Source organism: Natator depressus, chromosome 11, assembly GCF_965152275.1.
Source record: "Natator depressus isolate rNatDep1 chromosome 11, rNatDep2.hap1, whole genome shotgun sequence".
NCBI lineage: Eukaryota > Metazoa > Chordata > Testudines > Cheloniidae > Natator > Natator depressus.
In genome coordinates this window covers 80,980,464-81,049,544 of record NC_134244.1, presented here as the reverse complement: position 1 = coordinate 81,049,544, position 69,081 = coordinate 80,980,464, and the positions used below count along the sequence as shown (strand labels likewise).

The 69,081-nt window shown below is 51.9% G+C and overlaps 3 protein-coding genes, 2 long non-coding RNA genes and 1 pseudogene across 8 annotated transcripts; 2 read left to right on the top strand and 4 right to left on the bottom strand.

Moving 5' to 3' along the window:
- Positions 1-900: 900 nt before the first annotated feature.
- Positions 901-4,902, top strand: LOC141995670 (antigen-presenting glycoprotein CD1d2-like). The gene is made up of 6 exons (XM_074966932.1): positions 901-949; positions 1,427-1,705; positions 3,073-3,354; positions 3,692-3,988; positions 4,604-4,703; positions 4,784-4,902. The coding sequence occupies exons 1-6, from the start codon at positions 901-903 to the stop codon at positions 4,821-4,823; spliced, it is 1,047 nt and encodes a 348-aa protein (XP_074823033.1). The 3' UTR covers positions 4,824-4,902.
- A 13,538-nt stretch (positions 4,903-18,440) lies between these two features.
- Positions 18,441-22,761, bottom strand: LOC141995669 (antigen-presenting glycoprotein CD1d-like). Its single transcript, XM_074966930.1, has 5 exons — positions 22,713-22,761; positions 21,970-22,248; positions 20,284-20,565; positions 19,660-19,956; positions 18,441-18,499 (listed from the first exon to the last, which is right to left on the bottom strand). The coding sequence occupies exons 1-5, from the start codon at positions 22,759-22,761 to the stop codon at positions 18,441-18,443; spliced, it is 966 nt and encodes a 321-aa protein (XP_074823031.1).
- A 7,775-nt stretch (positions 22,762-30,536) lies between these two features.
- On the bottom strand, positions 30,537-30,712 carry LOC141996317 (U2 spliceosomal RNA; annotated as a pseudogene).
- A 6,112-nt stretch (positions 30,713-36,824) lies between these two features.
- Positions 36,825-41,993, bottom strand: LOC141995667 (uncharacterized). 2 transcript variants are annotated; one of them, XR_012641385.1, is made up of 3 exons: positions 41,558-41,993; positions 38,036-39,153; positions 36,825-37,447 (listed from the first exon to the last, which is right to left on the bottom strand). It is a non-coding gene; the product is annotated as an uncharacterized LOC141995667 (long non-coding RNA). The 2 variants fall into 2 exon arrangements; XR_012641386.1 differs by lacking the exon at positions 41,558-41,993 and adding an exon at positions 41,242-41,489.
- Positions 41,767-45,045, top strand: LOC141995668 (uncharacterized). Its single transcript, XR_012641387.1, has 3 exons — positions 41,767-41,948; positions 42,902-43,015; positions 44,492-45,045. It is a non-coding gene; the product is annotated as an uncharacterized LOC141995668 (long non-coding RNA).
- Positions 45,046-47,774: 2,729 nt separating this feature from the next.
- On the bottom strand, positions 47,775-67,952 carry LOC141996274 (mitotic-spindle organizing protein 2B-like). 3 transcript variants are annotated; one of them, XM_074968258.1, is made up of 4 exons: positions 67,635-67,952; positions 67,415-67,539; positions 64,700-64,888; positions 47,775-48,165 (listed from the first exon to the last, which is right to left on the bottom strand). In XM_074968258.1, the coding sequence occupies exons 1-4, from the start codon at positions 67,802-67,804 to the stop codon at positions 48,008-48,010; spliced, it is 642 nt and encodes a 213-aa protein (XP_074824359.1). In that variant the 5' UTR covers positions 67,805-67,952; the 3' UTR covers positions 47,775-48,007. The 3 variants fall into 3 exon arrangements, with proteins under 3 accessions (XP_074824359.1, XP_074824360.1, XP_074824361.1); XM_074968259.1 differs by having other exon boundaries at positions 64,751-64,888; positions 67,635-67,948; XM_074968260.1 differs by lacking the exon at positions 64,700-64,888 and having other exon boundaries at positions 67,635-67,923.
- Positions 67,953-69,081: the final 1,129 nt, after the last annotated feature.

The window sequence follows — 69,081 nt, the reverse complement described above, 5'->3', positions numbered from 1 at the left end:
GACCGCCCCTCGCTGCGCGTCCAGGGGGCCGGGCGGCTGCTCCCCCGTAGCTCCTGCTGTCTCGCAGCGCAGGGCCCAGCTGCCCCTGCTCCAGGGTGGGTACCGTGATGGCGCCTGGCTTCCTTCGGCAGGACGTGGGGGGTCTGTCTGTGGCTACGACTGCCCTGGCCTCCTTCCCGCCGTCACACAGTTTGGGGGGGGTCACCCTGTGGGACTGCGCCCCCTGCTGGGGGGCAGCAATTGTGTGCTCATTCTGCGCTGGCGGAAATAGGACTCTGTGGGCGACAGGCTCAACCCCCAGACCTGCCCTCACCCCATCAAAGGGGTTTAGAGATGAGCCTGGCTGCTGAGGATGAATATGGGGAGAGGGAGGGGTCGGCAGGTAGAGGGAGGGGCTATTGAGAGGGAGGGGCCACTGGGAGGGAGGGCAGATGGCGGGGGGCTCTGCCCTCCCTTCCACTCTGACTCTTCACCCTGATCTCCCCCATCACTTGGGGCAGCCAGGCCCAGCCCCACAGGGCAGGCCTGTCACTGCAGCATGAGTGGGGGCAGAGGGTGCAGCTGTGGGCGCTGCCCCTGGGCAGGGTGAGGAGCAGGACGCTGGCCACCAAGGCGAGCCCTGCATACCGGCCTAGTTTGCCTAGGCGTGGACCCGGCCCTAGTTCTGACCTTGCCGCCAGGGATCCCCCTCCTGAGCGGCCTCCGCTCCCTGACTCCCTCTGCCCTGATTGGCTTGGGGCTGGCAGCTGCGGGCACAGAGCAGAGCAGAGACACACAAAGAGAGAAGTTGGTGACGAGGCTTGTGGCCTGGGGAGGAGCCGACAGCCTGTGGGCGACCCTGGGCCCCTCGTCCCACTGCACTGACATCGGCCAGAGCACGGATCCCCTTCCCCTGCCAGGATGCTGCTCCCTCTGCTGCTCCTCCCCTGGGCATGGGGGGCCCTGGCCGGTAAGTGGGGACCCCCCTCCCTGCCCTTTTTGCTGCTGGGGGAGGTTGCACATGATATAATGCCAAGGCCAGGGTGGGGCAGCACCACATAAGAACGGCTGGACTGGATCAGACCAAAGGTCCATCTAGCCCAGTATCCTGTCTTCTGCCAGGGGCCTGGGCTAGGGGCCCCAGAGGGAATGAACAGACAGGAATCATGCAGTGATCCATTTCCTGTCGCCCATTCCCAGCTTCTGGCAAACAGGGGCTAGGGACACCATCCCTGCCCATCCTGGCTAATAGCTATTGATGGACCTGTCCTCCAGGAACTCATCCAGCACTAGTGACCCTTGCTGGGGTGCAAGAGGAGGAGGGAGGCAGGTTAGGGTTCAGCAGGAAAACCCTGGAGCTGGGGAGCATTAACGAGACTGAGATGCCTTAATCTCTCTCCTCACCCACTTTGTCCTCCACTTGTTTCCTCTCCCCTCCCTCCCTCAGCCTCCCCTCCTGTCTCCCCAGGGACTCTCACCCTCCGGCTGCTCAAAACCATCGTCTTCCACAATGCCAGTTCTAGCAACATGGAGGGGATGGCCCTGCTCGGAGACCTGGAGACCCACTCCATAGATTGCAGCACCTGCAGGATCCGCTTCCTGCAGCCCTGGGCCCACCAGGGCCTGACCCCGAGGCAGTGGCAGGACCTGGAGACAATGCTCTATCGCTACCTGTCCAACTTCATCCTTCTCATGAACAAAGTGGTTAAGGATGAAGGGGAGCACTGTGAGTATGGAGCGGTCCCCACAACCAGCAGGGAGCTGAGAACTGACACACTCACTGTAGTAACTGAGTGTGTCCTGACAGGGTGGATCAGGGGCAAGCCAGCCAGTTTCTGGCCCTTAGGCTGAATGGAGCCAGGGTGCCCTAGAAGGGAATAGCCCCATTTTCCATTCTCCACCCCGCTGAGCCAGTCCCCCAGCTCTGCGGCCAGATTGCAGCCTGTGCACCCTGGAGGGGAAAAGCCCCGTGTCCCGTCCCCTGACCCTGTTTTTCACTGCCATTTGCCCTACCAAAGGCCTTTGTTGAAGGAGCGGGAAGACTGCTCACGGTGCCACCTGTCCTGCCTGAATGTTGAAAAGAGATACTATCCAGCATGAAACACCCAACATAAGAATCAGCAGGAAATGCAGAGCTAAAATAATGCCTCCCCCACCCTCACAACCAGGGGACAGGAGAGAACCCAGCACAGCTCTTCTCAGCCCAGTGTCTGCGCTGGGTGTCTGGTGCTGGAGCACTAAAAGAAGGTCCTCGGGAGAGACTTTCTGTCAGGAATCCCTTAACCATCTTGCCCCCAAATTTGCACCACAAAGTCTCCCCTGGACCTTGCTGGGGCAGAGCTAGTTTCACGGCAATCGGCCTGGGCATGTGGTTTCACGACAGAGCGACAGCCGGCCCTGTGATCACAGCTCACAGCCGCAGGAACCTCTCGATGACGGGGCTCAGACAGATGCTCCTGGAGCTCAGAGCTTTCTGCCTCTCCGGCTGACGGAGTGTGAGACTCTCGGTGTGTCATGCCCTGAGGCTGCTGAGGAGACAATCGCTGGCAGAGGTGTGAACTGTCTGTGGGCACAGGTGCGTGTCACCGCCCGGCGTACACACCAGAGACAGAACCGAGGCCCAGGGACTTTTGTAACGCTGGGAAGCCAGACTTGTCCTTGCTACCGGTGCAGAGCTGAGCTCAGGGGAGCCCAGGGATGTAAGTTTATTGAAAAAAGGTAACATTTAAAAGGCAGGTGATTTGTGCAGGGGGTCTGTATCTCACAAATCCCATGACCAAGAGACCCCAAATTTGTACCACAAACTCTGCCTCAGGCCCCGATATAGTGCAGTGATTTTCAAGCCAATCTGACTATGTGTGTGGACCTCAGAGCACTTTGAAAACATCAATTTTAAACAGAAACCACAATGTGCCCTTAACTCCATCCAGGGCCGCCCCACAATCCCGCTGCCATCTTGTGGCCTAACACCCTAATTCCACCTGACATGTATTTATTTCCCCTGTCTCTCTATTTCTGCTCCCTCCCCCGCCCCGCTCTCCCTACTGACCTCCAGCTGGCCCACTCTTATTGCCCCTGCCCTTCTTGTTCCAGACCCCTTTGTTACCCAGTTCTCCCTTGGCTGCGAGCTCCACCTCAACGGCACCTCACGGCAATTCTATGACGCCGCGATGAACGGCGAGGATTTCATCAGCTTCAACGTGGACTTGGGCACCTGGGTCGCTCAGCGTGGGGATAAGTTGGCCCTCAGCATCCGGGACCTTCTTAACCAGGATAAGAGCAAGTCTGCCACGTCTCAGTTCCTCCTGAGAACAACGTGTGTCAGTAAACTCCAGAGCTTTGTCCAGTACGGGAAAGAGTCTCTGGCAAGACAAGGTGAGGCTGGAAACCACTCCCTGCTCACTGAGATGCAGCCACTTCTTGGGTGCGGTACGGGGGGCTTTTTAAACAGGGACCTCTTGTTTTGTGTAGAAGTGCAGCTATAGCTGGGGTGGAGCGCAGTTGCTATTTCATAGCCACACTGCACAGCACTTTAAGACAGGACGTGAAGGGGGATTCCGTCAGCAATGCTAACTGCAGAACTGGGGCCTGGCCAGGACAGCGGGGCCAACGCCGGACCCCGGGGGATGGAGCTGGGCTTGGCTAGTGAGTCCCTGAGGCTCAGACTGAATTGTCCCCTCTCCCCCGTCCCGTCTCTCTCCCCCTGTCTCAGAGCGGCCGGTCGCCGTGGTGTTTGCCCGAGCGCCTCCCCCAGCCGGGACCCCCGCGCCGTTACTGCTGGTTTGCCGGGTCACCGGTTTCTACCCCCGGCCCGTCCACGTGGCCTGGCTGCAGGACGGGGAGGAGGTGGGGCCGGGCTGGCGGCTGAGCTCCAGGGGGATCCTGCCCAACGCGGACCTCACCTACCAGCTGCGCAGCTCCCTGGCCGTGGGGCCAGGCGACGGGCACAGCTACGCCTGCCGGGTGGAGCACAGCAGCCTGGGGGGCCAGAGCCTGCTGATCCCCTGGGGTAGGTGCACGTCCCCGGGGGGTGGGGGGTGCAGTCATGGTCTCTGGGGGCTTTTGCTGCCCATCTCAAGCAGGGTGGGGTCCAGGCAGTGAGACTGGGGTGAAGGGAGGCAGAAGAGGTGTGTGGGGATGGATCGGGGGAGCAGGGTGGAGGAGCTGAGGGGAATGGGACAGGACTTGCACAGGAGGGGCAGGGTGGGGGCTGAGGGGAGAAGTAATGGGATGGGGTGGGGAGAGCTGTATGGAGTGTGGCAAAGGGGAGACAATGGGGCAGAGGTAGGGAGGGCTGGGGGGGTTGGGGAGAGAGGCAGGAGTCCAGAGGTGATCGGACAGAGGGGACTAGGACTGGCATGCGGGAAAGCTGAGGGGCTGGGAATGTGGGGGGAGCGGTGGGGGTGGGAATATGGGGGGCAATGAGGGAACAGGGTCAGCGTAGCGGTGTCTGAGGGCAGTGGGGGTGGGACAGTGAGGAAGGCAGAGAGAACAGGGCTGGGGTTGGGGGGCTGAAGGCAGTGGGTCAGGGTGGGGGGAGCAGGGGGGACTATGGCGGAAGCTGAGGGAACAGGGTCCATATTGCCGTGCCTGTTCCCAGCACATCACCCCCTGTGTGTTACAGGGCACAGCAGGCCCTGGGGCCCCGGCCTGGCCGTGGGCATCACGCTGGGGGCTCTGGCCGTAGCCGCCGTGGCCGTGGTGCTGTGGTGGAGAATACGCAGGTGAGTCCTCTCCCTCTCTGGGGTGGGGGTGGGGAGGCCGTTACGCCCCATAACCCATCCCCTCTGCTCTCTCCATCCAGGGGCCACCGGGACGTCAGACCAGGAGAACCCAGAGCCTGAGGGGGCGGCACCGGCTTAGACGTGGGGATCAGCCCCCCACTTGGGGCCATGGACCTTGGGGCTGAATCTGCCCCCAGCTCCACAGCAGAGGGCCCTGAGGCCCCGTCTGGATCGGGGCACTGGGAGATCGGGGCACTGGGTGGGGAGGTGGGATTCTTCTCCCTCTGGGACATTTGGGGCATGTTGGACATGTGAGGGTGTGGTGGGATCCAGGATCCACATGGAGCCAGCACTAGCCTGTGCCACTCAGTAAACCCTGCAGGGAGGCTCTGCCCAGCGGGCCCCTCGGGGGACTGCAGGAGCCAGGGCCTGGGGGCAGGGTGCAGACCCGGCTACAAACACAAAGGGAGAGGGGACAGGTGCGGGTCATGGGTGTCGATAAATCTCTGCATTAAGCATCTTCGCATAACTCTGAATGACTTTGTATTATGCCTCTTCATATAACCTTGTATTTGATATAGGAACTTTGTATCAAATCCTTGTATAGAAACTTTGTATTGAGCCTTGGTATAATGTTATAGCCCCTAAGGATAGTTAAGGTAGAAGAAAAATGTCTTTTCACTAGGAGTAGCATAAGATCTCCCCCCTTTTAATCAATTGCCCTGTTGAATGAATGAGGTGTGAATGAGTAAGGCGTGGAAGGCAAGCACCTCCAGACAGCTGCAACCTTTGGAGGGGGGATGGAAGCCAGACCCAAGAACAATAAAACTTGTCAAGTGGGCTCACTACAGAAGAGCAGACATAGTGACACCTTCTTTTGAAAACACCCTCTTCTTTGAAAATAAATGTGGCAGCATTAAGACCGCACCCAGAAGGAAGTGCCACGGGTGACCAATGGGCACAGACACAGATTTTGCATCTGGGGTAGATTTGCATGAGAGGGAAGCTGCTATAAATGTGAGGTGTCTTGCCGAGGACCCCAGGTCTCGTCTTGTGAACATTGGAGCATCAATCAGGATCGACAGAAGCTCGGCTCCACCCCCTCCCCCATCTAACTCACCTGGCCGCTGAAGTTAAGGGGAGCGACTAGGTGGTAACAGCAACAAGATGGGGTATGTGTGCGTGTGTGTGTGTGTGTGTGTGTGTGTGTGTGAGTCCATGAGTATAATATATATCATGTGCCTATGATACAGTGTTGATTGATACATGAATTACCAATAAATGTGGCACTTTGCCTTATCCCCCCTGAAAAGATCCTGTACAGAACTTTAAGTACAACACGGGAACCAGGAGGGTCCTGGCAGGGCATTCGGGCTGAGCTGGGATGGCCGGGAAGCAAGCGGATTGGCCCTGGGACATAGGCCCAGCTATCTGCAAGGAGCCCTGACGACACTATGGCCCGCAGGGCACCAGGCAGGCCGCTCCAACTCGCTGGCTGGGCTGAGAGGTCCTGGGTGCAGGACCCATCTCCAGAGCTGGGTATGGGGCACCATGGGCTCTCTGAGGATAGCTTCTGTCCTTTTCATAGAATCATAGACTATCAGGGTCGGAAGGGACCCCAGGCGGTGATCTAGTCCAACCCCCTGCTCAAAGCAGGACCAATCCCCAGTTTTTGCCCCAGATCCCTCATTGAACTGGGTTTAGCAGGCCAATGCTCAAACCACTGAGCTATCCCTCTCCCCCCCACCACCACCATTTTGTTCTGCATCTGTGCGAAACCGAGCACTAGGGGGTCCTGGGCACGACTGGGGTTCCTCGACCCTGTGGTAATCCAGCAGCATCAAGGGCCAGGTTCAGTATCTAGGGGTTTCCTTTCAACAATACAACATAGAACTGGCTCGAGCCCCCACCCAGTGACCTGGGACTAGGAATGCCTTTAACACACATGGGGACACTGGCACCGCAAAATGGTGTCCGGTCCCGGGACAGCTGGCAATCCTACCTGGGAGAATTACAGACCATCCCCCTGGGCGCCTGGAAGAGGCAATACTTCCCCTCTTGAGAAGCACAGAGTCTGAGTTTAGCAAAAAAAAACTTAATGGAAGGAGGAAAATAATGGGGCATTAATCTGGGGAAACAGCACAAACAGGGTTTATAAAAAACATAAACCATGAGCCAAAAACCCACCACCAAAGCAGTGTCCTTTTTCCCTCTGCACCCCACTCACTGTTGCTATCCTTGGACAGTGCAGACCCAGAGTTCAGAGGTGCATCTGCAGAGGTCACCTCCCATGCTGGGGTGGTAAGGAGGCAGTTTACTCGCTCTGCTGCTCAGGCCCTCACTTGCCACCCTTCTCTGTGGGGTTCTGCTTTGCCCCCCTCCCCCCAGCTAGGCCTCCCCACCAGCCACCCACTCACTCACCAACCACACCTCTCTACCAGCCACCTACCAATTCAGCTGTCAGTGATTACAGCGTTTAGGGGGGGAGCCTCACTGCTGGTGTACAGCAAACAATGGTAGATTAGGCAGCCTCTTGCATCAGAAACCATGTCCAAAAGCAGGCCTAATACTTAGGCCTAGGTAGCAGGGGCTGCAGCTTGTAACAAGACTCTCAGCTGAATATAAATTAGCTTTGTTATTACAGAAGTGAGAGCAGACTAGTCACAAGACAGCCAACACCACCTACCCACCTTTCCAACTGACCGCTCTTTGGAACCCATGTCCCCTACCTAGCGACTTCCATTGAGTTCGGGGTGAGTCGCTCAAGGAAAAAATGCCAAGTACAGTTCTGCTGTCCTTGATTCACACAACCAGGATAAAAACTCTTTATTACCCCTGCCCCAATAACAAAGAGACCGGTATCAGAGGGGTAGCCGTGTTAGTCTGTATCCGCAAACACGACGAGGAGTCCGGTAGCACCTTAAAGACTGGGGATCCCACATCAGCCAAAAGTGACCATTTAGGCCAGCAGTCCCATCACGCGGAGCACCATCTGAGAAGAACAGATGGGCCTGGCACCAGAGCTGATCCAGAGAACAGAAGGGTGTGCTGTCTGCCTGGTGCTAAGATACGGGATGTGGACCTGAGGCTGAAGAGGATCCTAACGGGAGCAGAAAAGAATCCACTGATCATCCCTCATGTGGGAACAAATGATACGGCTAGATTCTCCCTGGAACGTATCGAGGGAGACTATGCCAGGCTGGAGAAGACGCTTAAGGAAATCGAGGCTCAGGTGATCTGTAGTGGGATTCTGCCTGTTCCTAGAGAAGGGCATCAAAGGTGTGACAAGATTATGACTATCAACAGATGGCTCAGGCAGTGGTGCTAGAAGGAGGTCTTTGGGACGCTGGCCACTGGGAGGCATTCATGGACAGAGGACAGTTCTCTCGGGATGGACTTCATCTGAGTAGGGAAGGAAATAGACTTCTAGGATAGAGGCTGGCACAACTGATTAAGAGAGCTTTAAACTAGGAATCTGGGGGAGATGGTTGGTTGGGAGATGTCCAGATAATCTCCACGCCGGATTTTAGCCTTGAGAGGGAAGAAAACAAAGTAAGAAAGGATACAGCCGTGGGTAGAAGAATGGCTATAAGGAGGAAGGGCAGTGTGGACACCAGTCTAATATTTTCTACTGGCTGTAGAATGACCGTGCCTCATTGGGTAAAGAACGTGAGCGAGGCCAAACAGCAAAAATGAAGATGTTTGTACACCAATGCGAGGCGCCTAGGTAACAAAACGGAGGAACTAGAGCTACTGGTGCAGGAAGTGAAACCAGATATTCTAGGGATAACAGAAACAGGGTGGAATAGTCGTCATGACTGGACTACGGGTATTGAAGGGTATGTGCTGTTTAGGAAAGACCGAAATAAAGGTAAAGGTGGTGGAGCAGCATTGTCTATCAATGAGGAGGTAGAATGTAAAGAAATCAGCGGTGGAATGGATAAGACAGAGTCCGTCTGGGCAAAAATCACATTGGGGAAGAAAACTACTCGAGCCTCCCCTGGGATAGTGCTTGGGGTGTGCTAGAGACCGCCGGGATCTAATGTGGATATGGATCGAGCCCTCTTTAATGTTTTTAATGAAGTAAATACTAATGAGAACTGCGTGATCATGGGAGACTTTAACTTCCCAGATACAGACTGGAGGACAAGTGCTAGTAATAATAATCGGGCTCAGATGTTCCTGGATGCGATTGCTGATGGATTCCTTCATCAAGTAAAGGAGGACTTGTGGCACCTTAGAGACTAATAAATTTATCTGAGCATAAGCTTTCTTGAACTACAGCTCACTTCATCGGATGCATGCAGTGGAAAATACAGGGGGCATACACACTGTAACGAGAGTGATCACTTAAGGTGAGCGATTACCAGCAGGAGAGCGGGGGCGGGGGGGGGGCAGAACCTTTTGTAGTGATGATCAAGGTGGGCCATTTCCAGCAGTTGACAGGAACGTCTGAGGAACGGTGCGGAGGGGGGTGGGAAGGGAATAAACATGGGGAAATAGTTTTACTTTGTGTAATGACCCATCCACTCCCAGTCTCTTTTCAAGCCTAAGTTAATTGTATCCAGTTTGCAAATTAATTCCAATTCAGCAGTCTCTCGTTGGAGTCTGTTTTTGAAGTTTTTGTGTTGAAGAATTACCACTTTTAGGTCTGTAATCGAGTGACCAAAGAGACTGAAGTGTTCTCCGACTGGTTTTTGAATGTTATAATTCTTGACATCTGATTTGTGTCCATTTATTCTTTTATGTAGAGACTGTCCGGTTTGGCCAATGTACATGGCAGAGGGGCATTGCTGGCACATGATGGCGTATATCACATTGGTGGATGTGCAGGTGAAGGAGCCTCTGATAGTGTGGCTGATGTTATTAGGCCCTGTGATGGTGTCCCCTGAATAGATATGTGGACGCAGTTGGCAACGGGCTTTGTTGCAAGGATAGGTTCCTGGGTTAGTGGTTCTGTTGTGTGGTGTGTGGTTGCTGGTGAGTATTTGCTTCAGGTTGGGGGGCTGTCTGTATCAAACTGGATACAATTAATTTAGGCTTGACTAGAGACGGGGAGTGGACCTCATAGAAGAAATGGTTGCAGGAGTCCCCCTAGGGGGGACTGAGGGGGTCAGGTTCCCCTCCCCGGGGGGAGCTGGAACCCACGATTTGTGTTATAACCGATGACCCAGATCACACAGCTCCCTGGCACAGGGCTCCCAGGGCAGGGATTCAATGTAGCTCTGGGCCTGGTGGGGAGACAGGGCCTACCCAGAGGGCACAGGCAAGTTCAGTAGGGGATCCTGGCTCCCAGAACTAACCACTACTTCATAAACTTGCTTTATTTTCTCAGACAGTGTCTTTGGATCGAAGTGTCTGGGAACTTCCATTTGAGATAACAGGGTCTGTGCCTAGCACAGGGGTTGGCAAACTTTGGCACATGGCCCATCAGTGTAACCCTGCTGGCGGGCTGCAAGACACTTTGTTTATGTGGACCATCCGCGGCATGGCCCCCCGCAGATCCCAGTGGCCGCAGTTCACTGTTCCCAGCCAATGGGAGCTGCTGGAAGTGGTGCGGGCTGCAGGGACATGCTGGCCGCTGCTCCTCACAGCTCCTGATGGGCCATGTGCCGAAGGCTGCTGACCCCTGGCCTCGCATTCTCTATTAGGGATTAGGTTCAATAAGGATAAGTGCAGGGTCCTGCACTTAGGATGGAAGAATCCAATGCACCGCTACAGACTAGGGACCGAATGGCTAGGCAGCAGTTCTGCGGAAAAGGACCTAGGGGTGATAGTGGACGAGAAGCTGGATATGAGTCAACAGTGTGCCCTTGTTGCCAAGAAGGCCAATGGCATTTTGGGATGTATAAGTAGGGGCATAGCCAGCAGATCGAGGGATGTGATCGTTCCCCTCTATTCGACACTGGTGAGGCCTCATCTGGAGTACTGTGTCCAGTTTTGGGCCCCACACTACAAGAAGGATGTGGATAAATTGGAGAGAGTCCAGCGAAGGGCAACAAAAATGATTAGGGGTCTAGAGCACATGACTTATGAGGAGAGGCTGAGGGAGCTGGGATTGTTTAGTCTGCAGAAGAGAAGAATGAGGGGGGATTTGATAGCTGCTTTCAACTACCTGAAAGGGGGTTCCAAAGAGGATGGCTCTAGACTGTTCTCAATGGTAGCAGATGACAGAACGAGGAGTAATGGTCTCAAGTTGCAATGGGGGAGGTTTAGATTGGATATTAGGAAAAACTTTTTCACTAAGAGGGTGGTGAAACACTGGAATGCATTACCTAGGGAGGTGGTAGAATCTCCTTCCTTAGAGGTTTTTAAGGTCAGGCTTGACAAAGCCCTGGCTGGGATGATTTAACTGGGAATTGGTCCTGCTTCGAGCAGGGGGTTGGACTAGATGACCTTCTGGGGTCCCTTCCAACCCTGATATTCTATGATTCTATGATTCTATGATTAATAAAACAGTGGACTTTCTATGGGCTTGTATTGTCCAGGAGGGTGCGACACACATTTCTGGGGCCAAGTCTGGGACTGGGAATTTGCTCGTGTCTCTCTCTAATAGAATTCAGTAGTGGCTGGCGAAGAGCACACATATAGTATATCTGGGGTGATTTCCATGCTGGAGGCTCTGTGAGAACAGACCAGGAGTGGTTGCTCTCATCCCAGGTTGGAGAATTGAGGGGATGTGGCTGTCCATCAGTCCAGATAGTACCCGGGTAATGTCCCAGGGTGGCTGAAGAACTGTTGCAGCCAGAAACCATGTTAGAAGTGGGGCTAACTCTGGTAAGGTTATTAGCATGCATGTAGGTTCTTTTGTTGTTTTCAATGTTTTCTTTGTAATGCTTTTTAACTTAAGAATAAAGAAGGCTTGCTTAGGAAATGTTATCATAGAATCATAGGAGATGAGGGTTGGAAGGGACCTCAGGAAGTCATCTAGTCCAACCGCCTGCTCAAAGCAGGACCAATCCCCAACTAAATCATCCCAGCCAGGGCTTCATCAAGCCCGGCCTTAAAAACCTCTAAGGAAGGAGATTCCACCACCTCCCTAGGGAACCCCTTCCAGTGCTTCACCACCCTCCTAGTGAAATAGTGTTTCCTAATGTAAGCAGAGTCTGAATGAGCTCTCCCCTGACATCTGGTGGTGAGCTGTGGAAAAGGACTTGAGGGGCTGATCTCATTTGCATGGGCCCACCCACCCTGCCTAGGTGCTCAGCATGACAGGATGTGCTGGCCTAAATGGTCACTTTTGGCTGGTGTGGGATCCCCAGTCTTTTTGTTATTGGGGCAGGGGTAATAAATGGTCATCATACTGGTTGTATGAATGAAGGACAACAGAACTGTACTTGGCATTGACCAATTAAGGGACTCACCCTAAGCGGAACAGCACTCACTAGGCAGGGGACGTGGGTTCCAAAGCCCTGTGTAATAACACAGCTAATAGATAGAACTGAAAGTTTTGTTATCTGTTGTAGAGTAGGGCTGCTGATATTTAGGTCTAGGTACTAGAACTGGTTTGGGATAGTATCTATGATGCACTTCCCCCATATATGATTCCTCACTAGCAGCTGAAATCATTAAGAGCTGTGATATGTGGGGATCCTGAAGACATCTTGGTGCAGAGCTAGCGGGGGCTAGTGGAGTGGCAAGGCTGGTAGGGAGGTGTGGCAATTGGGTACCAGTGCAGGCAGTGAGTGTCCCTGGGGCAGAGCGCATAGGGTGTCTCCTTATTCCCTGTCCCTTCTGTCCGGGTTGGGAAGTGAACTCTGTGGATGCACCTCTGAACTCTGGGTATGCACCATCAAGGGCAGCAGCTGGGAGTGAAGTGCAGGGAAAGGACAGGTACATTAATGGTACTTTTGTGTTGCTGGACTTGTTTGCTCATGATTTCTGTTTATGCATCCTGTTTGTGGTGTTTCCCTAACATAATTGTTTCCTTCCTTCATTAAAAGGTTTTCTGCTACACTGAGACTCTGTGCTTGCAAGAAGGGAAGTATTGCCTCTTAGAGGTACCCAGGCAGGTGGTGTGTAATTGTCCCAGATCACTGGGCGGGGCTCAAGCCGTTTTTTCATTGTGTTGTTGAAAAGGAACCCCTAAATACTGAATCCAGCCCTTGTTGCTGCCAGCTCTGATGGGCAGAAGGGTTACATTCATATCCAGCCTAGACCTCCCCCACTGCAACTTGAGATCACTGCTTCTTGTTCTGTCATCTGCCACCACTGAGAACAGCCCAGCTCCATTTATTTATCTGCTGTCTTATCCCTCTTTAATGAATCCTCTTTGGAAGTGACATTACTCTGGCATGAGTTCTATCGGTACAAGGTTTGTGTGCACACATCCTTATTTTGGATCACCTACACCACCTCTGGCAGTCATAGAATCATAGAATATCAGGGTTGGAAGGGACCTCAGGAGGTCATCTAGTCCAACCCCCTGCTCAAAGCAGGACCAATCCCCAACAATCCCAACCAATCCCCAACCACTCCTCCCACATCTATCCCCCAGTGTGTTGCTTCACACCCAGTTCAGCCTGTGTTTGCCTCTGTGCCCTCTACTGCTCTGGAGTCATCTTGACCAGATGGCACATCTCCAGTGTGCACCCTTTTATGAGTCCTAAGCCAGGTCTACAGCGTTTTGTCAACAAAAGTTATGACGACATACAGCCACAGCTTTAATTAAACTGCCATTACATGTCCACACTGTGCTCCTTGTGTCGGCAGAGCGCATCCACACTAGCAGCTCTTGCATCGACACAGAGAGCAGTGCCCTGTGGGTACCAATCCCACTGTGCAACTGGCCGCAGGGTGCTTTGGGAAGGGCTTACAATGCCTCATGGGGCAGGTACAGTGTCACATGATGCAGGTTTCTCAGTCCCATCCTTCCAGGGGCATCCTACTCAATTGCCGGCTGCTTTTCAACTGAAGTGTGTGTGACCTTTTATGTCCTCCTGTTGCTGGGCAGATTATTTAGGTCACACAACAGCATCTTTCCCACCTTCACTGAAAAGGGCACCAACTGGCCCAACAAGAAGGGGTACCACAATGGTGGACAAACCACAACATAAGCAAACAAAATGGCGATTTGAAAAATTCTCTCTACAATGGCAGCACCAGGGTTTCTCCTTGGGTAAAAGGGTGGTCAGCTGGGCTGAGGGTTGGAGAAACCCAGGACCCCCATGCTAGGCACACTGTTATCTGGACTGTAAGTGACCCATACGCAGTCTGGGGGGGAAACAGGCTCGGGAAAGGCCTGTCAAAGTGCAAAGGGCTCCCAGTGGCATTGGTGCCAAGGACACGAACAGAGACGGGCAACCACAACCAATGAGCTAACCTGCAGAGTTGAACCCTAGGCTGCCTACATCAGCAGGGGCACCTTCCCTGCTGGGAGCCAGGGAAGCCTCAGAGATGCAGGAGGGGACTAGAGGAGACTGACAAGGACGTCGAGGCCATGGCTGGCCATGAGCGCCCAGTGCAGAGTGTGGTGAACAGGGCACGCACGATGTGGGCTGTATGCAGAGGAAGAGAGGGAGCAGGAGCTCATCAGTGGGGTCACCACTGCATATGGCTCTGGTGAGACTGGCACTGGCTCCCAGGTCCAGTTCTGGGCTCTGCCTTGCCCAAAGGACATGGAGACACTGGAGAGGCTCAGAGAAGAGCTACAAAGATGAGTCAAGGCTCAAAAACCTGCCTCTTTGGGAAAGCCATATGGAGCTACATATAGTTAGCCTAGCCAGAGACGGTGGAGAGGGGCTTGATGTGTCTCCAAGTACCCAGTGTGACGGGATGCCCCCAGTGTGCAGCCTGGGACTGTGGGACCGCTGTGCCCCCTGAACCCTCTTCAGCCTGGGCTGTCTCTCACAATGCCCTGCCAGTGACCAGCAGCAACCCCGCCAGGTGCTGTTATCACTCAGCACAACCACATGTGGAGCCCCCCACACCCAGCTGGATTGCATGAATGCTCCCAGAGCCACTCCTGAATCACACCGGGAGGCACCAGCCAGATCCCCCCACCTCCCAGCCCTGTACCTCAGGAATATGCCGTGTATATTATTAATTGGTTCACCACTTCATCTATGGAAAGTGGATATACACCAGCCTTCGATAACAGCAATTTACCTTTCACTTCAGGCAAACTCGCTGGTAAAGTTAAACAGGTCAACAAGTTTATTGACTATAAAAGATAGATTTTAAGTGGTATTAAGTGATAGGCAAAAAGTCAGAATTAGTTACCAAAAGAAATAAACACCTAAGCGCACAGTCTGAACTCTCAACCCTCATAGATGGGGCAACAACTAGATGAAGCCGTTTTTCTCACCCCACTGGATATTGCAGTCCATAGGATACAGACTGAAATCTGGGCCAGTCTTTGGAGTCTCAAGTCTTCAGTGTCCTTGTTGCTTGCAGTGTAGGTGGGTGAAGGAGAAAGGCCCCTTCTGGACACGGTCTCTATTTTATACTCTCAGTCTCACGTGCTTGGGGAGCACAAGTCCAGGCATGTCTGGGAGCAATAGTGAGTCTCCAAGGTCAGGCTGAGCAATTCCCCTGGTGTGGCCTCAGGCAGGTGAGTCATTGCATTGTTGCTCCCTTGCTGGACAATGGCTGTGGATGGTTGTTTCACACCCTGCTTGGGCATTGGTCACTTTCCTTGATGTTGCCTCTGGGGGAGCTAATAGCTGGCTGATTCCCCAATTTACAGCATGTTTCAGTGAAAACCGTACAATTCTTGTCATTTCATATGCATTGAGGATATACATATCTAGACAGAACTATGACTTCTGGCAGATCATAACCTTTCTCCTGATACCTTACAGTCCCAGCAAAGCTCAGGGGCAACCCCTCTTGTGTTAACCCTTTCCCTGCCCAAGCTGAGCCCCACATACCCTCTCACTGACTCTGCTGCCTTCGGGGAACCTTTGGGAGCCTCTGATCCAAGGTGCAAGGAATGAGGCATCTGGGGCTCCGGGATCCTCACAGCCAGGGCTGATTACACTCCAAGCGGTGACTGTGGGGACCCCAGTAGGCCCTGGTGGGAGGGTCCAGCCGTGTCATGCAGATAGCAGTACATAGTTAAAGGTTGTTTCCATTCATTGAGCAGGTTTTATTACAGGATCTCCACTCTCCTCCTACAGCTGAGGATAGAGCCCAGAAGTCCTGGCTCCCAGCAGGGCCATCCCTAGGCATTCGCAGAATATGCAGCTGCGTAGGACACCAGGAAATCTGGGGCCCCAATTTACCCCGAATTTCATGTTGTCCTAGGCAGCTGCGTGCTGCGTATGTGGCAGCACTGGCTCTGGTGGCCAGCCCTATCCCCCGGCCGGCCCCGCCATGGGCTGCGCCCGCTGCAAGGGCCATCACTAGGGGGCTGTGGGGCTCAGGACAACTCGCCCTCTGCCCCTGCTCCTCCCCACGCCCACGCCACCCCTTCCCCTAAGCCCCCACCCCTGCTCTGCCCCGCCCATCTCTTCCTGCCTCTGCCCCACCCTCACCCCACCCTGTCCCCCAAGCCTCCTCCCCTGAGTGACGCAGCCCAGGGTGGGGGATTAGCGGTGGGTCTGGCGCTGGCGGCAGGTGTCAGGCCCGCCCCCGCACTCGCCGGTGGTGGTGGGAAGCAGAGCGACCCTGCCCTAGTCTGCTCCACTCCGCCGGCTCCCAGCCACGTCACTCCGCTTCCCGCCATCGGCAAGTGCGGGGGTGGTCCCAATCCCTGCTGCCGGCGACAGGCCCACCTGCTAACCCCCTGGGTCACCCTGGGCCCTGCAGGGCCCCCCCGAAGCCTGGGGCCCGGGGCAGTTGCCCCAAACCACACTGTTCACCAGCAGTTTCCACTGTTCTTGCTGCCTCCTGCCTGCTCCCCCGTCCTCTCAGGTGAGTCTCCCTGCCCTGCTTCTTCCCCCACACAGCTCCTGCCCCTGCAGCCCCACAGCCCTCGAGCGCAGAACCCCGCCCCGTGGAGGGGCCGCTCCCACCTGATAGGGCAGCACAGTTGGTAGGGATGGCCCTGGCTCCCAGCCCCCCTGCTCTAACCTCTAGACCCCACTCCCCTCCCCGAGCTGGGACTAGAACCCAGGAGTCCTCACGCCCACCTCCCGGCCCCTTTCTCTATGCTTACATCTGGTGGTGAGCTGTGGAAAAGGACTTCGGGGCTGATCTCATTTGCATGGGCCCACCCACCTTGCCTAGGTGCTCAGCATGATGGGCTTGCTGGCCTAACGGTCACTTTTGGCTCGTGTGGGATCCCCAGTCTCTTTGTTATTGGGGCAGGGGTAATAAAGGTTGTGATCCTGGTTGTGTGACTCAAGGACAGCAGAACTGTACTTGTCATTTTTTGACTGAGGGACTCACCCCCAACTCAATGGTACTTGCTAGGCAGGTGACAAGGGTTCAAAGCCTAGTGACTTGAGAGTGGAGCTAGATGTTTGTATTGGGGTGGTGGATGCAGGAGTTCTTTTGTACAGGTATCAGGTGTCTCTCAGTTATGTAGGAGGTTTAATTTTGATTCAATAAAAAGCTGTTTTATATGTTGCAGAATTACAGCTATTAATATCTAGGTCTAAGTATTAGACCTGCTTTTGGATAGTGTCTCTGATGCAAGAGACTCTCCAGTGTGTGTGAGCTGGCAGGGAGATGTGACCAGGAGGGTGGCTGATGGAGAGGGCCAGAACAGAGCCCCTCAGAGACTGAAGCAAGTGAGATGCCTCCTTACTTCCATCCCCAAGGTGGGAGGTGAACTCTGCGGATGCACTGAGAAAGGACAGCAACTGTGAGTGGGGTGCAGAGAAGGGATGGGCACATTAATGGGACTTTTGGGTTGCTGGACTTAAGAACCCAAGGGGAAAAGGACACTGCCCAACTTGGTGGTGGGTCTTTTGCTCATGGTATAGGTTTATAAACCCTGTTTGTGGTGTTTCCCCAAATTAATGTCCCATTATTTCCCTCTTTTTATTAAAAGGTTTTTTTTGCTACACTCAGACTCTGTGCTTGCGAGATGGGAATTATTGCCTCTTCGAGGCACCCAGGGGTGTGTGTAATTGTTGCAGGTCACTGGGTGGGGGCTCGAGCCGGTTTTGCATTGAAAGGGAACCCCGAGATAATGAACACGGACCTTGTGGCTGCCAGCTCTGATGGGCAGAAGGGTTGCACCGGACCCCTTGTGCTAGGTGCTGCGCAGACACAGAACAAACCAACAGAATCTATCCCCAGAGCCCGTGGTGCCCCCCACCCAGCTCTGGAGGGGCCTTGCCCCCAGGAGCGCTCAACCCAGCCAGTGGCTTGGAGCGGCTTCTCTGCCATCCCATGGGCCATTCTGTTGTCAGGAGGTAGCTGGGCCTATGTCCCACGGTCAATCCGCTTGCTTCCCGGGCACCCCAGCTCAGCCCAAATGCCCTGCCAGGATCCCCTCCTGGTTCCCATGGCCCCCACCTTACCCTCTCCTTTTGTGTATGTAGCTGGGCCTGAACCCTGCCCCCAGGCCCTGGCTCCTGTAGCCCCTGGAGGGGCCTGCTGAGCAGCACCTCCCTGCAGCGTTTCCTGAATGGCACAGGCTAGTGCTGGCTCCATGTGGATCCTGGATCCCAAGCGTCCAACGTGTCCTAAACGTCCCAGAGGGAGGAGAATCCCATCCCCGAATCAGGGCCCTGAACTCCCAGTGCCCCGATCCAGACGGGGCCTCAGGGCCCTCTGCTGTGGAGCTGGGGGCAGATTCAGCCCCAAGATCCATGTCCCCAAGTGGGGGGCTGATCCCCACGTCTAAGCCGGTGCCGCCCCCTCAGGCTCTGGGTTCTCCTGGTCTGACGTCCCGGTGGCCCCTGGATGGAGAGAGCAGGGGGGATGGGTTATGGGGCGTAACGGCCTCCCCACCCCCACCCCAGAGAGGGAGAGGACTCACCTGCGTATTCTCCACCACAGCACCACGGCCACGGCGGCTACGGCCAGAGCCCCCAGCGTGATGCCCACGGCCAGGCCGGGGCCCCAGGGCCTGCTGTGCCCTGTAACACACAGGGGGTGATGTGCTGGGAATGGGCATCCTGTTCCCTCAGCCTCCCCTGCAGTCCCCCCATCTCCTCACCTGGGCCCTGCCGCATCTGGGCCCTGCCGCACCTGGGCCCTGCCGCAGGGCCATCTGCCCTGCCGCACCCCACCGCGGTTCCCTCAGCCTCCCCTGCAGTCCCCCCTGCTGCCCCCACTCGACCCACTGCCCTCAGCCTCCCCACCCTGACCCTGTTCCCTCAGCCACCCCGTCAGTCCCCCCTGCTGCCCCCACCCGACCCACTTCCCTCAGCCTCCCCACAGCCCCCCCTGCTCCCCCAGCCCCAACCCACTGCCCTCAGCCTCCCCACCCTGACCCTGTTCCCTCAGCCACCCCGTCAGTCCCCCCTGCTGCCCCCACCCGACCCACTTCCCTCAGCCTCCCCCTCAGTCCCCACTGCTGCCCCCACCCAACCCACTGCCCTCAGCCCTGCCCTACTTCAGCCCTGTTCCTTCTGCCATCCCCACCATCCCACCTCCCCCTGAAACAGCCCCACTGCCCTCAGATGCCCCTACCCTGACCCTGTTCCCTCATTGTCCCCCATCTTCCCACCCTCACCGCTCCCCCCACATTCCCAGCCCCTCAGCCTTCCCGCATGCCAGTCCTAGTCCCCTCTGTCCAATCGCCTCTGGACTCCTGCCTCTCTCCCCAACCCCCCCAGCCCTCCCTACCTCTGCCCCATTGTCTCCCCTCTGCCACACTCCATACAGCTCTCCCCACCCCATCCCATTACTTCTCCCCTCAGCCCCCACCCTGCCCCTCCTGTGCAAGTCCTGTCCCATTCCCCTCAGCTCCTCCTCCCTGCTCCCCCGATCCATCCCCACACCTCCTCTGCCTCTCCCCAGTCTCACTGCCTGGACCCCACCCTGCTTGAGATGGGCAGCAAAAGCCCCCAGAGACTACGACTGCACCCCCCACCCCCCGGGGACATGCACCTACCCCAGGGGATCAGCAGGCTCTGGCCCCCCAGGCTGCTGTGCTCCACCTGGCAGGCGTAGCTGTGCCCGTCGCCCGGCCCCACGGCCAGGGAGCTGCGCAGCTGGTAGGTCAGGTCCGCGTTGGGCAGGATCCCGCTGGAGCTCAGCCGCCAGCCCGGCCCCACCTCCTCCCCGTCCTGCAGCCAGGCCACGCGGACGGGCCGGGGGTAGAAACCGGTGACCCGGCAAACCAGCAGTAACGGCGCGGGGGTCCCGGCTGGGGGAGGCGCTCGGGCAAACACCACGGCGACCGGCCGCTCTGAGACAGGGGGAGAGAGACGGGACGGGGGAGAGGGACGATTCAGTCTGAGCCTCAGGGACTCACTCGCCAAGCCCAGCTCCATCCCCCGGGGTCCGGCGTTGGCCCCGCGCTCCTGGCCAGACCCCAGTTCTGCAGTTAGCATTGCTGACGGAATCCCCCTTCACGTCCTGTCTTAAAGTGCTGTGCAGTGTGGCTATGAAATCGCGACTGCGCTCCACCCCAGCTATAGCTGCACTGGTACCCGACACCTGTTTAAACAGCCCCCCGCACCCCACCCCAGAAGTGGCTGCATCTCAGTGAGCAGGCAGTGGTGTCCAGCCTCACCTTGTCTCGCCAGAGACTCTTTCCCGTACTGGACAAAGCTCTGGAGTTCACTGACACACGTTGTTCTCAGGAGGAACTGAGCCGTGGCAGACGTGCTCTTATCCTGGTTAAGAAAGTCCAGTTTCTTGAGGGCCAACTTATCCCCGCGCTGAGCGACCCAGGTGCCCGAGTCCATGTTGAAGCTGATGAAATCCTCGCCGTTCACCGCAGAGTCACAGAATTGCCGTGAGGTGCCGTTGAGGTGGAGCTCGCAACCGATGGAGACCTGAATAACAAAGGGGTCTGGCACAGAAAGGGCAGGGGTAATGAGGACAGGTCATTAGGAGGTCACCGGGGGGACAGGGGCAGGGGGCAGAAATAGAAAGATGGGGGAATAAAGACATTATGTCAGGAGCAATGAGGATGTTAGGCCACAAGATGGGGCCAGGGTTGTGGGGCGGCCCTGGATGAAGTTAAGAGCACGTTGCAGTTTCTGTTTAAAACTGATGTTTTCCAAGTGCTCTGAGGTCCACACACATAGTCAGATTGGCTTGAAAATCGCTGCTCTCCATCAGGGCCTTAGAGTTTGTGGTGCAAATTTGGGCTCCCTTGCTCATGGGTTTTGTGAGATACAGACCCCCTATCCAAATCACCAGACTTTTAAATGTTAATTTTTTAAAAAGTGATTTGTGATGCTCTAGAGAAAATTATGGCCCTGAGCCTCAATAAACTTACATCCCTGGGCTCCCCGATCTCAGCTCTGCACCGGTAGCAAGGACAAGTCTGGTTCCCAGCGTTACAAAAGTCCCTGGGCCTCGGTTCTGTCTCTGGTGCGTACGCCGGGCGGTGACACGCACCTGTGCCCACAGACAGTTCACACCTCTGCCAGCAATTGTCTCCTCAGCAGCCTCAGGGCATGACACACCGAGAGTCTCACACTCCGTCAGCCGGAGAGGCAGAAAGCTCTGAGCCCCAGGAGCATCTGTCTGAGCCCCATCACCGAGAGGTTCCTGCGGCTGCGAGCTGTGATCACAGGGCCGGCTGTCGCTCTGTCATGAAATACACATGCCCAGGCAGGTTGCCATGAAACTAGCTCTGCCCCAGCAAGGTGCAAGGGAGACTTTGTGGTGCAAATTTGGGGGCAGGTGGGTAAGGGGTTCCTGAGAGAAAGTCTCCCCCGAGGACCTTCTTTTACTGCTCCAGCACCAGACATCCAGTGCAGACACTGGGCTGAGCAGCTGAGAAGAGGCGTGCTGGGTCTGTCCCATGCCCTGGGGCAGCGCTGGTTCTGAGGGTGCGGGGCGGGATTTGCTTAGCTCTGCATTTCCTGCCCTTCCAAGTCATGTGTTGAAGGTGTCAGTTCTCAGTGTTCAGGCTGGCCAGGTTCCGGTAGCATGAACAAGGGCCTTTGGTTGGGCAAGTGGCTGTGAAAAACCATTTGCCACTGCTCAGGGGACAGGACACGGGGCTTTTCCCCTCGAGGGTGCACAGGCTGCAATCTGGCCACAGAGCTGGGGGACTGGCTCAGCGGGGTGGAGAATGGAAAATGGGGCTATTCCCTTCTAGGGCACCCTGGCTCCATTCAGCCTAAGGGCCAGGAACTGGCTGGCTTGACCCCCATCCACCCTGTCAGGACACACTCAGTTACTACAGTGAGTGTGTCAGTCCTCAGCTCCCTGCTGGTTGTGGGGACCGCTCCATACTCACAGTGCTCTCCTTCATCCTTAACAATTTTGTTAATAAGAAGGATGAAGTTGGACAGGTAGCCATGGAACATTGTCTCCAGGTCCTGCCACTGCCTTGGGGTCAGGCCCTGGTGGGCCCAAGGTTGCAGGAAGCGGATCCTGCAGGTGCTGCAATCCATGAAGTGGGTCTCCAGGTCTCCGAGCAGGGCCATCCCCTCCATGTTGCTAGAACTGGCGTTGTGGAAGACGGTGGTTTTGAGCAGCCGGAGGGTGAGAGACCCTGGGGGGACAGGAGGAGAGGCTGAGGGAGGGAGGGGAGAGGAAACAAGTGGAGGACAAAGTGGGTGAGGAGAGAGATTAAGGCGTCTCAGTCTTGTTAATGCTCCCTAGCTCCAGGGTTTTCCTGCTGAACCCTAACCTGCCTCCCCCCTCCTCTTGCACCCCAGCAAGGGTCACTAGTGCTGGATGAGTTCCTGGAGGACAGGTCCATCAATAGCTATTAGCCAGGATGGGCAGGGATGATATCCCTAGCCCCTGTTTGCCAGAAGCTGGGAATGGGCGACAGGAAATGGATCACTGCATGATTCCTGTCTGTTCATTCCCTCTGGGGCCCCTGGCGGAAGACAGGATACTGGGCTAGATGGACCTTTGGTCTGACCCAGTCCGGCCGTTCTTACGTGGTGCTGCCCCACCCTGGCCCTGGCACTATATCATGTGCAACCTCCCCCAGCAGCAAAAAGGGCAGGGAGGGGGGTCCCCACTTACCAGCCAGGGCCCCCCATGCCCAGGGGAGGAGCAACAGAGGGAGCAGCATCCTGTCAGGTGAAGGGGATCTGGGCTCTGGCCGGTGTCCGTGCGGTGGGACGAGGGGCCCAGGGTCGCCCACAGGCTGTCGATTCCTCCCCAGGCCACAAGCCTCGTCACCAACTTCTCTCTTTGTGTGTCTCTGCTGGGCTCTGTGCCCGCAGCTGCCAGCCCCGAGCCAATCAGGGCAGAGGGAGTCGGGGAGCGGAGGCCGCGCGGGAGGGGGAGCCCCGGCGGCAAGGTCAGAACTAGGGCCGGATCCGCGCCTAGGCAAACTAGGCCGGTATGCAGGACTCGCCTTGCTGGCCAGCGTCCTGCTCCTCACCCTGCCCAGGGGCAGCCCACAGCTGCACCCTCTGCCCTGGCACTGCAGCCAAACCTGGCCTAGCGTGGAGGGGAGGTTTGGGGGCCTGGAGAGGGAGTCTGCCCCCACTCGTGCTGCAGTGACAGGCCTGCCCTGTGGGGCTGGGCCTGGCTGCCCCAAGTGATGGGGGAGATCAGGGTGAAGAGTCAGAGTGGAAGGGAGGGCAGAGCCCCCCGCCATCTGCCCCCCCTCCCAGTTGCCCCTCCCTCTACCTGCTCATCTCTAAACCCCTTTGATGGGGTGAGGGCAGGTCTGGGGGTTGAGCCTGTCGCCCACAGAGTCCTATTTCCGCCAGCGCAGAATGAGCACACAATTGCTGCCCCCCAGCAGGGGGCGCAGTCCCACAGGGTGACCCCCCCCCGAACTGCGTGACGGCGGGAAGGAGGCCAGGGCAGTCGTAGCCACAGAGAGACCCCCCACGTCCTGCCGAAGGAAGCCAGGCGCCATCACGGTACCCACCCTGGAGCAGGGGCAGCGGGGTCCTGCGCTGCGAGACAGCAGGAGCTATGGGGAAGCAGCCGCCCGGCCCCCTGGACGCGCAGCGAGGGGCGCTCCGGGGGCGGTTGTGCCGTGGGTGCTCTGCAGTGCCGATGCTGGGGCTTGTCGGCATTTGCAGCCGGGAGCTTTGTTGTTTTGTGCCTTTTAGGGTCAACATTTGAGCCCCGAGGCAGCACACGAGTGACCATCCTTGACACACCAGCGCGTCCAGTCCCTGGGCTGGTACGAGTGGCAGTGCCACGGCCCAGGCCGGTTTATCGCTGCAAGGCCACGTGTTCGCACCAGGGCTGTGCAGACCGTGGTTTCTCTCCATTTCCTTCTGTGGTTTCAGGTTTGCTCTGACAGTTAACACACCAGCCAAACAAGGAAATACCATTAACCCCTGTTCCAGAGAGAAGCAAATGGGGAGGTGACGTGACCTGCCCGAGGTAACACAGTGAAACTGCAGCAGAGCTGGAAACAGAACCCAGGTGTCCTGACTCCTGTGTGAGGTGGTAGCTGCCAGACTGTCCTGGCCTCGCCCTGCTGTGGAGACTCTGACGGCCTTTCATTGCATGCCCCTGCCGTACAAATGCCACCCTTCTGCCGGGCGGAGTCGGCAGCAACCAGGGCCGGGTTCAGCATCGAGGGGTTCCTCATAACAATTCAGCACAGAACCCGCTTGAGTCCCCACCCGTAATCTGGGAAAATTAACCACCACCCCCGGCGCCTCTGAGAGCCAATGCTTCCCCCTCACTAAGTCGTGTATAGCAAAGAAAACCTTTAATAGAAAGAGGAAAGGAGCCTGGCACTATCGTGGTAAAAGACCATCACCACTAGTCATCAGCATATGACCGTGAGCCAAACGCCCACCCCCTCAGAGTACGTTGGGCATTGTCCTTTGCCTCAGCTCCTCACCTTGCGTTGGGAAAGTCCAACAAACAAAGGCTCATTCTCTCTCCCCCCCCCGCCCCTCTCACGGTTGCTGTCCTTGGCCAGCAAAGACCCGGCATTCAGAGCTGCATTCACGGGGCGGGAGCTCACGTCCCACCCCGGTTACAATGAGGGACGCCTCAGCTGCTATTGCGGCCATGACTGCAAGTGGCTTCCAGGTGCCACCGTTCACTCTGTGCACCGCTGTGCGGCTGTATCTCCGCCCCGTTGGCCACGGGCCTTCGCCGGCTCTGCTGCCACCTGTTTCTATTGCCACCTCGGCGATGCCACATCCTGAGCTCGCCCGGCTCAGCCCAGCTCTGGGGGGCTCCAGCAGTTAGCGGCTGGGCCTCACCTCGGGCAGGCGGAGCAGTTGCTTGCAGCTGTCTCAGAGCCGCTCTCAGGCCTAGCACTCAGGCCTGGTGACCCGGGATTTGAGCTCCGGCAGGCAGTTAACAGAAGTCTCATCCGCGCTGTCTTTCAGTGCTAGACAGCAGAAGGGTCAAATGGTGTGTGGCCCTTACACAGAAACACCCCCCGCCCCCGGGAGAGACACCTCTCCCGCCCGTTCCCCCTCCCCTGGGATCTGGCACCCCTGCCGCCTGCAGAGCAATGCTGTGCCAGGGACAGACATGCCAACGCTCCCCAATTCATCGCCAGAGATGCGATTTCTAAGTCAAATGAAGCCTTACTTCTGTTCCGGGGCTAGAACTCTCAGATGTCACCGATATATTTTTTCAGCTGAGTTCTCTCCCCAGGACATTGCTGTGGGGCTGAGGAGAGGCTCCCGCTGTCAGCCCCCGGCAGGCTGATCTCCTGCCAGCCTGGGAAGTGGGAGAGAGGGGACCCCAGGGCAGGCCCCAGGCCTGGGGAGGGTGAAGAACCCAGAGGAGCGGAGTTGAGGGCGGGAGGGCTAAACTATGGCCTGGGGACCGCAGGGGGGCTGTGTTACCAGCACACAATTCTCTGTTAGTCGCACACTCCTTTAGGGCCACCCACCTTTACCCTGACCCTAGGGCTCAAGGCGTAACCCTCTTAATGTAGGCACCCGCCCTTTCCCCATGCCAAGGGCTCAGGCAGAGCCTGACACTGCGGGTTTGGGGGTCTCTTACCAGTGACATAGCCTTACACAGTAATATCCTACTTACCCTCTCGTCAGCAACAGTTATTACCCCAAAATGCATACATTAACCCTAAAATGCTCACTACTCCCAGTCCCAAAAAGGCAGATAACTTTTCCCTGCTGGACAGTCAGGATCAGGTCATCTGGGGAGGCTGGGTGTTGAGGTCTGGCAGCTCTGACCTTGGAGCTGTGTCCTGGAGTTGGTTCCCAAGACCTTCCTTTTGGACCCCACTTTAGATAGTGAAACTTGAGCCTTGCTTAGCTGTACTGTAACCAATCATTGTACTAAAATGTTACAAACCAATCCTAACATAGTGTAACAAAATTCTCTAACCAATCCTACCACCTTAATTCATTCACACCTCGCAAAATGAGCCATGTCACAGACAAAATCAATCAAAGAACCGGACAGAGACCAGAGAGAAAACAATAGAGATGTGGGGATCATAAAGACAAAACCATAAAGAAATGGGGATTTTACACCCACAACTATTTATAAGTGATTGCTTGCCAGACAGAATGGGTCAAACTAAGTTTTCTTTAACCGCCTTAAGATCTGTTCCTTTATCTGGTGATGGTGGGTGCCATTAGGACAGGAGCCTTCCTAACAGCCCGATATTGCCCTGTTTTAATGTCGTTTAGATGGGATGTGAGGATGTAATAGCTCATGGCTGCTGCTCTCCTAATCTGGCTGCAGACAAAGTCCTCAGGCTTCATAGAATCATAGCACATCAGAGTTGGAAGAGACCTCAAGAGGTCATCTAGTCCAACCCCCTGCTCAAAGCAGGACCAAGCCCCAACTAAATCATCCCAGCCAGGGCTTGGTCCAGCCTGACCTTAAAAACCTCAAAGGAAGGAAATTCCACCACCTCCCTAGGTAACACATTCCAGTGTTTCACCACCCTCCAAGTGAAAAAGTTTTTCCTAATATCCAACCTAAACCTCCCCCACTACAACTTGAGACCATTACTCCTTGTTCTGTCATCAGCTACCACTGAGAACAGTCTAGATCCATCCTCTTTGGCACCCCCTTTCAGGTAGTTGAAAGCATCTATCAAATCCCCCCTCATTCTTCTCTTCCGCAGACTAAACAATCCCAGTTCCCTCAGCCTCTCCTCAGAAGTCAGGGCTTTTCCTCTAGCCACATAATCCTTACAGCCGAAGTGAGGAAGGTGAGGGCTGATGGGGTGGCAGGGGCTGTATTGAGGGTGTGAGTAGATGGTGAGAGTGCTGGGAGGGTGAACTGAGGGTGGTGGTGTGTGCGGGGAGGTGGGGGCTGAGGGTACCCACGTACGTAACAGAAACGCAGGCATCATGCACTCGGCCTTTTGACCTGCAAGTTATTACATGCTTTTTATGCATTGAGGCAAAAAGGGAAGCACTGTAGAGGGTACAATAAATAAGCCTCAGAATTCAGGGGTGGGATTGCTGTTGCGTTTCTCATGTGAGTTTGGTCTCCATATTTTTAATAGGGGAAGTGTATTTGTTTCATAACTAGAGAGAAATTGGCTGATTTACAGACACCACCAACTGTGCCTGCAACTGTGCCTGCAACGTTCCAGGAATGTGGGGGGCTAGAGAGGAGACCGGGAGGGGAGGCCAGGAGGGCCACAACTGTAGCTCTGAGTCGGAATGGTCTGACTCAGATTTATGGGAAGCCAGGAGCTGGGATTAGCCCCACACTTCCTGGCCGTGGGCAGAGAGATGGGCAGGAAGCTCCTTGGTCACTAGAGAACTTGATTCATGCCGAAAGGGGAAGCTAAAGTAAATTGTGGTGAATCAAAATTCTAGTGAAACCCTCCAGTGCAATTTCGTCATGGCCCCACTGGGGAGTCATTTCCTGGTGCCGCAGTGCTGTCCTGGAGCCATTCACCTTTCTTATTCCTCAAGCAGATGAGCAATTCCAGGACCACGAAGACCAACCACAGCACAGAGCCCCGACCCCAGCCAGCATCTTGTCCCTGGCAGAGCCGGCCTGCGCCTCTGTGACTAGAAGAGCACGGGTGGTTTGGGCTAAGCCCAGCCTCTCCTTCCCTTTGTAACGTCCCTGCTCTCTGCCCCTAGGGATGGGGACAGGTCTGAGACATGCCCCTGTCTCCCGAGGGCTCCACAGAGCTAGGGGTGCCCCAAGGGCTCAGGGAATGTGCCGGGTTCAGAGTCTCTTACCCTACTAAGAGGGGGCGCTGCAGGCTGATGTGCTCCACCTGCCAGGTGTAGACACCTCCGGGCTGGGAGCTCATCTCCATCATCACCAGGATCTGGAAGGACCAGTCTCCGGCTGTGCCTTCCCATTCTTGGACTGCTTGATTTCGGTCCCTGAGGAGTAAAACCCCGTCATGGACCAACCAACATCTTGGGGTGGGGCTGGGATCCCGATTTCAGGGGGGAAACTTTCACCTGGGGCTGAACTGAGAAGGAAGGGGAGAGAGAGCTGGGAGAGATGGAGTGGGATTCGGAGAACAGGTTCCAGCTCCCAAGTAACAGCCTTCCTTGGAAGGGGATGCCCAGTGTGGGAGTCTCTGCTCTGCAGCGCTTAGCTCTGGGGGCCCCCCTCTCTCTTTTCTTTCTCTCTCTCTCTCCTGAGTTAATGCAAGTCACTGAGAACCCAGCACAGTGTAGGACTCTGAATCATCAGAGATTGGCCATGGACCCACTGGCTCAACATATGATCTTTCTCAGATGCTTACCTGGTGTGTCTTGCTCACATGCTCAGGGTCAAACTGATGGATTGCCATTTTTGGGGCTCGGGAAGGGATTTTACTGTAGGGACCTTGGGTCACTTGCTTGAATCCTCTGGGTGTATCTCCCAAATCAATTCCCTGCCATTGCAGGGGCCGCAGGATCCAGTGCACCTCAGTCCCTCCTACTCTCTGCCTGCGGCAGACAAGAGAATAGTGGACAGATGGTCCCATCCAGATGATTGGGCTCTTTGCAGGGGTCACTCACTGGGTGGGGGGTAGTGGCCTGGGACGTGCAGGGGGTCAGATCAGATTATCTGGCAGTTTCTTGTGGCCTGAAACTCTACCACTCTGACTCAAATCTTTCTCCTCTTCTGCTCCTAGTCTGGAGAAATCATTGACAGAGACTGTTCCTTACACTGAAACAACGATATTTTCCCAAGGGGAAAGGGTCAGAAATGTCTCTTTCAGGGGTACACAGATGAACAGCTGATCCAAAACACATACTTTTGGAAAGTGCACCAAGAAGAGCAGTGTGAACACCAACAGACAAACAAATGAAAAGAGAGACACTTAAGTGATCTACAACTGACTGTAACACAAAACTAAAAGCAACAAGCCCCCAATTCTAAGATCCCAGATAAAAACAAACACTAATAACCAGCCTGAAACAAAGACAAAACATGGGAACATCACAATCCCGATACTGACCCCACAATTGTTTTCACTTTTCACTTTCTTTGAACCGAAAGATTTTCTCAGCTGGGAGAGGCCCCGCTCCTGGAAGCGCTGCAATACCAGGCTGACTTGTGTAATGCGCAGAGCAAGCCCCTACTCCACCACCAACACACAGCTCTCCAATGGAGAACAGACCAGACATCACACTGGTAAGAACACATGTAACTTAAAAGATAACATTTATGTTTCACAGTCCAAGAGACACAGACAAGGTTTTCATCTCAAGGCCAAGAGACCAAACATCAAGACACTTGGTCACAGCCTTTGAGAGACCAAGAGACTACCTACACTTGGTCTTAGCTCCGAGGAGCTGAGAACTGCAACACGACGCAGCCCTCCCGCTCCCGCCGCTTTCTACACCAGCAGGAGCAGCTCGCAGACGGACACCAGGCAGCATTAACAAGACTTTGAGAACTATGGAACTAAGTGGCAATCACTGCCCCAAAATCACTCCCCTACAACCCTTCAAAGCAAGAACTCTCCGCACAGGATTCTGCTCGCAGACAGAGAATTCCTTCCGCCTGCTTCGTTTAATTCATGTGGCCGGCTTCCCGGGCTCCTGGCAGGCACTGCTAATGTGCATAACCCGCCCACTGACATGTAACGCCATCTGTCAGCGTCAGCACTTACAGCGACAGGTCAAAGAGACTGGGCCAGCGCTAGGCCGGAGCCCAGTGCCCCTTTGGGCCCTGGCACAGCTATCTGAACCAGTCCAGCAGCGTCTGGCAGACACTTACAGCTTCGCTCACCACGAGTCCAGCGCCTTGTCTAGCCACTACCCAGATGCCTGCCCTGCGCTGACCCCCAGCTTTTGCACTCAGCTCAGGAAAACAAGAATAGAGAGCTGTGCTGTGCAGGGACATCATGCTGAGGGCAGTTCTCTGGTGGCGGGGTGGGTGCAGGTCAGCGTGATGGAATTTCTGGTCTGTAAAAGTGGGGGGCCCACCAGTGCCCGAACAGTGACCCTCCTACCACATTCCATGAGTCCCCTGACGCCCCATGCCTTCCCCCAGGCCCTGCCCCACTCCTTCCCCATGAGGCTCCAGCCTTACGACGCCCATTCCCCCTGCCTTCGCAATTCCCCTTCTCCCCAAGCGCTCAGCCTCGCGCCACACCTTCCCCCTAGTCCCGCCCCTAAACCCCCCCTTTCCCCGAAGCTTCGCCCCGCTGCCACCACATTCTCTCCCATGGGGACACAGATGAAACCCTCATCCAAACCACACACGTTTGGAAAGTGCATGAAGGGGATCTGTGCGAGCACAGACAGAGAACAAAATAAGAAGAGAGCCACTTCAGTGACCTATAAACAATAGTAAATGTAAGAAAAGCAGTCCCCCAACGCGAGAGACCCAATTTCAAACAAAATATAAATAACCAACCCAAAATAAATGAGTAATATATGAGCATTACAAAGCAGACACTAACATAAGAAATATTTTTCACTTTCTTTTAACCAGAAGATTCTCCCGGATGGAAAGTACATCACTCCTGGAAACACTGCAATACCAGGTTGATGCTTGGGATGGATGGAGTAAGCCCCTAATCCAGCTCCCTGTTTCAAAAATCCATTTAATATACAGTTCTCAAATAGAGAACATATCAAATATTAAACTGATAAGAACAGATTTAAAATTTTTGTTAAAGCTAATTTTAAAAAATTATACAGAACACAGGTTAAGAAAAGCGTGTCTGTACATCTGAGTATCGTGCTTAGATTATCCACAATTACGAAGTTTGTTTTAAACGTAATAAGGTACACATAGTGCATAATCAGCAACAATCCAAATTAAGGTGGATAAATTTAACAATACTCTTTAGGTATTAACATCAAAGTATTTGGGTACATCACTCATGAAAAGTTATACAGAGACTTGGCTGTGGGAAGCAAATATATCAATGAGTGAAGACTGTCCCTCAGTATTACAGAATATAGGTAGGTTGTCCATTTAGAAAATACAACCCACTAGGGAAGTATTTCAGTTAATTACTAACTGCATTTTCCATTGGCACTCCAGCATATCTCTCCTGGTATTGCTTATATCCAGTGATGTGTTCTAGGTAGATGATCCTCACCCACCTAATAGCATCCAACACCATGAGTTACCACATCAACCAAACATAACATCAAGCAATTCTCTGGACACTCACTCTTCTGCCAGGGCTCGCTGGTGATGACGATTCCCGGTCGCAGTTGGCTGTGTGCGCCATATACTCCACCTATGGCACCAGGATTCCTAGTCCTTGGCGTGCCTCGCACCACGTCCAATCGCGGCCTATATGCTTCCCCAGCCCTCGCGAAGCATCGCGGGCCTAAACGAAGCACAGTCTCACCCCTCTCCGACTCCCACAATGCTCCGCTGGCACCAATATCTGCATATTTAGTCAAGTGGCCCTGCCCCTCCTGCAGCCCACCCACGCCTGGCTCCTCCCCTTGCCAGCCCTAGCTGCGAGCCCAACAGCAGCCCCAGGAGCCCCCAGATCCTGCCTGCGTTTTCCCCAGGGCAGGCGGCCATAGCTGGCAAGGGTGCAGGAAACTTTCTAGAAGTGGGGGGCCAAGACCCAACTGCTGATAGTGGGGGTCACAATTTAAAGGTTTGTCCCCCCCAGGAAGCCCCCACTTAGCCTCAGTTTCCCCTCCCTGCAGTTCCCAGCTGTTCTCCTACCATGCCCTCAGGGGCACCCCTCACCAGCTCCAGCAGCTGCCACTGAGGGACCCAGCAGGGCCAGCAAGCTCTGGCAGAAATGGGGAGCACATGACCCCACATGACCCTCCACATTGCCTCTGAATGGCACCCCTGTGCAGGGGTGTTAAAAAGAGGGGCCATGCCCCTCCCCCCCCCCGGTTCCGCTGGGTCGTGTCCCCACTTGCCAGTTGAGCAGGGTTTGGTCTGGTCCCTCCTTGGCCGGGGACCTGAATGGAAACCAGTGAGCTAAAGGGGACTTTGTAGGGGGTGCTCTCCCCTTGCAGTCCTTGCACCAGCGCAGCCCTAGGGGGGCCTGTGCTGCAGGGCGTGGGGTATGGGCGCTCTCCCCTCGCAATTTGCGCTGGTCCAATGCACCCCCACAATGCTGGGGGGCACCTTGTAGCTGCCTTTCCCTGACACCGGGAAGTCCTAGTGCGATTCTCACAGCAGGGGGTCTGCACTGTTGGGGGAAGTGCTGAGGGACCCCATGCCATGGGGGTCAGAGGGTCCATCATCCCACTGAGACTCCAGGGGGGCTCAGGCTCCATGAGTCAGGCACAGCTTGGCCTTTTCACCGCTCGCACCATCCATCTCCCTACGGGGCTTCTAAGCCCCCAGTCTCAGCCCCTCCCATCTCTGCTGCATTCACCCGCCACCCACCATGGGGCAGGGCAGGGCTAGGCCAGGCCATTGTCCCACTGGCACAGCTGGGGTGGGCGGCCCAGAGAATTCAGTGACTGGCCCAGGCTCACACATGGAGTCACTTGCAGAGCCAGAAATTGAACCCCAGGATCCCAGCGCTTGAGCTCCTGGGCTCTCTCCTCTCCGCACCCCCCTGTCATGTCTGCACAGGTTCGGTTCATTGGCCCAGACCTGGAACTGAGCTTGGGAGATCCTTTCGGAGTGTCGGACCCTCCCAGAGGGCCCCACGCTACCTTCAGGGAAAGCCACATGGTGTCACCGCTTAGCAGCCCTGCTTCACACCGAGCTCTTCCTTCAGCAAGTCCATCTGGGTTGGAGCCCTCTGTGAGGCTTGAACCCCCAAAGGGAGCGATTCCCCCCGTTCAGTACTTGCAGGGACTCAGCCAGCCTTGGCAAAGCAGGCGGGTTTATTCGGTGACTGGAACTCAGCGCAGGCCGACACAGCTCAAGGAAATGGAAGTTACAGCAGAGTTCCTTTGCGGGATCTCCGAGCCCCAGCCAAGCTGTGTGGCCCCCTTAGGTCCTGCTCTGTGCGTCTTTATCCCGTTCCCCTCTTTGTCTCTAGTTTTGCTCCTTCTCAGTCCTTTGTTCTTGGCCAGAGTATTGTCGCTCAGCCTCCTTCCTGAGAGGCAGGAAGTCTGTACAGCTCTGGGTCGCTGGGCCTCTGCAAAGAGTAAACAGACATTTCCCCCCACCGATGCAGCATATAGGGGAGACTGAGGTGCATACAGTATTCATACAAAATATTACAGAAAAGTCCCACTCCGCCCCACCTTCCACCTGCCAGCCCACTAACAGCAGATTGGAGCTGGCACCCCCCGGAGGGCGAAGGCCCCCGTGTCCTATTCCTTGCCCCACAACGGCCTGCTGGTGGACTGGCACCGCTCTGGGCCCCGCCGTGCAGACACAGCACACAGTAGCAAGTGTCTGGCCAGGAATTTGTCCATCTCTTCTCAGCGTGGCTCAGGGCTGCTGTTCTACCTTGTAACAGGCTGGTCGGCGCAGCCCCCCTGCTCTCACCCACTAGACTCCGCTCCCCTCTCCTAGAGCTGGGGATAGAACCCAGGAGTCCTGACTAAAATTCCCCGCCTTGCTTGAACCCACTTCACATCCACAGCCCAGACGATTGCTGGATCACTGCAGGGCCGAGAAACCCCAGTCATGTCCAAGACCCCCGAGTGCTCAGTTCCGCACAGATGCGGAACAAAAGGATGGAAGCTATCCCCAGAGAGCCCATGGTGCCCCACACCCAGCTCTGGAGATGGGCCCTGCCCCCCAGGACCTTTCAGCCCAGCCAGCGAGTTGGAGCAGCCTCCCTGGCATCCTGTAGTGTCGTCAGGGCTCCCAGGGGGTAGCTGGGCCTATGTCCCAGGGCCAATCTGCTTGCTTCCCGGGCACCTCAGCTCAGCCCGAATGCCCTGCCAGCATCCCCTCCTGGTTCCCGTGCCCCCTGCCTGGACCTTCTCCCTTTGTGTATGTAGCCGGGCCTGAACCCTGCACCCAGGCCCAGACTCTTGCAGCCCCCAGAGGAGCCCGCTAGGCAGTGCCTCCCTGCAGGGTTTACCGCATGACACAGGTCAGCTCCGGCTCCATGCGGATCCTGGATCCCAGTGATCCCATAGGGCCTCTGGCACAGCCCCTGGGCAGGCCCCTTCATGGTGCCAGACCCACCTAGGGTATGTCTACACTACGGAATAAGGTCGAATTTATAGAAGTCGGTTTTTTAGAAATCGGTTTTATATATTCGAGTGTGTGTGTCCCCACAGAAGTGCATTAAGTGCATTAACTCGGCGGAGTGCTTCCACAGTACCGAGGCTAGAGTCGACTTCCGGAGCGTTGCACTGTGGGTAGCTATCCCACAGTTCCCGCAGTCTCCGCTGCCCATTGGAATTCTGGGTTGAGATCCCAGTGCCTGATGGGGCTGAAACATTGTCGCGGGTGGTTCTGGGTACATATCGTCAGTCCCCCCTTCCCTCCCTCCCTTCCTCCGTGAAATCAAGGGCAGACGATCGTTTCGCGCCTTTTTTCCTGAGTTACCTGTGCGGACGCCATACCACCGCAAGCATGGAGCCCGCTCAGGTAACCGTCACCGTATGTCTCCTGGGTGCTGGCAGACGCGGTACGGCATTGCTACACAGTAGCAGCAACCCATTGCCTTGTAGCAGCAGACGGTACAATACGACTGGTAGCCGTCATCGTCATGTCTGAGGTGCTCCTGGCCACGTCGGCTGGGAGCTCCTGGGCAGACATGGGTGCAGGGACTAAATTTTTGGTGACTTGACCAGGTCATTCTCTTTAGTCCTGCAGTCAGTCGTATTGAACCGTCTAATGGTGAGCAGGCAGGCAATACGGATTGCTAGCAGTCGTATTGTACCATCTTCTGCCGGGCAGGCAAGAGATGACAATGGCTAGCAATCGTATTGTACCATCTTCTGCCGGGCAGGCAAGAGATGAGGATGGCTAGCAGTCGTACTGTACCATCTTCTGCCGAGCAGCCATGAGATGTGGATGGCTTGCAGTCCTTCTGCACCGTCTGCTGCCAGCCAAAGATGTAAAAGATAGATGGAGTGGATCAAAACAAGAAATAGACCAGATTTGTTTTGTACTCATTTGCCTTCTCCCCTGTCTAGGGGACTCATTCCTCTAGGTCACACTGCAGTCACTCACAGAGAAGGTGCAGCGAGGTAGATCTAGCCATGTATCAATCAGAGGCCAGGCTAACCTCCTTGTTCCAATAAGAACAATAACTTAGGTGCACCATTTCTTATTGGAACCCTCCGTGAAGTCCTGCCTGAACTACTCCTTGATGTAAAGCCACCCCCTTTGTGGATTTTAGCCCCCTGAAGCCAACCCTGTAAGCCGTGTCGTCAGTCGCCCCTCCCTCCGTCAGAGCAACGGCAGACAATCATTCCACGCCTTTTTTCTGTGCGGACGCCATACCAAGGCAAGCATGGAGTCCGCTCAGCTCACTTTGGCAATTAGGAGAACATTAAACACCACCCGCATTATCCAGCAGTATATGCAGCACCAGAACCTGGCAAAGTGCTACCGGGCGAGGAGGCGACGTCAGCGTGGTCACGTGAGTGATCAGGACATGGACACAGATTTCTCTGAAAGCACGGACCCTGCCAATGCATGCATCATGGTGCTAATGGGGCAGGTTCATGCTGTGGAACGCCAATTCTGGGCTCGGGAAACAAGCACAGACTGGTGGGACCGCATAGTGTTGCAGGTCTGGGACGATTCCCAGTGGCTGCGAAACTTTCGCATGCGTAAGGGCACTTTCATGGAACTTTGTGACTTGCTTTCCCCTGCCCTGAAGCGCATGAATACCAAGATGAGAGCAGCCCTCACAGTTGAGAAGCGAGTGGCGATAGCCCTGTGGAAGCTTGCAACGCCAGACAGCTACCGGTCAGTTGGGAATCAATTTGGAGTGGGCAAATCTACTGTGGGGGCTGCTGTGATGCAAGTAGCCCACGCAATCAAAGATCCGCTGATATCAAGGGTAGTGACCCTGGGAAATGTGCAGGTCATAGTGGATGGCTTTGCTGCAATGGGATTCCCTAACTGTGGTGGGGCCATAGACGGAACCCATATCCCTATCTTGGCACCGGAGCACCAAGCCGGCGAGTACATAAACCGCAAGGGGTACTTTTCAATAGTGCTGCAAGCTCTGGTGGATCACAAGGGACGTTTCACCAACATCAACGTGGGATGGCCGGGAAAGGTACATGACGCTCGCATCTTCAGGAACTCTGGTCTGTTTCAAAAGCTTCAAGAAGGGACTTTATTCCCAGACCAGAAAATAACTGTTGGTGATGTTGAAATGCCTATATGTATCCTTGGGGACCCAGCCTACCCCTTAATGCCATGGCTCACAGGCAGCCTGGACAGCAGTCAGGAGCTGTTCAACTACCGGCTGAGCAAGTGCAGAATGGAGGTAGAATGTGCATTTGGACGTTTAAAGGCGCGCTGGCGCAGTTTACTGACTCGCTTAGACCTCAGCGAAACCAGTATTCCCACTGTTATTACTGCTTGCTGTGTGCTCCACAATATCTGTGAGAGTAAGGGGGAGACGTTTATGGCGGGGTGGGAGGTTGAGGCAAATCGCCTGGCTGCTGGTTACGCGCAGCCAGACACCAGGGCGGTTAGAAGAGCACAGGAGGGTGCGGTACGCATCAGAGAGGCTTTGAAAACCAGTTTCATGACTGGCCAGGCTATGGTGTGAAAGTTCTGTTTGTTTCTCCTTGATGAAACCCCCCGCCCCTTGGTTCACTCTACTTCCCTGTAAGCTAACCACCCTCCCCTCCTCCCTTTGATCACCGCTTGCAGAGGCAATAAAGTCATAGTTGCTTCACATTCATGCATTCTTTATTCATTCATCACACAAATAGGGGGATGACTACCAAGGTAGCCCAGGAGGGGTGGTGGAGGAGGGAAGAAAAATGCCACACAGCACTTTAAAAGTTTACAACTTTAAAATTTATTGAATGACAGCCTTCTTTTTTTTGGGCAATCCTCTGTGGTGGAGTGGCTGGTTGGCCGGTGGCCCCCCCACCGCGTTCTTGGGCGTCTGGGTGTGGAGGCTATGGAACTTGGGGAGGAGGGCGGTTGGTTACACAGGGGCTGTAGTGGCAGTCTGTGCTCCAGCTGCCTTTGCTGCAGCTCAACCATACACTGGAGCATACTGGTTTGGTCCTCCAGCAGCCTCAGCATTGAATCCTGCCTCCTCTCATCACGCTGCCGCCACATTCGAGCTTCAGCCCTCTCTTCAGCCCGCCACTTACTCTCTTCAGCCCGCCACCTCTCCTCCTGGTCATTTTGTGCTTTCCTGCAGTCTGACATTATTTGCCTCCACGCATTCGTCTGTGCTCTGTCAGTGTGGGAGGACAGCATGAGCTCGGAGAACATTTCATCTCGAGTGCGTTTTTTTTTCTTTCTAATCTTCACTAGCCTCTGGGAAGGAGAAGATCCTGTGATCATTGAAACACATGCAGCTGGTGGAGAAAAGAAAAGGGACAGCGGTATTTAAAAAGACACATTTTATAAAACACTGGCTACACTCTTTCAGGGTAAACCTTGCTGTTAACATTACATACATAGCACATGTGCTTTCGTTACAAGGTCGCATTTTGCCTCCCCCCACCGCGTGGCTACCCCCTCAACCCTCCCCCCTCCCTGTGGCTAACAGCGGGGAACATTTCTGTTCAGCCGCAGGCAAACAGCCCAGCAGGAACGGGCTCCTCTGAGTGTCCCCTGAAGAAAAGCACCCTATTTCAACCAGGTGACCATGGATTATATCTCACTCTCCTGAGGATAACACAGAGAGATAAAGAACAGATGTTGCTTGAACGCCAGCAAACATACACTGCAATGCTTTGTTGTACAATGATTCCCGAGTACGTGTTACTGGCCTGGAGTGGTAAAGTGTCCTACCATGAAGGACGCAATAAGTCTGCCCTCCCCAGAAACCTTTTGCAAAGGCTTTGGGAGTATATCCAGGAGAGCCGCGAATGCCAGGGCAAAGTAATCCTTTCACATGCTTGCTTTTAAACCATGTATAGTATTTTAAAAGGTACACTCACCGGAGGTCCCTTCTCCGCCTGCTGGGTCCAGGAGGCAGCCTTGGGTGGGTTCAGGGGGTTCTGGCTCCAGGTCCAGGGTGAGAAACAGTTCCTGGCTGTCGGGAAAACCGGTTTCTCCGCTTGCTTGCTGTGAGCTATCTACAACCTAGTCATCATCATCATCTTCTTCGTCCCCAAAACCTGCTTCCGTATTGCCTCCATCTCCATTGAAGGAGTCAAACAACACGGCTGGGGTAGTGGTGGCTGAACCCCCTAAAATGGCATGCAGCTCATCATAGAAGCGGCATGTTTGGGGCTCTGACCCGCAGCGGCCGTTCACCTCTCTGGTTTTCTGGTAGGCTTGCCTCAGCTCCTTAAGTTTCACGCAGCACTGCTTCGGGTCCCTGTTATGGCCTCTGTCCTTCATGCCCTGGGAGATTTTGACAAAGGTTTTGGCATTTCGAAAACTGGAACAGAGTTCCGATAGCACGGATTCCTCTCCCCATACAGCGATCAGATCCCGTACCTCCCGTTCGGTCCATGCTGGAGCTCTTTTGCGATTCTGAGACTCCATCATGGTCACCTCTGCTGATGAGCTCTGCATGGTCACCTGCAGCTTGCCACGCTGGCCAAACAGGAAATGAGATTCAAAAGTTCGCGGTTCTTTTCCTGTCTACCTGGCCAGTGCATCTGAGTTGAGAGTGCTGTCCAGAGCGGTCAAAATGGAGCACTCTGGGATAGCTCCCGGAGGCCAATACCGTCGAATTGTGTCCACAGTACCCCAAATTCGACCCGGCAAGGCCGATTTAAGCGCTAATCCACTTGTCAGGGATGGAGTAAGGAAATCGATTTTAAGAGCCCTTTAAGTCGAAATAAAGGGCTTCATCGTGTGGACGGGTGCAGGTTTACATCGATTTAATGCTGCTAAATTCGACCTAAAGTCCTAGTGTAGACCAAGGCCTAGTGTCTCACTCTGTGACTAGGGTAAGTGACGTGGCTTGACCGCCTCCTGGGACCGAACCTGGGAGTCTTCAGCCCCCCTGCTTCACTTTGGGAGCCCCCTTCAGCGAGTCCACCTGGGTTGGACACCAGGGAGAGCCTTGTGCCTCCAAAGGGAGTGTTCACCCTGCTGCAAACATCTGCAGGGACAGCAGAAGGGTTTGTTAGCTGGCTGGACCACAGAGCAGACAGTCCTTGGTTAGCACAGAGAGCTACAAGCGTGGTAAGCCCTTAGCCCTTGGACCCCTTTTGTCCCAGCTTCCGGCCACCCACACGCTGCAACCCTCTACCTAACCCCTCCTGAGCCCTTTGCTCCCCAACTGGTTACACCCAGCTGGCTTTCTGCTGAGGGGTCGGCCACCCATGGTCGTTAGGTGCTAGGTACCAAAGGTCTCAGTAATTAGAGTGGCCATTATCTTCTCCCACCCTCCACAGACATGGGGCCGAGGCCCCACAGCTGGCATCCATCACAGCTGAATCTCTGGGTCCCACGACCTAGTTAACCGTGCAGCATGTAGGGGAAACTGAGGAACACACAGTATTCATACAAAATATTACAGAAAATTCCCATTCCATGACAGCCCACAAATGTCTAATGTGCACAGAACATCCCAGGGGGAGGAGAATGCCACCCTGACCCAGGGCCCCAATTTCCCACTGCTCAAATCCAGACTGGCCCTTAGGGCTCTCAGCTCTGGGAGGGAGTTTGGGGTCCGGAGGGGTGTGTGGGAAAGAGTTTGGGGGTTGCAGGCTCTGGGAGGGAGTTTGGGGGAGGGGATGGGGGTGCAGGCTCGGGGAGGGAGTTTGGGGAAGGGGAGGGGGGTGCAGGCTCGGGGAGGGAGTTTGGGGGAGGGGAGGGGGGTGCAGGCTCGGGGAGGCGGGGTGGGGGAAGGGAGGGGATGGGGTGCAGGCTCTGGGAGGGAGTTTGGGGGAGGGGGTGGGGGTGCAAGCTCGGGGAGGGGGGTAGAAGAGGGGTGGGGGTGCAGGCTCGGGGAGGGGGGTAGGAGGGGATGGGGGTGCAGGCTCTGGGAGGGAGTTTGGGGGAGGGAGTGGGGGTGCAGGCTCGGGGAGGGGGGGTGCGGAGCTCTCCTGGGGCACCTAGGCGGGGCGGGCCGGGAGGTCTCCAGCCCAGCTGCCCCCAGGCACCGCCCCCACCGGTTCCCATTGGACGCAGGGGGCTGGGGGCGGGGCCAAGACCCACCCCCAGGGGTCCGCAGCCAGGTGGAGCGAGGCCCCGCTGCGCGGCCGGCGGCGAGGGGGGCCCGGGCTGTTTGAAATGGCCTGGGGGGGGGCAGGCACCAGGGGCCCAAAGGGGGGGTGCGCCCCCGGCGCCCCATAACCCGTCCCCCCCGGCAGGCGGGGGCCGAGTCTCGCTCACCTTTGGGGGGCGCGGGGGGTCCCCGCGAGGAGACGGGCCTGGGCCGGGCCGGGCCAGCAGCAGCGGGGGGGTTGCGGGACACGGGCGGGGCCGGGCTGAACGCCGCAGTGAATCCGATTCACTTCCTGCCCAGGGACCCATTTCCACGGGACACGGAGCCCGCGGCTGCCTCCATTGTAGGCTGGGCTCACAGCCGGGCGGAGCCGCTGCTGGTCCCCGCGGAGGGTGCGGGGAGAGCCCGGCACGGACCCCCCCTCTGGGCCCGGCCGGGGGGACCCAGCCCCGGGCTCCGCCCGCCCCAGCCCCCACCCGGGGCCCGCAGGTGAGGGGCGGAGGCAGCGGGAGCCATGGGGGTTCCCAGCTCTGCTCTCCCCCCCCATTCCCAGCAGCCCCCCGCCCCGGGGCAGTGCCTGGCCTGGGGGGGCGGGGAGAGGAAAAGCCAGGTCCTGCTGCTGGGGGGACGCGCTGCCTGGAACAGGGTGGGGGGTCCCCCAACGCGGCTCTTTGGATCCTGCTCCTTTCTAGCAGTGGGGTCGGGGACTCTGTGCCTGCCAAGGGTTAATATGGGAGGCTGAGATTCAGTCGGGGTGTTTTTAGCAAAAGTCCTGGACAGGTCACAGTAATAAACAAAAATTCAGGGCCTGTGACCTGTCTCTGCCTTTTGCTATAAATCCCCCGACTGAAGCTCTACTCCTGAGCCCCACTGCTCCCCAGGGCCCCTGCTCCAGCGGTGGGGGCTGGCTGCCCAGCAGGCTGTTGCTCTGAGGCCCCCACGGCTGCCCCCAAGCCCACTGCTCCAGCCACCCTCGGGGACGGGTGCTGCTCAGGCGCTCCCCGGGGTCAGCCATACCAGCCACTACTCAGGCGCTCCTCACAGCCAGCTGCCCGGGGCCCGGCCTGTGGCCAGCTGCACTGGCCTGCGGAAGTCACGGAATCGCAGCCTTATTGAGATGGTCTTGGTGGCTTCGGTCCTGGTGGGAGGGTTCGTGTGCGCACCACAATAAAGTGACCAAGGGTTTTCCCATCATGGCCGCGTCTCAAGCTCCTGTCTGCAGGGAAAAAGCTGGGGACCGGTGGGGAGAATGCGGTTGTGAAATGGACTAAAGCCCCGTCGGAAACCTCCGCATTCGCCCTCCCACCCTGACCGGCTGCCGAATAACACTCACGTTTCACGGCAGGTCTCTCCGTTCTTCCCGGGGAAGTGGCGGGGAAATGGTCGAGGCGTAGCTGGCTCGGGTGAGAGATTTTCAGGAGCCTGCTGGTGGGTCTGTGATGGTGGGGGCAGGACGGGGCAAACCTGCTGCTACATGTCCTGCCTGAGGCCTGATTTCTGGAACGCCCCCAGGTGTGGGGGGGAGGGTGAAGGGGCCCATTTCTGGAGGTGAAAACAACCCCTTCCTGTACAGGACTGAGAAAATGGACCAGACTCCCACTGCTGCAGCCTGAACCTGTTAGTCCAAGGCTGCTGTGAAACATGAAGGGAGATGCCCTGTCTCTTCGGATCCAGCTGCTGGGAATCGAGAGATTGTTGGGATTCCTGTCCTCTGGCTAGTAGGGGTGAGATAAATGTAAGGCCCCCCCGCCACCACCTCTGCTGGGGTGGGGATAAAGAGCTCTCTCTTTCCCTCCAGCCCCTGAAACCTGCTGGCTTCTCTGTGCAGGGTAGGGGTGGCTGCCCCTCCCAGAGCTTCCTCTTCTTTCGGCACTCCTCCGCTATTTATAATGGGATTGTGGCTGGGGCACCAGGTTCTGAGTTTGTTACAGACAGCGGTGACCTTCGAGGAGGTGGCTGTGTATTTCACCCAGGGGCCGGGGGCTCGGCTGGACCCCGGTCAGAGAGCCCTCTACGGGGACGTCACAGAATTCTGAGACCGTGACCTCGCTCGGTCAGGGATTCCTGCCCCCTTACTTATTAGAAGCTGTGGGATTTCTGATATGCCCAGTTTCACTTCTGCTCGGGGTTCTTCCATGGGCGCATCAGGGAATTGAGTCCCAAAGGCTGTAGATCCTAAGGGAAAGTGACTTTCACCTCCACACTACCACCCATGAGACAGGGGAGTCAGAGATGTAATGTAGACGCTACTTCATCCCAATCCCTCCAGCTGTCAAGAAGCATGACAGTTATCAGCGCATGTTAATTCTCATTTGCACACAAAATTCCTGCTTTCAATTCCTGAGACTTGCTCCATCTATGGAAGGGCCCTGGCTTCTGCAGGTTCAGACACAGGCAAGTGTTTCATATCAGCCGTGTCTGAGTCAGCAAGTCCCCCAGAGCATACAGATCCTGGAAATTCCTCCTTGGGATGGGACACAACCCCTGCCCCCCCCCCCATCCTCCCCACCCTATGCAGACCTCTGCTTTTGCCAAGTGGGTTCAGTGGCCACGTTCCCATCCATTTGGATTCCGTGTAACCCCCTTCATGGCGTGGGGCCCGGTTATAATCAGAGATGGTTCCTTGTGAGAAATCCTGAGTGCACTCTGATCTCATCTGATTTCACCCCACGAGCAGGAGTCCCCATACCCAGACCTGACACGGTCACCCAGCTGGAACGGGGGGAAGAGCTGCGGGTCCCGGCTCTCCAGGGCTCTGAAGAAAGGGAGATCCCAAGAGGCGCCCATGCAGGTGAGAGTTGGTGAAAGTGAGACAAACTGTCCATTAAGTGAAGGAAAAAGCTGGGTCTCTTACACAAATGTGCTGCGAGTAAGGTCCTCCGATTCTGGCTCATCTCACCCCAGCCAGGGTTGTGGCCAGCAGGTCCAGTACCGGGTTTACAGTGGCACCAGGCCCACACTTGGAAGGGGCCCCGGTGCCTGGAATGTTACCCCTCCTGCCTCTGCCTGCATCCCCAGGCTCGCCCCTGCTCAGCTTCTTCCCCCTGAGACCCTGCCTGCTGCTTGCTCCTCTCCGCCCCGGCCCCTTCCCTCCTCCCCTCAACTTGCCGCTCTCTCCTTTCTGCCCCCTGGCTGCCCCCGCCTGCCGCTCTCTCCTCTCTGCCCCCTGGCCCCCCCCACCTGCCGCTCTCTCCTCTCTGGCCCTCCCCATAACCCCCACCTGCCACTCTTCCCTCTCCATCCCCTGGTCCCACCCGCCTGCCACTCTCTGCCCCCTGGCCCCGCCTCACCACTTGTTCCAGAAGTGACACACTGGGAGGACAAGTGGGGGCTCAGTTGGCCCCCCCACGATTTCTGCTTGGCGGGCCATGGGGGAGGGAAAGAGGCTCTGTCCTCCCCAGGCAGCCACCACCCAGAACAGAGCGGCTGGTGTGCAGAGTAGCTGGTCCTACCCCTTCCGCTCCTTGCCCAGGCCTGGCTGGCAGGGACAGGGGCCAAGTGAGCCTGAAATGTGCCGGGGGTGGAGGGAGCTGCTTCTCTCTGCCCCATGGCCCCTCCCCTCACCCGCTGCTCACTTCCCTCTCCTTGTCCACTTCCTGCTCACTTCTTGCCACCTCCTGGCCACTCCCCCTGCCCACTACTTGCTCCCCTCCACCCCCTTTCCCCCGTCACTCACCCTTAAGGCATAGCCCTCCCACTTTTAAAAGTGATGGGGCCATGGCCCTCTGACCACCCCACATTGCGGCACCCCCAGTGCCAGGTGTCAAGTTTTCGACCAGAAAGTCGAGGCAAAAAGGGGACCTGGCAGTGTCTGGTCAGCACTGCTGACCGGACACTAAATGTCCGGATATGGGAGTAACCTCAGCCAGCCTCCTCACCGGAGGGGCGGGAAGAGCAGCGGTTTCTGCCTGGAGGAGCTGCAGCTCAGCTGGAGAGAGAGAACTGGCTCCCAAGGACCCGGCTCCTGCAGAAGGAAGTAGGTGCCAGCTCTGCACTGCCCCGGGGGATCCTGTCCACCCCTCCCCCCGCCTTGTTGTGCTTGCCCCCAGCACCTGCCTCGCTCCAGATGTGGACTGCCCCTCCCTGCCCCACCCCACTGTGCTCTTGCCCCGGCCCCTGCCTCACTCCAGCTGGGGACTGACCCTTCCGCCCACCTGCCACACTGTGCTTGTCCCCGGCCTCTGCCTCGCTCCAGGGACCTACCTGGGCTCCCTCCACATACACACTCTGCCCTTTCATTTTCTTTCCACGCTGCATTTGTTTCCAGGAAGGCACGTGGCATCGGAAGGTCAGCAGCGTATGTGCACACGCTGCAATCTGCCGCAGGCGTGAGTGAGGTGCAGGGCGGGAGACCGTAAATAGAGGAGAACGAACAGACCAGTCCCAGCGATAAAGAAAATAAACGATGAAAAAACATTTACGTGGTGCTCGGAAACAGAGGCGTAGAGCAGAAGTTGAAGAGCAGAAGGCAGAACTGCATTGCATAAGCAGTTACTTCATTAATAACAGCAGAGAGGCTGCCGGTGACCATACTAATCCTACTAGCTGCGCTAGTCGTGACGATGAGTGTGTAATTGATACTGGTACAGTGGCGGGTCCAGCCTACGTTGGACATGGTTCTGAAGATCAGGCTGTTTCTTCTGACGAAATCCTCTCATCAAAGAAAGAACCCAGTGATAACCTGCTGCTGCAAAACACACTAGTACGATTGCCTTCCTCCGATGCCGCTCTCTGGACGGTTGATGCTTTCACCCAACAGTACTGCATAGACGTGGGCCCTGATTTCTGCCGAAATCGCGATGGAAAATATGCAATGTCATCAAGACAACATAAGTTTTCTCTCTGGTCTCTGTCTGGTTCTTTGATTGTTTTTGTCTGTGACCTGGCTCATTTTGCGAGGTGTGAATTAATTAAGGTGGTAGGATTGGTTAGAGAATTTTGTTACACTATGTTAGGATTGGTTTGTAACATTTTAGTACAATGATTGGTTACAGTACAGCTAAGCAAGGCTCAATTTTCACTATCTAAAGTGGGGTCCAAAAGGAAGTTCTTGGGAACCAACTCCAGGACACAGCTCCAAGGTCAGAGCTGCCAGACCTCAACACCCAGCCTCCCGAGATGACCTGGTCCTGAGTGTCCAGCAGGGAAAAGTTATCTGCCTTTTTGGGACTGGGAGTAGTGAGCATTTTAGGGTTAATGGATGCTTTTTTGGGTAATAACTGTTGCTGACGAGAGGGCAAGTAGGATATTACTGTGAAAGGCTATGTCACTGGTAAGAGACCCCCAAACCCGCAGTGTCAGGCTCCGCCTGAGCCCTTGGCATGGGGAAAGGGCGGGTGCCTACATTAAGAGGCTTACGCCTTGAGCCCTAGGGCCAGGGTAAAGGTGGGTGGCCCTTACCTTACCGAGTGTCTCTTCAAGCTAAAACTGCTGTAGAACGGGAGATCCAGGATATGTTACAGATGGGGGTAATCCGCCCCTCTGAAAGTGCATGGGCATCTCCAGTGGTTCTAGTTCCCAAACCAGATGGGGAAATACGTTTTTGCGTGGACTACCGTAAGCTAAATGCTGTAACTCGCCCAGACAACTATCCAATGCCACGCACAGATGAACTATTAGAGAAACTGGGATGGGCCCAGTTCATCTCTACCTTGGACTTAACCAAGGGGTACTGGCAGGTACCGCTAGATGAGTCTGCCAAGGAAAGGTCAGCCTTCACCACACATCTCGGGCTGTATGAATTTAATGTACTCCCTTTCGGGCTGCAAAATGCACCCGCCACCTTCCAAAGACTTGTAGATGGTCTCCTAGCGGGATTAGGAGAATATGCAGTCGCCTACCTTGACGATGTGGCCATATTTTCGGATTCCTGGGCAGACCACCTGGAACATCTACAAAAAGTCCTTGAGCGCATAAGGGAGGCAGGACTAACTGTTAAGGCTAAGAAGTGTCAAATAGGCCTAAACAGAGTGACTTACCTTGGACACCAGGTGGGTCAAGGAACTATCAGCCCCCTACAGGCCAAAGTGGATGCTATCCAAAAGTGGCCTGTCCCAAAGTCAAAGAAACAGGTTCAATCCTTCTTAGGCTTGGCCGGTTATTACAGATGATTTGTACCGCACTACAGCCAAATCGCCGCCCCACTGACAGACCTAACCAAAAAGAAACAGCCAAATGCTGTGCAGTGGACCGCAAAGTGTCAGAAGGCCTTTAACAAGCTTAAAGCGACACTCAAGTCTGACCCTGTACTAAGGGCCCCAGACTTTGACAAACCGTTCCTAGTAACCACAGATGCGTCCGAGCGTGGTGTGGGAGCAGTTTTAATGCAGAAAGGACCTGATCAAGAATTCCACCCTGTAGTGTTTCTCAGCAAAAAACTGTCTGAGAGGGAAAGCAACTGGTCAGTCACTGAAAAAGAATGTTACGCCATTGTCTACGCTCTGGAAAAGCTACGCCCATATATTTGGGGACGGCGTTTCCACCTGCAAACCGACCATGCTGCACTGAAGTGGCTTCACACCGTCAAGGAAACTAACAAAAAACTTCTTCGGTGGAGTTTAGCTCTCCAAGATTTTGATTTCGACATCCAACACATCTCAGGAGCTTCTAACAAAGTGACTGATGCACTCTCCCGTGAAAGTTTCCCAGAATCAACTGGTTAAAATCGTCCTTGAGATGTGGAAAATATTGTTAGTCTTTATGTACTTGGTAGTATATTTAGAGATGCATGTGTCTTATTAACTCTGTTTTTCCTAGAGCTCCAGGAAGAAATCCCAGCCAGTGTTTCACCCTAGCTGAGATTTGGGGGGCGTGTCATAAATATAAAGGGAAGGGTAAACCCCTTTAAAATCCCTCCTGGCCAGAGGAAATCTCCTCTCACCTGTAAAGGGTTAAGAAGCTAAAGGTAACCTCACTGGCACCTGACCAAAATGACCAATGAGGAGACAAGATACTTTCAAAAGCTGGGAGGAGGGAGAGAAACAAAGTGTATGTGTGTCTGTCTATATTTTAGAGACTAACCAGTTTATTTGAGCCTGAGCTTTCGTGAGCTACAGCTCACTTCATCGGATGCATAGCATATCGTGGAAACTGCAGAAGACATTATATACACACAGAGACCATGAAACAAAACTTCCTCCCACCCCACTCTCCTGCTGGTAACAGCTTATCTAAAGTGATCATCAAGTAGGGCCATTTCCAGCACAAATCCAGGTTTTCTCACCCTTCCCCCCCCCACACACACACACATACAAACTCACTCTCCTGCTGGTAATAGCCCATCCCTCTTTGAAACCTCTCTTTATAATGCGCATGATAATCAAGGTGGGTCATTTCCAGCACTAATCCAGGTTTTCTCACCCCCCCCCACACACCCCCCTCCAAAAACTTTCTAGGGGTCTCTCTAGATGGTGAGCTAAGAGAGATTGCACCCTTGCATGAGCTAGACTATTCATAAGGCGTAGAGCTGGCCAGACACTATGAATAAGAATGAAGAATAACATCTCACTAATTTAGTGCAATGCTTTAAACAGAGTTCTAATTAAAAGCTATTCCCGAAGAATTCATGTTCTTTATTAACAGATGTATCCAAAAGAAATGTAGGAAAGGAAAACAGTAACTGACCCTTTGCATATTTCACCTGTGATATTCTATAGCATTCATAAATACAAAACACTGGAGCAGGTTCACAATCTTGGATCATTTGCATTTTTACATGTTGTGCTGCATTGCACTTATTTTAATGGAGAATGTACAAAGGTCCTCAGTGCTCTATTTTGACTCTCTATGTACTGCTTCCTCCACTGCTCTTTCCAGAAGTTCCAGTCTTCTGGAGCCTGCTAGTGCTTGGCTGCCGGGGCATTCTTTGGACCGATCCTTCCCGGCTGCAACGTTCTGCCAGGCCTTGGGTCCCGCTGACGGCAGAATTGGTTTTATTTCTCCCTGGATGGACAAATAAATATGTTAACTTTAAAGTTCTAATCTGACATCATAACTGCACCCAAGCTGCTAGTGTTCCTCAAGAATTCATGTTATAGGTAGGGTTTTATTAGATGATGAAATTTTACCAGCATCCAATATAGACACAAAACTCATGAACTGTAATTTAACAGATGTCAGGTAGCATAAATCCTAAACAAACTGCAGTAGTAGGTCTAATCATATTCATCACAATTGGTTCCTCAGATAAATCAAATAGCATAAATCACTTTGTTTTTTAACAGGTTTCAGAGTAGCAGCCGTGTTAGTCTGTATTCGCAAAAAGAAAAGGAGTACTTGTGGCACCTTAGAGACTAACAAATTTGCGCATAAGAAGTGAGCTGTAGCTCACGAAAGCTTATACTCAAATAAATTTGTTAGTCTCTAAGGTGCCACAAGTACTTTTCTTTTTATTTTTTACATGTGTGAACACATTATGTGATTACTTTCATTTAGCATAGGAACACCAGAACTGCAAATTGCAACTAAAATAATTTAAAGAGCATCTAACATGTCATGGCTAGGACAAGTGAACCAATGTTCCAGAGTCTATGCCCCTCACAAGCCACAGTGACAGGGTCCAACCCTGCAGAGCCACTCCTGTTTGTCACTTTGTCAGACTAACAGACCTCTCAACTCTCCTGGGTATTCTGGAAAGCATCTGGATTCTACAAAGAAGCTGCCACTCACAGATTGCCTTGCTGGGTTCAGAAGGGAGATAGAATACTCCTCCTGAGCCATCTTGCTCTTATCCTACCACTGCTAGCTGCGTCTATGATGCAACACAGCCGCAGGACAAAGCACTGGGTAGCACTATGCAAGCTGGAGGGGGAGAGGGCAGGAAGTGTGGTGCACACAGCTAGCAAGAGACCTGGAGGGGATCCCTTCCACGTTCAGCAGGAGAAAGGGGACAAACTGAGACTTGCTTCAGGCAGGGCAGGTGAGGGGAGAAAGAGACCAAGTGAGGTGTGTGAAGAGCAGGGCCTGACAGCTTGGGAGAGAGCTGTCTTAGAGGAGGCACATCATGTAGGGTGAAGAAAAAGGGTAAGGAAAAAATTACACAAGTGAAAGGTCAAAAAAAAAAAAAAAAGGGAGAACAATCTACCTTAGAAAGGGATGAGAAGGACGGAGCTAACAAACAAACAAACAGGCTCCAATGCTTTAAAGAATTTTAGAAATACACACACCATAAAGAGATCAGAGCAAAAGGCAGGTATTTGATCACTAATTTAAATAATTTTTCTGCACAAATTAGTTACATTAATTACCTGATTAGGATGTTGAGATATTTTGTAAGACAACTGACTGATGGCTATACAATAATTAGTAGCATCCCACTTATGTTGTTTAGAATCCATCATCTCTGCAATTTCCGTGGCCAACAGAAGAGTGAGCTGTAGAAACTTTATTCCATTATTAGAACATAAGAATGGCCCTATAGGGTCAGACCAAAGGTCCATCTCACCCAGTATCCTGTCTTCCGACAGTGGCCAGTGCCAGGTGCCCCAGAGGGGAATGAACAGAACAGGTCATCATCAAGCGATCCATCCCCTGTCGCTCATTCCTAGCTTCTGCATTACTTACCCAAGAGTCATTCCTATGTAGTGCCATTCCTGCCCCCTGAAAGCCACTACTGCCAACAGCACAAATTTACAGCTTAGTGCACTAGAGAAACACTCAAATGGCTTCCAAAGAATAAAAATGTAAGTGGTTCATTTGCATCTGTAAATTGTTTGACAAACTCAAGCAATAAACAGCAAATGAATTCATTTGCCTCAGACATGCCAGTTGCTCTTTAAGAAAAATCTACTACTGTAGATTTCTCATCTGTCAGCCCAAAGCCAGCCAGCCGGCTTTCCAATTCTCCTTTGCTGAAGCTCAGAATCACTCAAGCAACTTTACTAATGCAAGTGCTGTCAATGAAAGCGCACAAATTGCAGAAAGGAGAAATTTAACTGTACGTCATCAAAGACGGCAACAAAATCATCCCCAAAGATTATCTGATTTTTTTAGCAAGCAAGTAGGTGCATGTTTGTGCATGTAAATACCTTCCTCTCTTGAATGCACATGTCCAGTTACAGTGCAAATCCTTCATTTGTGTGGGCACAAAGTAACGTATGTGTCTCTCACAAAAAAGGGCTCTGGGCCCACAGGATAGGCACACAAATGCCCAACTATCTGGCTACTGGACATCTGGCCCTTTATCCTCTAAATGATCCGAGGAATGGAAAACCTGTCTTATGAAAGGAGACTCAAGGAGCTTGGCTTGTTTAGCCTAACTAAAAGAAGGTTGAGGGAAGATATGATTGCTCTCTATAAATATATCAGAAGGATAAATACCGGAGAGGGAGAGGAATTATTTAAGCTCAGTACCAATGTGGACACAAGAACAAATGGATATAATCTGGCCATCATGAAGTTTAGACTTGAAATTAGACGAAGGTTTCTAACCATCAGAGGAGTGAAGTTTTGGAATAGCCTTCCAAGGGAAGCAGTGGGGGCAAAAGACCTATCTGGCTTTAAGATTAAACTCGATAAGTTTATGGAGGAGATGGTATAATGGGATAACATGATTTTGGTAATTAATTGATCTTTAAATATTCATGGTAAATAGCCCAATGGCCTGTGATGGGATGTTAGATTGGGTGGGATCTGAGTTACTACAGAAAATTCTTTCCTGGGTATCTGGCTGGTGAATCTTGCCCATATGCTCAGGATTTAGTTGATCGCCATATTTGGGGTCAGGAAGAAATTTTCCTCCAGGGCAGATTGGAAGAGGCCCTGGAGGTTTTTCGCCTTCCTCTGTAGCATGGGGCCTGGGTCACTTGCTGCAGGATTCTCTGCTCCTTGAAGTCTTTAAACCACGATTTGAGGACTTCAATAGCTCAGATATAGGTGAGAGGTTTTTCGCAGGAGTGGATGGGTGAGATTCTGTGGCCTGCATTGTGCAGGAGGTTGGACTAGATGGTCATAATGGTCCCTTCTTACCTTAGTATCTATGAATCCTCTAAACTATACTAAACTCCTCAGAAAAAAAGAATGAACACTCTAAAGACCATTTTATGTATATATAAATAAAGGTATGATGTCAGTCCTCCCATTCTGATCAATGGCAAAGCTCCCATTGATTTCAATAGGGTAGGGTCAGACCATGTGTTTGGAAGCAACACCACAAGGCCCAACAATCAGAGTGGGTGTGTTGTGTGCACTTCTGCCTCAACACTTGTATTAAACAATACTGAACATTAGGGAAATCAACACACATTAGTGCAACCCATGAAAGGACTGGATTTCAAGAGACTTCCCCATACAGTAAAGAAACTAATACTGATGCTAACAAAAGGCTCCCCCACTTAATTGAATAGACACATGATGTCCTGTTATTTTGAGGTGCATACTTGGTTGTTTTTCAGAGAGACCCAGTGTTCTGTAAAGATGCAACATGATACAAATACAAGTGATACTCCACGTGAGAGATCAGGCTTCATTTGAGTACCTCAAAAGACCAGAGAAGATGACGGCAGTAGGAGCAGTCAAGTATGTGTCCTACAAATGGGCTGAGGTACGTTCATAAGACCAGGTGCCTACAACTACATACAAGGATACATACACCAGCTTGTGATGTTCATTCTTCCCTTCAAACAATAGTGAGATGGGTTTAAAACCTAGGTGGTTCGATAGATGTATTCAGGAGGCAGGGAAGGCTGCACGGTGGCACTACGGAGTGCACACTGGCAGCAGACAGAATGCTGCAGTGGCATAGAAGCAGGGTCACAAAGGTGAATCAGACCTCAGGGAATGCTTCCTGTAGTCCTCAGGTGTTTTTAGAAGTAGCCACCTACAGCACTGTTCTCTTTGCCTGCTCTCTGCCCAGACTGATGTTGTTGCCCCCTTCGTTCCTCAGTAGCAGAAAGGACCGTGGAGGTTCCCCATCCCCAATGGAGCAGTGTTTTCCTCCCACAGGGAGAGACCCAAGGCTCAGACCCTGCCTTTAAGCCCCCAACTGCTCTTCTTACTATTTCTGTTTGTAACACAGTGAGGGCAGTGCTTCGAACCAGGCTCCAGTCAGGAAGTGGACATGAGAACTAGGAGAAACTAGTCAATTTGAAAACCAGACTTAAAAGCTCACGGCTGCTGCCCAGTCCTGAGCCCCTGCAAGGATCAAGGGGGTGTACACACACACACACCCCTATTTTTAAATTTTTTTTTTCCTCTCTTTTGTTGTGTGAGACCCAGACAAATAACCGGGGGAAGCAACAGACTGGCCTTAGTGGGAGAACAGTAACACTGACTCTACACACAGGCCCGGCAGAGACGCAGAAGCCATTTTTTTATTCCCTTCTTTCAGTTATAATATTTGTTCTTCCTGGTAACAATAAGATGTAGTGGGTGATTTCACAGGGATGGTTTACCCTTTATGCAATCTCCATGTTAACGTAAAAAGATGTGCTCCAGTTAGCAGCTCCTTATAATTCATGCACAGAAAGGAAATTAGTACAAACCCTGCTTGAATCATTGGCAGGTTTTGAAAAATCAAATGTGTCTTAAGCAGAGAGTTTAATTCCTGTGGCCTGGCTGAAAAGCACCGAGGGCTGAGTTCCCCTCCTGTCCCTGGCCCCACAGGCAGACTACTAAGGCTCTACTGTTCTGCTCCCCTGACTTTCTCTTCCAGTAGATGCTTTACAGCCCACTCCACGCACAGCTGTAGCAAAACTCATCCTAGGCTCCTTAACTGGGAACACATGCCTCTAGCCCTGACCCTTGTGCAGTGCAACCCCTGGTGGAGTGCTTGTGCCTATGTAGAGAAGCCCTGAAAGGGAAGTGGCTAGGTAACAGAGAGGGAGGGAGTGGGAAGGATCCAGCTCTCCCTTACCTCCTTTCCTTAACTCAATGACTCATAAGAGGTCAGAGAGCACTCCAACAAACCACCCTGTCAGCTGACACAGGGTGTTCTGACATGAGTGTTTTTAACAGTAGCATGGAAAGAATCGTAGGACTGTAAGGGACCTCAACGGATCCCCTAGTCCAGTCCCCTACACTCAAGGCAGAACTAAGTATTACCTTGATCATCATTGACAGGTGTTTGTCTAACCTGCTCTTAAAAACCTCCAGCAACAGAGATTACACAACCTCCCCAGGTAATTTGGTCCAGTGCTTAACGGCCCTTACCATTAGGAACTTTTTCCTAATGTCCAACCTAAATCTCCTGTGGTGTATTTTAAGCCCATTTCTTCTTGTCTTGCCCTCAGTGGATAAGCAGAACAATTTATTACCCTTCTCTTCATGTACCTTTTATGTACTTGAAGGCTGTTATGTGACCCCAGTCTTCTCTTCTCCAGACTAAACAAACCCAATTTTTTCAATCTTTCATCACAGGTCATGTTTTTTAGACCTTTAATCATTTTTAATGCTCTCCTCTGGACTTTCTCCAATTTGTCCACATCTGTAACAAAGTGGGGTGCCCAGAACTGGACATAGAACTCTGGCAGAGAGACCTTAACAGTGCAGAGTAGAGCAGAATTATTTCTTGTCTTGCTTTCAACACTTCTACTAATACATCCCAGAATTATGTTTCCTTTTTTTGTAACAGCACTATATTGTTGACTCATATTTAGTTTGTGATCCATTATAACCCCCAGATCCTTTTTTGCCATACTCCTTCCAGTCATTTCCCATTTTGTATTTGTGCAACTGGTTATTCCTTCTGAAGCGCAGTACTTTGCATTTGTTCTTATTGAAGTTCATCCTGTTTCATTCAGACCATTTCTCGACTTTGTAAAAATCATTCTGAATTTTAATCCTGTCCTCCGAAGTGCTTGCAACCCCTCCCGGGCTGGTACCATCCACAAACTTCATAAGTGTACTCTCCAAGCCATTATCCAAATCATTTATGAAGATACTGAATAGAAACAGATCTAGGTCAGACTTCCTGTGTTGCTGAGGAAATATACTGCAGCATTCTGTAATAGCTGGAGTTTCCTAAGAGCTGAAGTTTTCATGCCCAGGTGTATTGCATTGCTGCAATTCGACTGAGAGGTGACAAAGGCATCAGTATCTGAGGCCAGATCATTGGCTGCCAAGATGGGACAGTGTCTCCTAGACAACTGGAGATGTTAGCAATAGTTACGAGTAATGCTTTCTATGTGAGAGATCATGATCAGCTCTACCATTTGATAGGCTTCTGAAGTCGACCACTAAATGACGGTTCATACCAGCACTACTGCCACTGCATCACTGAATAACTAACAAACAACAGATGACTTCAGGAAATTCAGATGTGCTAAGGAAGAATGTCCAAACAATCTTCTCTGAGATCATTCCTGGTTTACAAGTAAAGGAAGGCAGAAGATTGTGGAAGTGAATGACTGACTAGGTAAGTGGAGGAGGGGTTTGAGTCTGTGGAACACTGGTCCAAATTCTGGGAGAAAAAGGAGGCTGTATAGTTTGGATGGCCTCCAGTACAGTAGAAGGGGAACCAATCTCCTTGGGGACAGGCTGGCTAGAATTATCAGGGGGGGATAAACTATTTTTAAAAGGGGAGGGTAAAGGGAGGGAAGAAATGAGCACTAAGCACAAAAAATGAGAGGTTGAGAACACAATTAATCAAGGAATCAAAGGATACGAAGAGAAGAAATTCCTGAACTGCCTATACACCAATGCTAAGACCATGGTTAACATCAAGAGGAATTAGAATTGCTCATTTATGAGTGTAAATTCAGTATAGTTGGTATTATTGAAATCTGGGAGGAAGATTTGCACTACTTGAATGCTAAAATCAATGGTTATAACTCGGGCTGTTAAGTGATTAAAAAAATTAATCGCGATTCATTGCACGATTAAAAAAATTAAACATGATTAATCGCACTGTTAAATAATAGAATACCACTGTTGGTTCTTATCTGTATACTCTGATCTTTGAAAAGAGGTAGGACAGAAAATTTCCTACCGATAATTTCCTTTCACCTCACATGTCTCCCACAATTCTGAATGTGCGGGCTGCTCTCCTCTCTGCTGCTTGTGAGGGCAGATCAGTGTTTTGACTCTACATGGTCTGGCCATGTCCCCTCTGCTCCTACTTGCTGCCCGATAAACTATTCCCAAACTGTAAAATTTGCATAACATCACTAACAAATATTCCAGAGATAACATAACTATGTACGTTAGACCAGAGAAGATGGTATGGTATGATTCCATTTAATATCTGACCTTGAGTCATAAGCCATGCAGGGTGGGTAGAACTGAAGAAGACGCTGCTAGCAGAAAGGAAGTTATTGTTAAGAAATGTTCTGTTCTGCAGTCCAGTGTCTCCCACAATTCTGGACATCTGGGAAGTAGTAAACAGCGAACAGACGTAGGGAGGGTTATGGAACAAAAGTTCTGTAGGAAAGAATTATCCGCCCTTGTATTATTACTGGGCCATTGAACCCAGTGCTTTTTTTGGCTGCTCTGCTCTGTAAGGCAAAGGAGCTGGCAGGGAGATGCTGCAGCAAAGGTTCAGGGAGGGTTAAAACTCTGAAGGATTAATCAATCCAGGAAGGAGGAGAAGAAATGCCGAGGAGGGAGAATACTGCTCCCCAGTGCCCAGCCGGTCCATCCTGTGAACAGCAGGGCAATAGACCATTTGTAGCCTCCCCCGGAGAAGACGGCAGTCTGGCAAATGGGGTCACCAGAGTATATGAAGCCAAGTGACCTAAAAGCCAGAGATATGGTTCTTGCTGTAGTACATGGATTGTTTTGCAATTGATTTACCAACGCTAGCATGCTGTCAAATCTGATTTGCTGCAATTATGCTCAAGCCGTGGAATCAATAGAGCCCCCCAAAATTCTCTCTTTTGTGTCAGGCTTAAAATTAGACTTTTTCATGTTCACTCAGTTCCAAGCTGGAGAATACGTATGACATACTTGTGACAGCCTGACAATTTCCTGCAATACCCTGAAAGAAGTTTACTGAATTAAGTTAAACCTTACTGAACTGGAATGAATCCTTTGGGGAGTGGGGATGTGTGTGTCACTTGTATTAAAAATGCAATTGTGTATGTGTTATTGTGGAATTGTATGTACCTTCTCTACTAGGAGGGGGATGTTAACGTACTTTCTCTGTTACCTCCCCTTGAAGCCATCCCCTGGAGAGGTGCCCATATACTAGTTCAAACTGGATTCTCCAGGCACCACCAGATAAACAAGATTTCTTGAATATATAGCCTGGTTTTAAACTGGCTCGGGGCCTTCTTCCTGAACCAGCAAACAGACAGAAGCCGTGGTCCATAGAAGGCCCCAATCTTTAAAGTAGTGTTGGAAGGACTGGACCTGCTGAAGCCCCACAAGACTACATTTTTATTCTGAACTGAATCTGTGATTAACCTGTAACCCCAAGGAACCCTCATGGGTGAGAATCTGAAGGACTGTTCCTGCAGAATCCATGTTGAAGTTGAGATGAACCCTGGTAAATTTATTAGCATGCATATAGGTTATTTTATTGCTTTAAATGTGTTTTTTTTCTGTAGTGTTTTAACCTAAAGAAGAAAATTGGCTTGCACAGAAAGAACTGTTTGGTAGTTTACTTCTGTTGACAATCACTCATCAGTTGCTGAAGAGAAAGCAAGCAGATCCACTTGGGCAGCCTGTCTCTTCTGGGAATAACACAAGGAAGGCAGGGAACTGTGCAGCCTGGAAATACCCCACTCCGAAAGGAGAGAAACGCAGGTCTGCACCCAAAAAGGCAATGGCTGGGGAGCTGGAAGCCTGAGAATTGGTGTTTTTGCTAGACCACTGAGAGGAAATACAGGGACAGTTGCCCTGACCCGTGACATCTATGGTGGCATCGGTGGGATCTGCAGCAGTGTGAACTGCATAAGTATCAACAGCAATGAAAGCAAGTTACCTAGAAGGGAAAACCACAGAGGAAAAAGTCTCAATAGTCTTTTTGGGAAAGGAATAGTGATGAGAGAGACAGAGAAAAATGAATTATGAACAGCTGAAGAAAAATCAGCTGGTTGAGGTATGCAGAGAAAGGCAGCTTAACACTGAACAGACAAAATGACAGCTAGTAGATCTGCAATATTCTAAATGACCAGTCAAGGAATGATGGTCCAGATTTGCAGAAAACCTCCAGCTTGCTGGCAAAAGGTCCACCACCCTGGAGAGAAAGAGAACAAACAGACTGACAGAGGAAACAACTATGTTCTGTCCTAACCAGCACACCACTGTAACAGGAGCGGCAGACAGCCCAACAGGAAAGGCAGGAAAGGCACAGAGTGTATCTGGAAACCCAGCACCTTGGAGACCAGGAGCAACAGAGAGCAGACCAAGAGCAGCAGCATCAGTGCAAGAGAGAAGGTCAGGGAGCGTCAGGAGCAGCTTCAGCTGGAGAAACTGCGCAAGTAGAACCTCCAGCAAGAGGCCACTTGATCCTTGCAGGCTCTGGGAGTGAAAGCCCAACAGACATCGCATGCATCCAACAGACATGCTTCTCTCAAGCAGAGATGGTGGGCATATGACTTGAGACTACCCTGGGACTGGAGACACACTGTTTCAGGGATGCAGCAGCACTGACCTGGATGGATCCAAAAGGAAATTTAACTAGGGCAAAAGAAAGGGCAAAGGGCAAAAGAAAGATTCTGGAAACTCGTGGTGCAGATGTGTGGGAATATGCAAAGGCCATCTCAAAGAGTAACCTCATGCTTCAGGGCTTAAACCAATCTTGGGGACAGCTTATCCTTACCATGGGGTTTCTTACACCTTCCTTGTAGCATCTAGTGCTGGCCACTGACATCCTTGAGTCTGATCAAGTCCAGAAAATCCTGTGACTTGAAGTGAAATCAACAGACCAAAAGGGAAGTCCTTGTGTACTGGAAATAGTTGATGCTATGCAGAATCTCAAATAGTTTTGATAGGGAGCTCAGGTACTGAAACGAAAACATGCACAACTCCAAAGCAGTCTAGAAGTGATAAGTAAAGGATACTAGAGACCAAAAACAGGGGGAATGGGAAACAAATTGTGTCTAAAACTGGGTTGTGGCTCTCGAGCATACCATCACATTTGAGGCCCAAAGATGAGGAGGTAGGATTACAGCAACAGGTAGAAGAGTTTTCAGTGTCTCTCTCTTCTGCTATTGGTGTTGCGGCTAAGTTTCTATTTAAAGCTGAATTTTGCTTCCTCTCCAAAACCTACCAAAAAAGTCAGATCAGCATGCAAACAGGTAAGTCTGGGGCCACAGTGGAGTTTGTGGAGAAAATCTGAAGTTATTTTGACCAAGGTGAGTGTAGCTTTACTGAGGGCTCTGCTTCCTAGAAAGCTTCAGGGTGATCAACCTTTGGATTGCAAGCATGGTAAATATTGGTCTGACAGCCAAGAGGACTCATCAGCTTGGCAGTGCTAGTACCTAGGAGAAGCTTATGAGGAGAGGCTGAAGGAACTGGGATTGTTTAGTCTGCAGAAGAGAAGAATGAGGGGGGATTTGATAGCTGCTTTCAACTACCTGAAAGGGGGTTCCAAAGAGGATGGCTCTAGACTGTTCTCAATGGTAGCAGATGACAGAACGAGGAGTAATGGTCTCAAGTTGCAATGGGGGAGGTTTAGATTGGATATTAGGAAAAACTTTTTCACTAGGAGGATGGTGAAACACTGGAATGCGTTACCTAGGGAGGTGGTGGAATCTCCTTCGAGGTTTTTAAGGTCAGGCTTGACAAAGCCCTGGCTGGGATGATTTACTTGGGGATTGGTCCTGCTTTGAGCAGGCGGTTGGACTAGATGACCTCCTGAGGTCTCTTCCCACCCTGATATTCTATGATAAGCTTCTTCACCAGGTACAGAGGAAATTATAGAACTGGAGGGTGGGCAGGTATGGCTCTCCTCTCTCCTCCATGCCATTAGAGGCAGTGAGGAAGCATGGGTATTGAATGGGGAGGTAGCTGACAGGCAGAGATCCTTTATGGCATTCCCCCCTCCATTCCTAGCACAAGCCTCCTTTTTCCCCTGCCTCCAACCCCGCATCTCCTCCTGCTCAAGGGCTGCCCCACTGTCTTCCATAGAATCATAGAAATCAGGGTTGAAAGGGACCTCAGAAGGTCATCTAGTCCAACCCCCTGCTCAAAGCAGGACCAATCTCCAACTAAATCATCCCAGCCAGGGCTTTGTCAAGCCTGACCTTAAAAACCTCTAAGGAAGGAGATTCCACTATTTCCCTAGGTAACCCATTCCAGTGCTTCATTGTTGCAGGGTCCTGAGCCACCAAGGAAGCAGCACCCAACAATTATTGGAGTGTTAGGCACTGCAAGAAATACTGTTGTTAGTCTCTAAGGTGCCACAAGTACTCCTTTTCTTTTTGCCTGAAGAGGGTTAGGAACTGCAGGAAATACTGCCTGAAGAGGCCAGAGAGACAGAATCCTGCAGCCCCCTGGTTAGTCCACGCCAACTATTTAAATTAGGACATTGTCCCAAAGAGCTGTCCAAGCAGGAATGAAGACTCTTTCTTGCTACATACCTCATCTTTGCCCTATCTCACTCCTGACCTCTGATCCCAGCTTGGCTTGACGTTGGTATTCATCTCCTGCCTCACTTTGATCACTAGTCTTGACTCCTGCCTTTGACCCCAGCCCAGTGAAAAGTACTGGCTCTGCTGCTTCTGCCCCAGCCATTGTGCAAGGGGGAGACAAACAGCATCAAAATCTACATGGCACAAGTTGGAGTAACAGGGTGACTTCTGCACCCAGAAATATCTCACTCGTCATAAGTAATTCGATGGGCTGGTGATCAACTCCTTCGCAACTAGAAACAGAAAATAAAGTGCCCTGGGGCCTTTCTGTGCGTCAGGGCTCACGATCTTAGGCAGTGAATGGCATCTTGCAAAGCTGGGCAAGGTCCCTGCTACATCTTCTCACCTTTTCCACTGCTCCACAGGACAATACAAAACATCAGAATGAGATACAGCTTATGCCTTTTTGGACTATGATACTCCGGCTTGATTAGCTTGGCCCTGGATCTTCAGATGTCTGTCTTACAGAGCTCTGCTATTTCAGGACCAGCGAGGTTTAAAATGGATACTTGGATGAAGTGGTGATTACTCTCATGGAGCCCAACAGAGAAATCAACATATAGAACTTATTCTATTGGCTGGTGCAAAGTCCATGGTTTAACTACCATGTTAAGACAGTGAAACATATCCTTGAGTGACCCCAGCCCAGCAAGGCTTGGTTATGGGTATATAACAGTGTCCAAGCAAAAAGATCAAGTCTCTATAGTATAAAGTTCTTAGCATGTTCAAGAAAAGTCAGTTTTTTGTATAAACGCCAACATCAAATGCTTTCTTGATCATCAACCTTATTCCAGCCCCAGGGAATAAACATGTCCTTGGAACCTCATTCTGTTCTTTACAGCATTACCTAGGTTGAACCCCTGAAGGAGCCGTTATGTTCTCTATCCAATGGAGTAGGCCTTTCAAGGGCTATAATTTTCATTCTGATTTTTTTTTTTTAATTTGAAATTGGGAGCTCTCTCTAATGAAGCCCCGTATTGTACTTTTAGTTCAGATAGGTGATCCTCACAACTATCATAACATTTATTCCTTAAATAAATCCAAGAAATATTTCTTCTGTTCAGCATTGAAGTCCAGTCTTTAGGAGCACACTGACAATCTCAGGGCAGAGTAGTAGTTTCTCTTGTATTGAGATCTGCTAGATGGCCGTTTGTTCACCAAATTCTGAAAACTGGTCATCCAGTCTTAGCCAGCGTCTTTTTTTGTCTTTTTTTTAATCTTTTGGCAGAGTTTTTCTCCATGCGGGATATCCATATTTAAAGAATAATTTTGCTTCCCACTCTTGGAGCCATTAAAATTATTTTTTGTGCCAATGTGCTTCAAGAATAGGAAAACTTATCCATACTTATCTGAAAATTGCCTTTTTTTCAGGTAATAAGGTCCACAGATCCGGCCCATCCTGGAGTCTAGTGGATTATGCAGAACAGAGATGAAAACTGCCATCTTCCATGCCCTAGGGAAAATAATTCCTCTTCCCAGAAAGCCAGCCAGTGTCATCAGATCTCCATCAGCACAGTGACCCCTCCATCCAAGACCAGAATCTTCATACCTTACACCCTTTCCCTCAGTGCACACTGCAACTCCAAATCAGGACTCCTCTTGATATATGTCAGTAGGATCCTCACTGACCTTGGGAGCCTTTGCTGCTCAATGACAGATCACAGGAGGGGTTAAGTGCTATAATGTTTCCAGTTCCTCTTGTCATCTCTACAGGGAATGTCTTACGGCCAGATTGGAATCAACATAGTTCTGCTTTCCCCATTCCTATAGTCTTTTTATTTTAATGCTAGCACTCCTGTAGGGGGCAGATGTTCTTAACTGAGTTTTCTGACTTTCCACTGTTTTGAAAATTCTTGTACTGATGAGGACAAGACAGTGTTGAGTGCATCCAACCATAACTCCACACTACCAGACTTTTGAAAGTAGGGTAATGAGGTATTTTGATAGTTTTTGAAAAATGCTTGTAAACTAGGATGGGTACAATGTTATCATGGAAGCTATTTATTAACTGACTCCTGCAGCATCATTTTGTTTTTTAAAAACTCAAAGAGAAACAGAGACCTCACAAAAGTTTCAAGTAAGAGTAATTTTTTTGATCTTTCAACTGGAGAAGCGCTGCCCAATTCCATGCAATTCTCACAAGGGCGGGGGGGGGGGTGCGAATCTATTTCAGTCTGAGTTACTTTTTTTTTTTGGTAAATTTCAATTTGTCTTTATAATGCAATCCTGGCTGCAATCTTAGATAGGGTGTGACTACCCCCTTTCCATAATTACACAGCTTTCTGAAGTACAATAGTCATACACTGATCAAAACTTGCAGTTTAATCCTCCACAATTTCTTGAAAATCCAACCTAGTTTGTCCCAACAGTTAACAAAAACATCCATGCCCTAAGAATCACCTCTGACCTTCCAGACCCCCACATTGTTCATCTTCCAGTTTGTCTAAAACTACCTTTGATAACCAATCTGACCATGTCATTCTTTGTCTTGAATCCTTCAACTGGCTCCCCCACTTGTCCTGTCCATCCCATCAAGTTTCAGCTTCAAAACCCTGCAACACTGCCCCAGGTCTCCATCTCAGATGCATATCATCATGTGTTCCCTGCTTTCCAACAGGGATGCCCAACTTTGCTACCCCATTTGGCTGCTTTTTCAACACTCCCATCTCTACCACTTTTTCTATACTACCATAATGCCAAAAAACCACATGACTTTTCAGTGCTCTAGGTCTTGCATTTGTTTCCTAGATCTTCGGGGGGTTTTAAAAAAGAAAAAAGCACCTTTCAGGTGTATGTGTGTTCAGGTTACTGCTTTAGTTCACAAACTTTCCCCAAGAAATACTTATACAACAGAGTGTATTCAAATGTTTCAGATTTTGTTTGTACTGTTCATCTGAGACTCAGCTATTCTCAAGCTATTTTGAGTTCAAATATTTTCATGAAGTACTTGATGCAATTGGTTTATTATGCCTTATGTTTTTAACTGCACAAGTTTAATTCCAAGTGACTTGCCATCATCCCCATTTGGCAAATGGCTGTAGTATATATGTGACATACCAGTAGGGGGAACAGTAAGATGTACTCAGACAAATCTGATAGTCATGCAGTTTTGTTCTGTGTAACTAAACATTGCATATGAAACCTGGAGTTGCTTTCTGCTATTACTCCATTTTGCTATACTGCTTCTGTGCTCTATTGTTTAAATTGTATTGAATACTGCTCGTATCACTCAAGTTGTGTACTATTTATAACTTTGCCACAGTACAACACCACATTACCCATGTATCCAAGATTGTACACAGTTATATGGTGTATTATAGCTGGAAGTGTCCATTGCATTAAAGTTGCCAAGCACTTTCCATTATAACATTGTTTTCAGTTGCTTGCACTGGGCCTCAGTGAGTCTCCTGCAGTATTCTGCAGGGTCCACACAGAGCTATAAATGCATCTGAGATATGGGCAACATGAGAATCCATCAGCCATCTCCCCCACCACCCCAAATATTTTGGGGCCAGACTCAGAACGATGAAGATAAAAGGAGTATTGAACTGCCCCATTCACTATAATGCCATCCATCTTGTGCACTGATGGAGGCAGGTGTCATGTGGGGAAAAAGGTATGACAGCATGAAATTGGAGACTACTGTAACACATACACAGAGGAGCAGAATTAAGGTTGAATGGGATACCTTCACTCTGGCAGTTCCTGACTTGAGTGCATTTTTAAAAAGTTAACATTCTTGTAATGTACTTTTAAAAAGTGGAACTGGACATTATCTCTGGGACCTGTAGCACCAGGGCTTCATTCAGGAAGTTTCTGCTTACATAATTTTAAGAACTATGGAAGACAGAAATCTCAACCCTATGCTGTTCTGTAGCAATTTTCAAGATGTGCATGTTTAAAACGAAATTGGTCTGTGAGAGTTTTAAGCTCCAAAGGTTTATTGTGATCACGTTTTTCTTCCAAGACATCCCAGCTCAAAAGCAAGCAGGCATTTCTCACCCATGTATGCACAGCAGCATATACTGAAATGGCTACAATACAACTTGTTTGGAAATGGATTTTAAATGTACAAAAATCACACAATGGCCATAGAGGCTTGTGCACATGCCATATTTAAGTGTGTTGGCTTCCCTACCTCAGCCACAATCTTTAAAGTTTAGTTTTTAAGACAGAGTGACAGAACTCACCCCATCCCCACTCAAAAACAGCTAAAGGGATTTTACTCAAGCTTCCAAAGACAATTTACTAGAAACAGAAGAATGGAAAACTTCAACCCAAAAAGATAACTTTCTGAAACACACATAGAAATCAGAAAACACAGGCCTTAAATGGAAACAGGTGTTTGCAAGCCTTAAGCCTAATGGCCAATGCATATGAGCAATATAAATTTGAGCATTATTTGTCTTTGTAGTGAGTCATCTCCACACAAGCTCTCCTGTAGAGTGCACGCACCAGTTAGAGTTTATAAAAAGTCACTGATAAAAAACCTTGACAAAAATATCCACCATGCACAGGAAGTTCTTAGGTTCCAATCCTGCAATTCATTAAGAATGGACAGCCTTCAGGGAAGCTGAGTGGGCAAAGCAGCCCACCCTCACGCAATGGTCTGCAGGTTCTGGGCCACAATATGTAATTCCTAAACTTACTTCTCTTGGTTGTTTATGCATATGGCATTTAGTCTAAGACAGAGAAAGAATTTTTCACAATAGATTTCAGTCTCTTAATTCAACAGCAAAGTGAATCAGTTTTTGTTTTTAAAGTAAGATTTACATTTTATTTTTAACCTGTAAGTTTTAATTATTTTTAAAATTACCCATTCCTGACCGTTTGTTAACATTATGTATTGTTTAGAGGGTACACCAGTTCTTTTAGTCTAAACTTAAAGGACTCACAATGCAAGTGTGATTCTTAATGTCCTAACAGACTGCACCAACCCCAGTAGGTAAACTAATAAACACAACCTGCAAAAGGAGAGAACAGGCAGCAAGAAAACTGGAAGGAACGAGGGGGACCTTGAGAGAGAGGCGAGCAAGCATCAGCAGGACTGTAGACCACAATCTTAGGGGCTGTTAGTCTTGGAGATCGAAGGGCAGAGGAAAAGGAGAGTGGTGCAGGGATTTTACTGTTCTTGGCAGAGAGAAATGAGACCTCTAATTCAAAGAGAGACATAGAAACACATTAAAAACACCATATGTCTATTGAAAAAAAGAACAGAGTAGTGAATATGAATGTTCAATACCCTTAGAGAAAGAAGAAAAGTTGACTCTTCAACAATGGTAACATATCTCACATGCTTTGTTAAATACATCAATTTCATAATCTTGTCATCTTAACAGTCTACTTTTATGTTTCCCCTCTAAAATTTTGAAGTCCCTAGATGAACAGCTTAGACTTGAATAGTTATTACATTAAACTGCTGTTAAACAAAAATCATTTCATAGTAATAAATGTACCAATATTCTTCTCAAATGTTTTCAAATATAATTTCATAATTGCACTTTCCACATTGCTTGCCAGCCATTAATCCAGTAAAACAAGTCTTTTAAGCATACAGTGCATTTTCCTGAAGTACTTAATTGGTATTTTGAAGTAATAAACCCCCACATTAAACAAATGTTGTAAATAAATGTACAAGTGTACATCATTTCCTAGGTAGTATCTAAAAGTAACTATGATGCTTTTCTTTTCTTTGAAGGAAGTACGCATCAAAGATGAAAAAAATTTACTTTAAATACCTAAAAGTCTGTTTTACTGTTGTTTTAAATAGCTAAAATGTGATCCTTTATTCTGGTACTGAGATCTCTTCATATTCATTTCCATTCTGGCCAAAGCCAAGCAATGTGGAGTCCTGCGGAGCCACACCACAATTGTGTCTCCTTTATACAATCACCCACAGCCGCTCACTGCAGCCAGGTGGGGTGAACTGGAATTGTACTTTGGCATCTTTTAGTTTTGATCAGGTGTCATATCCCATCCCAAACTAAGCATGCCACTTACACAGAACTTTTAACTGCTAACAATTCAGAGGAAGAATAAAGGCATTGCCAGAAACATACAAGTCTGTATCATTTGCATGATAAACAGCTCTCATTTTCACTTTCAGCATCCACTGCAATTTTGTTTTCCTATGATTTAATATACTTTGTTTCCAATATTAAAGACTTCCAGACAGCTACTTCTGAACCAGTTTAAATTTGGCATGCTCAGTTTTTGTAATCCTTCAGAAGCAATGCAAGGGAGGCTCAGCCGCTCTTCCCTAGCAAGGCCAAGAGAAGCAACAGACTGCTTTGCTAGTGATACTGCGGTTATGATCAAGAGGGATACGACAGAAGGAAAACCAAGGAAAGAAGGGGAGAAACACTAAAAAGCAGAGGATGAAAATTGCACACCATAAGGCCCTGCACATAGAGTACAGTTTTTGGTCCCAGATAACCATAAACAGGTACGAACATTTGCTTGCATTTACAGTGGAGTAACTAATATTAACTGGTTTCAGAGTAGCAGCCGTGTTAGTCTGTATCTGCAAAAAGAAAAGGAGTACTTGTGGCACCTTAGAGACTAACAAATTTATTTGAGCATACGAAAGCTTATGCTCAAATAAATTGGTTAGTCTCTAAGGTGCCACAAGTACTCCTTTTCTTTTTGCAAATACAGACTAACACGGCTGCTACTCTGAATCCTCTCTAACATGCTCCTTCTGCTTGTCACAGTATCTATACCACACTTGTCACTATAACCTGAGTGCCTGCTGAAAGCATGGTAGGACTAATGGAAAGAACATTCACTAGATACAGAGGAAGATGCATCCAGCCCTCCAGAGCAGGAAAGAATGTCACCTCCACCTGAAACAGGGGAAACTGAGATACAATAATATACTTCCAAAAAAGAATGGAAAGGAAGATATATGTACATTCTGTTGCTGCTCTTTTTAAAAGAAAAATAGGTCTGGTGCCTTTTGCTTCTTTGTGAAAAACTAGAGCCTGATGTTTTTATCAAAAAAGGTCTCTTCCTACTTCTAACAGTGTTAGAAATTAGACTGTCTAGTATGATGGTGATGAGAACTGGAGAGTTGGAGTAAGGCCTGGTCTACACTTAAAAGTTTTACTGGCATTGCGTTCTCAGGTTTGTGATTTTTTGTTGCGGTTTTTTTGGCCAACAAAACTATACTAGTTAAAGCTATAGCATAGGTACAGGTATATGAGACCACACTCAGTTTAGGTTGTTTGGTTTTGACATTTTCAATATGCTAGTATGGCTAAAGTGGCTTAAATTCAGGCTTAAGTGATGACCTGATAGGCAACAAGAGAGTGTCAAATGAGCTAGGAAGAGGGCAAGATTTTTATTCTGCCTGTTTAAAAATCCTTTTCTTTTGCTAACATACAACGTGAATGTCTAATTAGCATCTTGTATAAATGAAGGCTCCCAGCAACAGACACCTCCTCCGTCCCTCTAGTCCTGCAGCAAAACTAGCCGTGGCAGGCCCGAGATTCCTAAACGGCAGGGATTTGCCTGCTTGCCTGCATACCGCCCTTTCTCGCCGCCTTGCCCCAGCAGAAAGCAGCAGCCACGGGCCTAAGCCCGGGCACCTCCCTGCAGGGAGAGGAACGTGAGCCGGGCCTGGGCTCACCAGGACCAGCCCAGCGGGAGGGGGCCCCTAATAACCCGCGGCTCCTGACCTCTCGTCTCGGGGCCGGTCTCGGCGGGGCCGCTGGGAGCCAGTCTCTGCCCGGCGCACATGGACTTCAGCATCTGGAACACGGCCAGGGGCGCCACGTTCATCCGCAGCAGGTCCAGCAGGAGCCTGCGGGGAGGGCGCAGGGTCAGCAGCTCGCTCAGCCTGCGCCGGCCGCCGCCGCCGCCGCCGCCGCCCCCTCCCGCGCGCGCGCCCCACCCCACCTGAACACTTCCGGGTCGAGGCCGATCCCCGCCGCCTGCGCCAGCTCGAACAGCTCCGCCTCCTCCGCCGTGGGCAGCTTCCGCCGGGACCGCACCGAGGCCCCCACTTTGCTCAGGGCCGCATCGAGCCCCGAGTCCGCCCCGCCACCGGCCAGGCCCTGGTCCGACATCCCGGCACAGCCAGGCACGGGCCGGAAACGCGCTCACCCAGCGCCGGCGCCCGGAGCCAGACAATTAGCACACCTCGCTTCCTGTTCAACTGGGCATGCGCGCTGTTGGAGCCCTCCCTGCGGCGTGGCCTGGCAGCAAGGCGCGCGTGCGCCCTAGGGGGGGCGGCCGAGGCGGGGTGGAGCCGTCGTGCGGCTGCGGGATTTCCGCGGGGCCGGCTCCCTGCCAAGGCGGCTGCTCGGTGCCGCACAGGCTGAGGAGAGCGGCCCCCGTGGGGCCCCCAGTCTCCTGGTCCGCGCGGGCCACGCTGCCTGCCTGCGTGCCTAGTGTGTAGGGAAAGCGGTGCTGGAGATGAGCCCCCCGCAGGTGACGTCCTGGCTGGGGGGGCCGCTCTGAAGGCAGCACTGCCCGCCGCAGGGCAGACGTAGGGGGGGCAGTACACCGTATAGCACCACTGCTCTCCAGCCGCCCCGCCCTCCAGGCAAAAAATAGAGACCCACTAAGTTACAAAAAGGAGAGGAGGACTCGTGGCACCTTAGAGACTAACCAATTTATTTGAGCATAAGCTTTCGTGAGCTACAGCTCACTTCATCGGATGCATAGAAGGGAACATATGGTAAGAAGCTATATATACATACAGAGAACATGGAAAGGTGGAAGTTGCCACACCAACTCTCAGAGGCTAATTAGTTAAGATGAGCTATTATCAGCAGGAGAAAAAAAAGCTTTTGTAGTGATAATCAAGATGGCACTTTTCGGACAGTTGACAAGAAGGTGTGAGGATACTTAACAAGGGGAAATAGATTCAGTTTGTGTAATGACCCAGCCACTCTCAGTCTCTATTCAAGCCCAAGTTAATGGGTTATCTAGGTTGCAAATTAATTCCAGTTCAGCAGTTTCTCATTGGAGTCTGTTTTTGAAGCTTTTCAGTTGCAAAATTGCCACCTTTAAGTCTGTTACTGAGTGACCAGAGAGGTTGAAGTGTTCTCCTGCTGGTTTTTGAATGTTATGATTCCTGATGTCAGATTTGTGTCCGTTTATTTTTTTGCATAGAGACTGTCCGGTTTGGCCAATGTACATGGCAGAGGGGCATTGCTGGCACATGATGGCATATATCACATTGGTAGATGTGCCGGTGAACGACCCCCTGATGGCGTGGCTGATGTGATTAGGTCCTATGATGGTGTCACTTGAATAGATATGTGGATAGAGTGGGCATCGGGCTTTGTTGCAAGCATAGGTTCCTGTGTTAGTGTTTTTGTGTGTGGTTGCTGGTATT

Excerpts from the sequence above, each read along its gene's own strand:
- LOC141995670 (XM_074966932.1), top strand. The coding sequence starts at position 901 with ATGCTGCTCCCTCTGCTGCTCCTCCCCTGGGCATGGGGGGCCCTGGCC. Across the intron at positions 1,706-3,072 it reads TAAGGATGAAGGGGAGCACT|ACCCCTTTGTTACCCAGTTC; the intron begins GTGAGTATGGAG and ends TTCTTGTTCCAG. Across the intron at positions 3,355-3,691 it reads AGAGTCTCTGGCAAGACAAG|AGCGGCCGGTCGCCGTGGTG; the intron begins GTGAGGCTGGAA and ends CCCCTGTCTCAG.
- LOC141995669 (XM_074966930.1), bottom strand. The coding sequence starts at position 22,761 with ATGCTGCTCCCTCTGTTGCTCCTCCCCTGGGCATGGGGGGCCCTGGCT. Across the intron at positions 22,249-22,712 it reads GGCATGGGGGGCCCTGGCTG|CCTCTCCTCCTGTCCCCCCA; the intron begins GTAAGTGGGGAC and ends TCCCTCCCTCAG. Across the intron at positions 20,566-21,969 it reads TAAGGATGAAGGAGAGCACT|ACCCCTTTGTTATTCAGGTC; the intron begins GTGAGTATGGAG and ends TTTCTGTGCCAG.
- LOC141996274 (XM_074968258.1), bottom strand. The coding sequence starts at position 67,804 with ATGTCGGACCAGGGCCTGGCCGGTGGCGGGGCGGACTCGGGGCTCGAT. Across the intron at positions 64,889-67,414 it reads GACCGGCCCCGAGACGAGAG|AGGTCTCATTTCTCTCTGCC; the intron begins GTCAGGAGCCGC and ends TCTTTGAATTAG. Across the intron at positions 48,166-64,699 it reads CCTGTTCTCTCCTTTTGCAG|GGAGAAATAAAACCAATTCT; the intron begins GTTGTGTTTATT and ends TTGTCCATCCAG.